Raw genomic sequence first — 72,089 nt, forward strand, 5'->3', positions numbered from 1 at the left:
CCATACTTCAGGCAAGGCACAGAAAATATCACACTTCAAATATATCATGACTGAAAGCTCCACTCAGCGTCATGGTACCACAGAGAGTCACGGTACCTGTTCAACCTGGGGGAATACTGAATAGCTCCAGATGTCTTGGCTCTTTCTCTGACACTGGCCTATTCTGGAGGAAGGGAGGCATGGAGCTGTGAGGAATTTAAGGAGACATTTTGCAGTCTTTCTCCAAGGCCTGCAGTAGAGAAAGCTAACTCTGACCTTGCACAGACCCACTTGTACTCATGCTGTAACTTCATACCTCAGAGGGATAGTAAAATGAGTTTGTCATAAGCAGAAGTTAGAGATTAACTCTGAGAATGACTCCATGTGCTGTGATGGATTCTCTACTTTGCACATGTCCCACAAAGGGCTTAAAACTCTTCCCATCTATTTTCTAACCCCCTGAAGAAGCTAAATGGATCCCCAGTAAGTCTTGATTATCTCACTCAAATATAATCAGTTTAATTTACAATTACTTACTGAACCTCTCTGATGTTTAGAGAATGGGGAGCAAAGAGATGAGGTTCAAGAGATGAAGAGATTACTCCCTACACTCAAACACCTCACAGCTATTAATATGCTTGAAAGGAAGTTGTCAGTCATGTATGTGTTTTGTGTGGATGTGATTTCTATGTGAGGATTTCTTATTTTGTCTCTACTCACTTGTCTTCTCCTGTTTACAAAGATGCCCTTTGTTTTCCATCTTTTATCTCCTTCCTTAACTTTTCTAGATTTTATTTCCATGTCATGATAAAATATTTATGGTCAGTGCATTTCAGTATTTAGTAGAGGACATCTTAATCCCATGTTCTCTTATTCCATTGGGTGACCATCATGTCTTTAAAGAAGCACTTATTTGTTGTTTATTTTGATGTGTGTATTTGTGTGATTGTAGTATGTGCATGAATATGAGGGTGCATGCTCCTTTGCACCAATGTACAGAGGCCAGAGGAGGACAACAGGCATCCTGCTCTGTCATTCTTCACCTTACTCCTCAGACTCAGCGTCTTTCACTGAACCCGGAACTATCTAGACCAACAGTTAACAGCCCCAGCCACCACCCTGGCTGTGCTCCCAACAGTGCTGGGGTTACAGGCAAGCCCAGGAACTCCACGAACTCCATACAATCGGAAGAGATAACAGAGTGGTTAGCTGGGAAGGAGTTGGGAGGCTCCTTATGAAATCTGAAATGTCACTGCTGACTTCCTTTTCCTTCCATGATTGTACTCATTTACTGTTAACACTCCTCTCAACATATTTCTTTCTTCTCAGCCCCAGTTTCTTCATACAATACTAAAAAATTATCTAATATAATTAGTTTTCATAAAATCGGAACCTGCTGGGAAAATGAGTGACTCATTTTTTTTCCTGAAAGACTTTAAAGTGTGTGTGTGTGTGTGTGTGTGTGTGTGTGTGTGTGTGTGTTGGAATGCAAAATATATGGATTTTTGAATTCTATAATTATTTTCATTTGTATCATGAAATCAAAAATTACTGTCCCTGATATGTGAACCCCCAAATATCCTTTGTTTTAAATTATTTTTCACAAAACCTTTTTAAACAATTCTGTACTGTGAAGAAGTCTGGATATTCTATGAAACCCATCCTCTCTGGGCCTTCTGTGTGACATGTATGGCTTTCTTCCCTCCTGATTTTCCCTCTTGAAACTTTCCCAGGCTGTGTTTCAGTTCTGCCAATCTTCAGTCTCAGCAGCCACTCTATCCTACACAATTGCAGCAACTGACCCATAACTTGCTTACAACATTCACTAGACAAACCACTCCTCATCTAATTATTTTCCAGAAGAAAATCATTGTTGGGTGTGGATGTGGGATTCCTCAGCTAATGCATGTCTGACATGGTCATTTACCTAAACAGATGGTTTTGCCACTGACAAGCATCTGTGTGAAATGCTTATGCTCTCATGGTGGTCTTGGGAAGAAGGCAAGAGGCATCTGTCAGTATACTCCAAGCAGTTCAGCTTTCTGATCAGACCAGCTGAATTCTTAGGTGAAAGATAAGAGAAAGCCATGCTTTGTGTAGGGCAGTCACTCATCAGCAAGAACGCAGATGTTTAACAAGGATCACTTAGCTGTGTCTGTCAGTCTGTCATTTAGTAAAGAAATAGAGGTGTGAAGTAGGGGGCAGATGAGGGAGGTGAAGCAAAGAGTCCTGCTAGATCCAAGTGCACAACTGTTAAGTGCACAAAAAAAGAGGCATCAGCCTGCCTTCCAAGTCATTACGCAATTCTGAAACTAAAGCTACAGCCCTGATCTTGGAAGATGCTTAGAGAAAAGGACCAAGTCAGGCTAGTTAATCACGACAGAAGAATGTAGTTTACACTTACATTTTCTTCTTTCATTTTTGAGATTATAATTATATCATTTCCCCTTTATCTTTCTTCCCTTCAAACACTCCCACATATTCCCTCCTTGTTCTTTTTCAAATTCATGGCCTCTTTTTTCCATTAACTGTTGTGACATGAATGTATGTATATGCTTATAATTACATATTCCTACATATAGCCTGCTCAGACTGTATAATGTTACTTGAATGTATGTTTTTATGGTTGACTTGTATTGGTTCACTAGTTGGTGTGCTTTTCCCTGGGGAAGACCATTTCTTCAGCTCCAGGAATCTTTCAATTACCTGTAGTTTTGTGTAGGGTCGAGGCCTCCTGTACTTCTTCCTGTCCACTTTGGCATGTCTATTGGTGTTGTTATTATTCAGCTCTTTCATTTTCATTATTATTTCATTTTCATTATATTCATTATTCATTTTCATTAGTCTATGGACATCAAGGGCATTTGGACTAGATGTGTGAATTTTTAAAAATGTGGATAATAAATTTCTGAACAAGGTATTTGTGCTTGATTTGGGGGAATAGTATCATGGATGCTATTTGGTGCTGGAAAAATTACTCATAGTCTATCTGATGTCTGATTTTTCTCATTGTAAAATGACGACAATGTTACACATGTTGAAGACTATGAGCTAGAAATTAGCCATGCAAACTGCATGACAGACACAGCCATCATCAGTTTTGTTAGTGTGTCCAGTTGGTGATTGAGATTGGCACTGATGGTCGTTTTGGGGGCTAGTGTAGAAGCACAGGGTTCTAAACAGACAAGTTGATAGAAATAATAGGGCTATCTAGAATCCCAAGATGTACTCAACCCAATGTGTTGGAGAAGCTTTGGGGTAAGAGGCTTCACTCTGGGGCACTGCAGCATCTCCTAAAGGATACTTATACTCAAGGAAATCAGTATGGTGGCTGCCTCTCAGTCCATTCTTCCAGAAGGCTACTTGGGGAGGAGAGATGCTATATGTACTTCTGTGTATGCACACACAAATACTTCATAATTTGATGTGTGTGCACACGAAAGGAAAGGGTTGATACTAGCTACATACCTGCCCATGGGAATTTGCCAATCTGCAGCAGAGCAATAGAACTATGTCGAGGCATATTGTCATATTCAAAACGGGGAGTTTAAAATCTGCTGTCAGTGTAGCCACGTGGTATATGTGCAAGGGGGTTGGAAATTCCTTGAAATCCATTGAAATTGAATGCAAAATTTTATGTAGGCCTGTTTCTGAGGCAAACTTCTGTTTTCAGAAATTTCCCATCACTGTGAAATTTAAAAGCTTTGCTTTATATTATAAAATCAAATAAGGTAATAAACACAACTGACAAGAATGACTTGTGGGTCCACTGTAAGGAGGATGTTGCCTTTAACTGGATCTATTTCTATGCACTCAACTTCTATCAGCAGCAGTCTGGCAGCAAACAAATTATAAGGTACCAGTCTGAAATACTCTGTACAGTTTCCACCTGGGTTTTAATTATTTTAGTTTTTTCTTTACTTCTTCGATTTCTAAGTTTTAAAAATTGAACTATGATCAATTTTCAGAAGAAACTGAGTCACTCAAGAGGAGAAAGAATTAAAAGAGAAGTGTATGGCTGAAAGTCCTCTGGAGAGATTTGTGGGAATTTATGAAAACTGTCACATTTGGCATAAAAATGATTTGAGAGCCAATGAGATAAAGACTGACTCATAGAAATTCCTACAAGGCAAATTGTGTGCCTGTTAAAGAAACACAAGAGGTAAGTCTTTTTTATGATTTTGAGGGGAATATGTCTTTCAAGTAGTTTGTCACCAGCTTGACATGGTGGTCTACACATGCCTGTTTTCCCAGCACTCTGGAGGTAGAAGAAGGAGGTTCAGCAGTTCAAGACTATTCTCAGACACACAGTAAGTATGAAGTCAGCCTACGCTACATGAGACCCTGTCTCAAAAGAAAAAGGATGTGGTGGGTAGCAAGATGGTTCAGCGGGTAAAGGCCCTTGGTGCTAACCCTGATGAACTGAATTTGATCCATCCATTCTACATGATGGAAGAAGAGAACCAACTCCTGAAAGTTGTCCTCTGACCTCCATACATGCACTGTTGCTACCACCTACCCCCACACGCTCACAAAATAAACAATTAATGTAACAAAACTAAAAAAAGAAATCAGTCAAGAAACATAGCAGTTACAGTAATTTTTTTTTTTTTTTTTTTTTTTTGGTTTTTCGAGACAGGGTTTCTCTGAGTAGCTTTGGTGCCTGTCTTGGATCTCGCTCTGTAGACCAGGCTGTCCTTGAACTCACAGAGATCCGCCTGCCTTTGCCTCCCGAGTGCTGGGATTAAAGGTGTGCGCCATCGCAGTTACAGTAATTTTTTTTTTTTTACTTATTTTAAATTTTATTTTACAATACAATTCAGTTCTACATATCAGCCACGGATTCCCTTGTTCTCCCCCCTCCCGCCCCCCTCACCTTCCCCCCCAGCCAGCCCCCCATTCCCATCTACTCCAGGGCAAAGCCTTCCCCGCAGACTGAGATCAACCCGGTAGACTCAGTCCAGGCAGGTCCAGTCCCCTCCTCCCAGGCCGAGCCAAGTGACCCTGCATAAGCCCCAGGTTTCAAACAGCCAACTCATGCAATGAGCACAGGACCCAGTCCCATTGCCTGGATGCCTCCCAAACAGATCAAGCCAATCAACTGTCTCACCCATTCAGAGGGCCTGATCCAGTTGGAGACCCCTCAGCCATTGGTTCATAGTTCATGTGTTTCCATTCATTTGGCTATTTGTCCCTGTGCTTTATCCAACCTTGGTTTCAACAATTATCGCTCATATAAACACTCCTCTTTCTCGCTAATTAGACTCCCGGAGCTCCACCCGGGGCCTAGCTGTGGATCTCGGCATCCAGATCCCTCAGTCATTGGATGGGGTTTCTAGCACAACAATTAGGGTGTTTGGCCATCCCATCACCAGAGTAGGTCAGTTCGGACTGTCTCTCAACCATTGCCAGCAGTCTGTTGTGGGGGTATCTTTGTGGATTTCTGTGGGCCTCTCTAGCACTTTGCTTCTTCCTATTCTCATGTGTTCTTCATTTACCATGGTCTCCTATTCCTTGTTCTCCCTTTCTGTTGTTGATCCAGCTGGGATCTCCCGCTCCCTCAAGCTCTCTTTCCCTCCACCCTTGCCCTTCATTATCCCCACTCATGTCCAGGCTGTTCATGTAGATCTCAGCCATTTCTCCGTCATTGGGCGATCCCCGTGTCTTTCTTGGGGTCCTGTTTTCCAGGTAGCCTCCCTGGTGATGTGAGTAGCAGTCCAGTCATCCTTGTTCCACATCTAGTATCCTCCTATGAGTGAGTACATACCATGTTTGTCTTTCTGAGTCTGGGTTACCTCACTCAGGATGATTTTTTCTAGATCCATCCATTTGCCTGCAAACCTCATGATGTCATTGTTTTTCTCTGCTGAGTAGTATTCCATTATGTATATGTACCACGTTTTATTTATCCATTCTTCAGTTGAAGGGCATCTAGGTTGTTTCTAGGTTTTGCCTATTACAAACAACGCTGATATGAACATAGCTGAGCAAGTGCTCTTGTGGCATGATTGGGCATTCCTTGGGTATATGCCCAAGAGTGGTATAGCTGGATCGTGGGGGAGATTGATTCCCAATTTTCTAAGAAAGTGCCATATTGATTTCCAAAGTGGTTGTACAAGCTTGCATTCCCACCAGCAGTGGAGGAGAGTTCCCCTAGCTCCACATCCTCTCCAGGGTTTCTCTGAGTAGTTTTGGTGCCTGTCTTGGATCTCGCTCTGTAGACCAAGCTGTCCTCAAACTCACAGAGATCCACCTGCTGGGATTAAAGGTGTGAGCCATCGCAGTTACAGTAATTTTTAAGAGACAGTAATAGAAAAAATTAGATTCAAGGTGCTTACAGACATTTTTCTTTCTTAGCTAAAAAGATAATTTTTACATACCTGTGAGGAAAATGCCAATTCATCTCTAGAGTTCAACAAGTTGCCATTTGGGTTCCTTGACAGTAGTTACTTCATCAGTGATGGAACAGAAAACTAATCTCAGTTGTCTTGTTGCACATGGACAAAGAAGAGACAACGAAACTTTAAACTGTGTCAATAGCAAAGGAATACAATGTAATTAACTTGATGATTGCTGTGAAAGATGCCATTACTGAATATCACTAAGCATGATGGCTGCACAATAACAATAAGACTCACAAATGGACTAGGGTGAGATAATCACTGGGAAGTTGTTCCTGCCTGGGCTTTGGGCCTACATTGACAGCTGTTCTCACCTTCCACAGTGAGTATTATATTTTGTTTTGATTTTATTTCAATGTAGCATTGTTTAATTTTAAGTCATTCTTATGTTGTTTGGCTGTGGTACCTTTTAGTGATTGTACTTATAGCTCTAATCAATTTGGCAAGTTGATCTAACCTTTCATTTCTGTCTGGAAGACATGTCCTCTGAAGACCGAGACCACAACTGGCATCACAAGACAAGAGTCATACGTGCGTAATGAGATTCAAAGGTAATGAGGTGTCATATTGTTTCATCAGCAACAAGAAACAACTTTTTTTTTGTAATTGGTACAATATAAGAGAAAAAAGCATCTTTCATAAATATATGACATTGTGTTTTTTAATGGATTGAAACTGCTGATTCAAAAGAATGTTTCAAAGTATTATTAAATCAAGGAAAGTAATATATTGTAGATTCTATGGAACAATGAAACATAAACAGTTAATGAATATTTTTAACATCAATGAAATCTACTTATTTTATTCTCTCATTTACATATACATTCATTCAATGACCTTTCAATAGGCTCATAGTATATATTCAGGATCTGTGTTCAGTATTGCAAAGAATTTAAAAACCAAACAAAGAAGATCTTTGAAAAAAAATCTAATAGTTTCCTCTGTCAAAGGAAAATAACACACAAAAATAACTTGTGTGATATGAAGGGAGAAGTAGGGAAAACAGGGAGGGAGCTCTAATTGGGGAAGAGCTAGGGAGGTAAATACAGAAGGAAGTAGGGAGAAGAGGGACAAATAACACCAAGGATGTCTGACTAAGCTTCAAGGGATCTTGTTTTATACATATGTATATCTTTCTGTGTGTATACATACATATATCTTGACATATCTTTTTATATACATATATGTAGACATATATATCTTGCTCTCTCTATATATACATACATACATATGTGTGTGTATGCGTGTGTGTGTGTGTGTGTGTGTGTGTGTGTGTGTGTGTGTATGTGTATGTGTCTATATATCTTAAATGAAGCTATGCTACTTGGGCTGACAATGCTTCCCACAAGAGTCACAGGCTGTCTAAAAAAAAACCTCAGTATAGGTGTGAGAAAGCTTCATTTAAGTTGTTGGTCAGAGTTGTCCAAGTGAATCCCCAAACAATAGAAGCCCCTGCTGTTACCCCTGGGTGCCTCTCAGAGGTTGAAGTTAAGATTCTCTTGCATGTTCTCACCTCTACAGAAGGAACTACAGGCAACCAATGACTGCTGAGGGAAGGAAAATTAACCTCACCTGGGGATCAGCCCCCTGACTGTTCAATACAATGTACTCACCCTGAAATCATATACACCCAAGCCATGCTAAAGGAAGTTAGCAGATTGTATTTATATATTTTTGCATATATTTTATATGTAACAGTAATAATCAATTGGAGGCCATTGATTTGAGAGGGAGTGTGGGATGTGAAAGGGGTGAAGGAAGGGGTCATGGGTGCGGTTGGAGGGAGGACAGGGAAATGATGTAATTATATGGTATTTTTTTTAGTAAAAAGGGACACATTTTGCTACATTCCACAATTTAAACCCTGCTTCTGAGCTGCTGATAAACTGGGTGTGTTAATGGTGCGGTGTTGCACATTGCTAAAGTCTGATCTACCTATGTCTCACAAGACACTTCAGCAACACTGCAGCAGATGACTGCTCTCTTCTCTTTTTCCTTTTCTTAAACCTAATAATACAGTGGCATTCATGGCAAGCTTCAATCTACAATATGGGTTCACTTTGTCCAAAACATTCCTAATTTGTTAAGAATGACTCCCTCTAACTTTTCAAAAACCAAAGTTAATAAACTTGAGTTTTGAGTTTCGACACTGTTAACTGTGTCCCTGGCTTTAAGGATTCCTTTCTGGCTACTTTCCCCATCGTACAACACCGGAAGACCGTCGGTTTGTCTGTCTTTTAACTTGTGTCAGGAGGGAGCATTAATCTAGTTCCTGCCACGCCAGTAAGGTGGAAAGTGGAATTCTGAGTAATCTTTTAAAATATGAAAATGATTTTCTTGGCATTGGAGGAGTGTTCAGCATGAGCCTACTTACTCTCTTAGGTACTTCCACTTTTTCTTTTTTTTAGGTCTTTTGATATCCCTTTAACACTGAGATATGTCTTTAAATTGGTTTCTTATAGACAGTACATTGGGTCTTGTTTCTTGTGCATTTTGACTACCTCTATCTGTAATGATGTAGTTATACTTACACCGTTAACATTTCACAGTTATTGACAGGATGGGATTAATATTAATAACATATTTGTTGCACCTTTCTGTTCATTACCCTGATCCTTTGTTCCTTTTCTTCACCTGCTAGTGTTTTTTCTGCCTTTTGTGATTTATTTTGAATACTTGTAATGTTTTTCTCCTTAGCATATTAATTTCACATTTTCTACTTCCTTTGTGGTTGTTCTAGAGTCTATACTACATATTTACAGTGAATCTAAGTCCATTTATGGGTACCCTTTAATATTTCTTTTTTTTTTTTTAATTAAAACTGCTCGGCCATTAACTCAGGTCTACCACTGACTAACTCTTACACTTAAATTAACCCATAATTCTTGTGTTTAGCCACATAACTTGGTACCTTTTCTCATTTCTGCCTTCACATCTTGCTTCCTCTGGCTGGAGACTCCTGACTCAGCCTTCCTGTTCCCAGAATTCTCCTGTCTACTTGTCCCGCCTATACTATACTTCCTGCCTGGCTACTGGCCAAACTGTTTTATTTATCAACTAAATCAGAGCAACACACATTTACAGCATACAGAATGGCATTACTATCATTTCTTATTTTCTTTCTATTTGAAAGGAAGGTTTTAACTTCAACATAGTAAAATTATATATAACAAAACACTTAGCAAGCAAGAATTACAGTTACAATATCTAGTCTATTTATATTTGGCAAAATTAAAGAAAATATCCTATATATCCTATATTTGTGAGTCTAAGGTTTCATATCTATCTTATCTCTTATCATAACCAAAGAAAATTGTAACTATGTAGTCTTCAACTACATATGTTTATGTAACTCATTTAGATTGTAATGGATAATTAAAAAATACAGATTAATAATTACTCTTCTGTGATAATCAAACTTATAGTCATGTTAGTTTAGTTTTCTAAGTATATATAGATATATTTCAGACAGATAGGTAATCTTCAAACACTTCAAAGACCTACAGAATATGACATTTAAAAGTTTTTAAAAAACTTAGATTTTCTGGACAGTAAGACATGTCTGCTCCTGACAGGACTGATTTATTTCAGAGAGGAGGATGAGCAGCAAAGACACTCTATATGGAGTTTAACTTCTTCTTGGCAAAAATAGCCATTTGTGCAAGAAACTATTCTTGCCTGGATTGCTTGACAAAATTTTGTATCAATTGGACATGCAGGACCCATAGGAAGGTGACCACTGAACTTTGCAAGGCAAAATGGTCCTTCAGGTTCCTGCTTTGCAGAAGAAACTGCCAGACATTCTACAGAACACAGAGAGAAGCAACTGAGAGACTCTAGGCCTGTAAGCTGAAGAATAGATGCCCCAACATTACAGAAGAACTTTGGGTGACTGTCCAGGCAGCCATCTGTCTCTGTCAATCTAGATTTTTAGAAATTGCTTACAATGCTCTTCCTGTTTACTTAGATGATATTATATAGTTCTGAGGTCTTTGATGTAGTTGAAGACCCTTTAATATTTCATGAATAGTGCATATAGCTTATGACACAACTGTACCCACATTTTTTTCTCTTATACCTTTAAATATTCTAGCCTGTTTTTATGTCCATGGTTTCTGAGGAGTAGGTTTCAATTATTTTAAGAGAAAATCTTTCATTTATTTTTGACAATATCACAATGCAAACAATGGATGTAGACCATATGCACCCCAAATTTCCACGTTTCTCTCCACTCAGGCACCCTCAACATGTGCATCTTTCCCCTTTCATGCCTCTTTGTACCTTTTCTTTAACACACTGAGTCCTGTTAGTGCTGCCTGTTGGAATGTTGACTAATCTTGTTGACTTGCTTTTGTGCAGGTGACCAGATGCAGATGTAACGTGAATCTTAATAGGTCTTAAAAACAAACCTTGGAGCCAGGTATTGGGGTGAATTCTGAGAACAAGTCACAGCTAACCTCACCTCAGTAACTTCTCAGCTAATCCTGTTTCCTCAAACTGGAAGCCTCTGAGTCCTCATCTGAATGGATCTCAGCTGAACTGCTGCTGAAAGCCTAAAAGCTTAAAAAAGCCTCTAATTCCTGGTCCTCATGCCTTATATACTTTTCTGCTTCCTGCCATCACTTCCTGGGATTAAAGGCATGTGTCTTTACCAAGCAAGACATGAGATCTCAAGTGCTGGGACTAAAGGTGTGTGCCATCATGCCTGGCTGTTTCCAGTGTGGCATGAATTCACAGAGATCAGGATGGATCTCTGCCTCCGGAATGCTAGGATTAAAGGTGTGTGCTACCACTGCCCAAACTCTATGTTTAATATAGTGGCTGTTCTGTTCTCTGACCACCAGAAAAGTTTATTGGGGTATACAATATATCAGCCATATTTACCCTTTTTTATTTAAAATAAAAAAGTTATAACTAATAAGAAAAAGTATATACAATAAGTATATACATATACAGTCAAGAATTACATCAATAATGTCTAGTCCATTAACATTTGACAGATTCAGGCAAAAAACTCTATTATATACATTAACAATGTCCAGTCCATTAACATTTGACAAATTCAGTCAAAAAATTTCATTACTTACCCTATTTAAAACAAGTAGATCCTTTTTAAAAGTAGATTTAATAATCTACCTTTTCATCTTATCATGCAGAGAACATGTGATTTCCAGATAGTAGCCTTGCTTACCACTCCTACCCATCCTCTTCCATTACATTTTGTCTACTCCATCTTCTACAGTGCTTTCTGAAACTTAGGGTTAAGATAGGAGCTAGATATAGATGTTCTATATAGGGCTGAGCACTCGTCGGTGGTTACTTATTCTCAGCATTAACTGCTGAGCACCTCAGAGAGAAGGTCCTCTGACCAAGATGAGGGCAGCACTAATGTATCTGTATAAATATAAGTATTTAGAAGGTTTGACAACATTCCCATTAAATAAAACAATAGTAGTCATTTTATCCTTGGGGCCTATGCCCTTCCTAGCCAGGGGCTTTTAACCAGGTTTACAGTATTGGGGGGGCATGAATTCTCTCCTGTGAGCTGGGCCTCAAATATAATCCAAAGGCAGCTGATTACCCCATAGCATTCATGCCACTATTCCAACAATGGCATACCTTGCCTTCCAGATCACTACTGTAGCATGCAGTGTTCACTGCTGGGTAATACTATTAATATTTTTCTCACCTCCAGTGGTCTGCACAGCACCTTGGAGCACTATGAGAGAAATAGACTGTTAGTTGATCTTTTTCTTCAGTGGTAGTTACCCATGTCTTCTATCTAGATTTTTAATGTATTTTTGTGTAGTTTTCACACAGTGTCCCTAGGTGTAAGGCGTTGCTTTGTTTAGTGTTCAGCATTTATCCTGTTTGGTGTTTTGTGAGCTTCCCAGACATGCTAAAGTAGACTGGAGACAAAGAACTACAGGCAACTAAAGAATGTTGAGAGTGAGGAAGTAGTCTTCTCCAGGGAAGAGCACACAATTGGTCATCCAATACCAAATGATCAACTCTGAAAATATACACAAGTAGCATGATATTAACTGATCAGGTTATATATATATATATATATATTTTTTTTTTCGAGACAGGGTTTCTCTGTGTAGCTTTGCGCCTTTCCTGGAACTCACTTGGTAGTCCAGGCTGGCCTCGAACTCACAGAGATCCGCCTGGCTCTGCCTCCCAAGTGCTGGGATTAAAGGCGTGCGCCACCACCGCCCGGCTAAGGTTATATTTTTGTATTTAGGAATATATATGTATATTTATATACATATAGATAACTAACAAAAATTAATGAAAAAGGAGGCTATTAATTTGAAAAAGATCATGGAGAGCTATATGGGTGGATTTGAAGGAAGTGAAGAGAAGGGGGAAAGAATAATGATGCAATTATAATATCAAAAATAAAAGAAATAATAAAAATAATTTTTTTAGTTTCCTGTGTGGGAAGCCAGCTTCCACTTTTACCCAGGGTACTCTTGAGGAGAGAGGGATGAGAAACTTGTAGATAGAAAGGTAGCAGAGATTGAGACAGACAGAAACACAGGATAGCTTTGGGAGGACCTGGATCAATATTCACTGGCCCTTCTGTCTCTTCAAAAGGACTTTTTATAACAATGTCAAGGAACAGGGCAAAAGACCTCCCACTTGCTAGATCAAAGCACACTGCACAGCCAAGTGTAGACCATTCCAAACAACTGGTAACCACGCACATGGTCAAGCCATCCCCTTATGCAGTCTTGCTGGGTAAAGCAAGCTCAGATCTCACTAGAAAACTCTGTGGGCCCCCCACATTCCTAATTCTAACATCCTTCCAAATTTGCATCTGACTTTGGTACTCCATCTCTTCAAACTGTCTTCTGCCTTTTAATATGTAGTCTTTCATTGAAAGTCAGTTCATGACTCTACCAGTCAGGGTTCTCCAGAGGAACAGAACTAACGTACGTGTGTGTGTGTGTGTGTGTGTGTGTGTGTGTGTGTGTGTGTGTGTGTGTGTATTACATAAAATTCATATGATGAATATATATGTATATATTCATTAAGTCAGCTTTAAAATAGAACAGTAGAATCACACCTGAAAAACTAAGGACTTGTTAGTCATGTGGTCCTTGAGGGTAATGCTTCAACAGTCAGAGTAGTCCCACAATAGCTTTCTCTCACATGGTGGGGCACTCAGTCTAAAAAAGGTGGCTGCCTCAGTAGTTCCAGTCTGGCACCAGAAGCCCAGAAGGTTCCTTGAAAGCTGCTGGTTCCTAGCCCAAGGCGATAGCCTGGAGACGTTGGTTCTGATGTCAGCGAGGGAATCAGCTGCAACAGCATTAGGCAAATCAACTTGGTGACAAGAGAGAAAGAAGGCCAAGCGGGCAAAAGATGAGATACTTCTTTTTAATACCTCTATTATCTGTGCTGTCCACAGTCAGGGAGCGTCTTTCCACATCAATCAAGGCAATCATGGAAGTCCTTCAAATGTGGCTTCCTACTGAGGTGATTCTAATTTGTGGCAAATTGACATTAAAAGCAACTATAGTAGGATGTTCTGGGTCAAAGAAGTTTCGATATCTGGGCCTTTATTAATGTTCAGTAAGAAGTGGTAAAACGGGCAATATTCTAGTCCTGTGAGTTGTTCAGACTTGTGTGAGTCTCGGTCCCTGGTCTGTGAATTTCAGCCATGTTTCTCAAGTCCTCTTCTACAAGATGAAGGACAGGATGGTCAATGGAATCTAGAGTTATGTGTTTCTCTTTCTCTATCTTAGCTAGGATTTGTTAAAACTCAGACTATCATCAGACAAAATGGTTTGTCTTAAGGATAAACCATACTAACCGTAAGAACAGAATGTTCTGCTGCATTTTAGAACAGTTACCTTCTATTCCCTGTGCCAAAGCAGGACACAATTGTTCTACGTGTTCGTTGTGAGAACACTGGATCTTGGAGTAATGGTCACAAAAGTACAGTGACTTCAAGTGTGTACCTTTCAGACTCATGCACACATGGGACTTTGCAAACTGTGAAGTGGTATATGGGTTTGCTGTCTTGGCCCTGATTCCCTTGGGGAAACCCATGCTAGGTTCTTACTAAGTGAGTGTGGGTTCTCTACATCCACTAGTGTGTGGATTCTCTGCATCTACTAGTAGTAGATCCGTTCCAGCATTCACTGATATGTCTCTTGTTTGATGTAGTGGTCTGCCCTAGGGTGTCACTTCTCAAATGCATGAAGAGTTTTCAGTTTTTTCAGCTTCTTACTTATTGCTGAGGTGAAGTGATGACGTCCAAGAACCTTATCTGTTGAATTGGAAAGTGGAATTCTCTAAAATTGCCCACTATTTATTAGCAATTAATGAGTTTTCTGTGACATGGGTAATTCTTTTTTTTTACCAAATGTTAACACTTTAGAGAATATGTCTAAAATTTCTGGCATGGTGGCATGGTGTGTTCCAGTAATGCCAACATTCTGGAATCTGAGGTGGAAATAGTGCAAGTCAGCTTGGATTAGAGAGAAATAGGAAGCATGAAGAAAAAGTCAAAAGATTTCTCATCTTTTGAAAAAAATTGTGGGAGTAACCACATGATGAGAACATAATTATCACTGTTAATGTAATTAATCCAAGTCATATTTTCTGAATGTCCAAATACACCCACTACTCTCTAGGTATTTTGACATGTATTATTATGTGTGAAATTCCTATAAGTACATATCATTTTAATAGATTTTCAAAAGTCACAAAATGATACACACCACGTTGTATTTTATTATGACATTTTCAGATACGTATCTCCATATAGTTTCCTTTAATTCAGCCCCCACCTACTACCATCTTTTGTCTCCTTCATTCTTTTAATTGTTAATATTTATCTGTTTATTGTGTGTGTAGGTGGGGTGTATGTACATACACACTCATTGTACAAGTACTCCATTGCATGTGTGGAGGTCAGAAGACAACTTGAAAGAGCCAGTTCCCTCTACTATGTGAATCCTTAGGAAGTAACTCAGGTCATCAGGCTTTGTGGCAAATACTTTTACCCACTGAGCCATCTTCCTGGCCCATCCACTGACCCCTTCTTGTTGGTCTCCTTTCCCCCCCAATAGTGTCTCCTTTTGCTTTCACATTACACATACCTGCTACCCTCTCTTTTACCCCCACCAATTTTTTTTTTATACAGAAAGCTATAGTTTGAGGGAAGTTAATTTTTTTTCATCAAGTTCATGTTGGTAGCAGGATGACTGAGTTTGATTTGAACTTGTTTCTTCTAACTTATGATATCCCAGGTGATAATCAAGCTATTCACATGAATATTGTTTTTCTTTATTTGTTAAAATAATTTTTACTTGTTTGACCTTTCAGAGGGAAATGAGATTTCATAAGAACCCAAAAAGACAGGGGTTGGGGTGGGGTTGTTAAAAAATGCTTATATAGATACATGATTATTAGAATGAAGAAGCTAAGTGGTAAGAGCTATTTCTCTAAAACTGTACATGCTATGGTATGGGAACCCCCACTATAGCTTGTTCCCCCCCCCTTTCTCACACACACACACACACACACACACACACACACACACACACACACACACCCCTAAATTTAAAATGATACCAAACACAAACATGATCTTAAATGTTTCCATTTGTTTGTTATCCCCATAATTTTATGAACTGCATCTGCTCCTTAAAGGTTTGAAAAACATTTTGTTTCATTAGGTCCTAGCACTTTTAATAAATTATGGAGTTTGGTTAAAAAAAACTGCTCATTGAGAGACAAGTAAAATTATTATTACTCTATCCTTACTGACCCCAACTGTTTGTTGAGATTAACCACGGAAGGATAAACTGTTGTTCTGTGTTTAATTGTTAATACTCTATCCTGTCAACATACTGTGGATTCTCAGAGTTTTGTGAGCTGTCATAGTCGACTCTGAGGAGGTTAAGAAGAATTCAGAAAAGCAAAGTGGTCCAGATGATGTGCTCTTCAGCTTTTTAAAATGATCCATCAGTTTTCATTTAAAATAAAGTAATAAAATATGTTAATTTATATAGGAACACTTTGCTGGTTAGATCTGATACTATGAAACACATACATAAATGTAGGTTGATGCTTTGACAACTAGATCTCACTTGGATTTGTTAAAAATACAAGTCATTTTGAAATTAATGGAGTATAAAATAAGAGCTTAAAATGCAACCACTTGAGATCTACAAAATGATAACAGTTAAAGAGATTGCTACTATTAGTTTTATTTTTGTGCTTAAAATATTGCTGCTCTAGAATTTTATAAGGGCTGAATTTCATTTTTTTTCCGAAGCAAAAGATTAAGGTAGAAATCATCATTCTGCTTTCAAAACACAACTTGTTGGCTTTTTCATGAGCTCTGAAAGACCTTGCTTGGGAAGTTTGCTTGAGCAACATTCTTTTGATACTGGGGTCATATGACCAAGAGTGAGAGACATCAAGTAGGGTTGCCTTCCTATTTCTAGGATTGTTTTTCTAGGTACTGAAAGAGAAACAAATACACCTTTGTAGCATTTTTGATTTTGTATTTGCTAATATATGGTCACCTTAAGTTTTTCTACTCTCATAACAATCTTGACTATTCAGGGGTTGTAGAAAGAATATGAGTTTTCATGTGAAACAAATCTGGATTTACACATCAACAAATCTGGATTTATACATCAATCTCATGTATCTGTTCTTTTTTAGTGTAAATGGTTGTGTGGTAACTATTTCATAAGAATGAGTTGGGGCTACGATGTGATGCCTTCACTGTCACCTACAGTGGGTTTTGATGCATAACGAATACTTAATAAATGTTTATTAGTTAAACAAATATGTGAGAAATTTGTATACAAATTAAGGAAAGTTATTTCAGTTTTAAAGTACCTGAAACATTAATTGCCAAAAATCACTGAGTAAGCAGCTTACTATTTCAGTCTAGAGTTTTTTTTTTTAAGATTTATTTATTCATTCATTCATTCATTCATTCATTTATTATGTATACAGCATTCTGTCTGCATGTACACCTACAGGCCAGAATAGGGCGCCAGATCTCATTACAGATGGTTATGAGCCACCATGTGGTTGCTGGGAATTGAACTCAGGACCTCTGAAGGAACACCCAGTACTCTTATCCACTAAGCCATCTCTCCAGCCCTTTGGTCTAGAGTTTAAGATGTTTTCTGGTTGTTGATTTAAAAGTTTTTAAAATTTTATTTAGTTTTATTTTTTATTATAGATGTTTTGCCTGCATGCATGTCTGTTCCTCACATGCATGGAATGCTCCTGAAGGCCAGAGGAGGACGTTAGATCTCCTAGAACTGGAGTTATAAACTGCCCCGTGGGTGCTGGGAACCAAACTGGAGTCCTCTTTAGGAGAAACTAATGCTCTTAACTGCTGAGTCATCGCCTCATGCAAGATGTTTTAAGAAAGAACTAGTCAGAAACTAGGAGAGGAAAAATGTACTCTCTGCAGCATCAAAGAGGGGAATAACAGGATACAAATGATATGAAGGGGAGATGTGAAGAACAGAAGAGATGGCTCTAGTTGGGAAGAGGAAGGGGGGATCAAGCAGGAGAGGGATAGAGGAGGGAAAAATAACACTAAAGATATTTGGGAAAAGCCATAAAATTTGTGTTGTTTCTCATGTATTCAAAGTTATATAAATACATACAAGCATTTGTAAATACGTACACACATACAATTTGAATGAAGTTAAAACAGTAGGCTCACAATGCTACCCTCTAAAGCATAGACTATCTAATAAAACAAACAAACAAACAAACAAAAACCAGTACCTGGTACAAGAAATTCCCAGTTGAGTTGTTGGTCTGGGTATACCAAGAGACTCCCAAAATAATGTAGGAGATTGCCATTCCCATTGCTTGCCTCCCAGAGATTGAAGTACCAGAGATTGAAGTATATCTCCATTAACTGAAGACACCACGTACTCAGGACACAGGACCTTGAGGATCAGACCTGGATCTGACCTGAAAGGCTTCTCCCTTTGGTTTAGCTTTCGTGGTACCAGAAATTACTATGAGAGCTTCCAAGGAAGGGAAACAATCGATAGTGCTACCCAACTATGAAGTCTGTGAACCACAATGATGACCAGCATAGTAAGATATCCTTAAAGGTGCAATAGTGGCATTCATGTATTGGTAGTAACCAATACTAGTGTAGTAGGACATAAGGCCTGCTAAACAGGTGGGACATCAGATCTAGTCCTGGAAACTGAATCAACTACCCCAGGCTAGTGAGGTCATGAATCTTAGAAGAGAACATACTTCGGTCACTTTACTAAACCAGCATAATTTCTAACAGCATTATAAATATGTATCCTTATACCCACAGACAAACATACTTCTTAACTCTCACCAAAGCAGCTTCTCTTTGCAGCAGAGGTCCTTACAGAAAGTCACAACTGGTTAAAATGCAGAGACTATTTGAAGGTTGCCCTTCCCCAACAGAAACATCTGTAATATAACTCCTGCACCTAGGGTTCTGAAAAAAATGGGGAAAGGGTGGGCAGAAAGATTGTAAGAGGCAGAGGTCCAGGAAAAGGGAAATCACATAGAGCTCCAAATCTAGCCAAAGAATTACAGTAAACTAAGGGATACTAAATAGTATTCCCTTGTCTATATGAACTACATTTTCAGTATCCATTCATCAGTTTTAGGACATTTAGGTTGGTTCCATTTCTTAGCTATTGTGAAGAAAATGGCAATGAACATGGTTGAGCAAATGTCTCTGGAGTAGAGTCCTTTAGGTGTGTGCCAAGGAATGGTATAGCTGGGTCATAAAGCCGACCTGTTTTTAGCTTTTTGAGAATACTCTTCACTGATTTCCATAGGGGTTGTACCAGTTTACAATCCTAACAATAATAAAAGAGGCTTTCCCTTCTCTCCAAATCCTCTCCAGCATTTGTTGTCAGTTGTTTTCTTGATCTTTGCCATTCTGACTCAATATTTTACAAAGAAAAGAGGTTTATCTAGATCACAATTCTAGAGGGCAAAAGTCCAAGCTCAGGTAGTCCTATGAGCTTGAGTTTCACCGCAGATGGTATATGTGTTAGGAGGACATGTTCAGATCACGGCAGGAAGATAGTGATTCACAGGCAAGTGTGTGCTTTTTCAGCAAGGCACTCTTGTGAGGACTAACCAAGACCCCAGGAGAACTACATTAATTGTTTATCAAGTTGGTGCCCAAAGTGACCTAGTTTTCTCCCACTGTGCTCCATACATGAAAGAAGGTTTCATCATCTTGCAACATTGAAGTACCTACCGGTGACCAAGTTTCCGGAATATGAATTGTTAGGTGTCATATCTTAACCTCATTATGGTTTTAGCTATCACAGATTAAAAATGTGGATTTAATTTTCAGGAGCAAAGCTCTGTGGTTCTGGAATTAATTACTTGAAATTTGAGGTATTCATAAGGAGTTTGGTATTAACAATGTGTTGACTACCAACTAAGGAAAATACATTTACTTTCCCCCTTGTTTCTTACTCATTTCTCAAACCAGTGAGAATGTTGAAGCTGTGTAGCATTCAAGAAAATGAATGGTGGTTCTTGGATCCCAATGGCAGGTTTATATATTTCTTAGGCTTACTTTAATTCTGCTTATGCCATTGTTTTTATTTAAACATGAGTACAGATATTGAATTAATTGTAATCTATTAACAGACAAAACTACTAACTAGTCAGTGTGCTTTGAACCTCTATACTGCAAGATGGTATGCTAGTTTTTTTTCTTGTGAACTTCAGAGACTGCCTTAATTTGGCATCTGTGCTGCATGAATCAGGATACATTTTTTAGTGATTAAAAAAAAAAGGAATCATAGAACTTTAAATCAGCAAGGGAGGTTAGACACTTTTTATTTCATGGCTCTCAATTTCAAAGTGGGCTTGAAGTTCTACATAGAATTCTGTTTATATGCGGACTTGTTTAGGTTCTCAGTATATTCACTAGCTTTCTGATGTGACTGACATAAATGGAGCATCTAAAGCTACATGTTACAGATGAGAAAGCTGCTGCCTTGGGAACCAAGGCCTTTCTCCAAACCCTACAGACCTGCAGGAGGAATGATGGATATTATTAGGACATTCATTTTGCTCTGACATCCATAAAGTCAAAACAGACACGAGAAGCTTCCTTTACTGCCCACATAATTTATTGGGCTCTGTTTGCTGTGTGGCTGAACTGGATAAGTTAGCTATTCTGGGAAAGTCTTAATTTCTCATATTAAAAATTCAAAAAAGGAACAAAAAGTTAGGCATCTTTGCCTTCATTGAAAAACATTAACAATTATTTATTGAAATGTCATTTATCAAATTAGGTGCCGAGAAAGAAGATATGCTTGCACTTTTTCATTACACTGATCCTGTGCTGTCATGCTTAGTGCAAACCCAAGAAGAATGAGGACATGTTCATTCTTTTTCTCTTTCATAAGTGGAGTGAATAGACATCTTGACAGAGCCCAGCTGCTACTTCCATGGACTTAATGAGTTTCTTAAGGCACCCCACTGTGCCTCAATATTAGAGAAGCATATGGCACAGTTAATGTTTAAGTGTGGATTTATTTGACTTTTTATCATGTATTTTCCACCTGTGATTTCACTTTCTTTAAGAAATCCTGTGTGTTTGTATACATATCTATGTGGCCATGTCTATAGGTGTAAGCACAACAATTGTGCTATTCTCATAGATATATCAACAAAATGCCTGTTTATTCTTAGTTGTCAATAACTTCTTGGAGAAGAAAAATGGAATAAACGTACATACATTCTAGCTTTAAAGCAATTTAAAGTATTTATGGCTTTTTTGAAAAGTAATAAGGATATAGAAAAAAAATCAAACAGAGCATAAAAAGGCCTAAAGGACAGCATCTGCTTGTCACCCTGGATATTATAAAATAGCAACATAAGAGCCTAGAAACCAAACATAAGCATTCTTATAGAGATATTGAGCCAATAAAAGATGTCATAAGAGTAATAAGGCAATCAGACGCAGAACAAACAAAAGCAAGACATAATAAAGAGATCGTTCTCATTCTCCCTCCGGTGATTATTTCCAGAATCACATTTGATAATGAGTCTCAGGCTATGTGTCTTCATGTGCATCTTCCCACCCTTTGTATATGACTAATTATAGTGAAGCCGCACACGAGAATGAAGCCGGTCCCTGGGGCCCCTGAAAGAGTCCCATGTTAGCTGCATTATGGCTCTGGGTTTTGATGTGCAGCTATTAGGTTCCAGGCTTTGACTTTGAAGACACTGATCAAAAACCACCACCTTCTAAACAGCACAATAACCCTGTCAGGCCTGACGATGCCTTGTTACAACCACCTGATGCTTACAAAGAAGTGAATTTCAAAACCAGGAGGCGCAAATGGCAAGGAGCCAAGAAGGGACTGATTTACCAAATTTCCTTGTTTAGGCTCCTTGTGGTGAATAGAAGCCATTTCTCTTCCTCACATGGCTTTTTAATTGGGGCACCTCTGCTATAGGCACCACAGACTGGCAGGGCAAAAGACAGAAGACAGAAAGCACTAATGCCGAACTTTCAAAGTCAGCATTATCATGTTTTATCACAAAAAAGGAGCAAAATGTTTTCTGGTTCCTATAGTACTTCCTCCTGAAGTATAAACAGGTATTTGGTTATAGCTGAGGGGTTGATTTACGTATCTTTGTGTTCAGTCAGTAGAATATATTGAGAATAAACACTAGCATCTATCTTGTTTTAAGGTAATCACTTTGGTTCTCAAAACCAGCAGATAGGAACTCCCTAGGAAAGCTTTTGACTGTTTCTCCAAGGCCAACTGGCAAAGCTTCACAACAGTGCCATTGAGAGAGAAAGATTGCCTTTGAAATCAGCTTGACAGGAATAAAAACGTATCTAATTTGGCTTCCCTTATTCTGCAGGCTAAAAGGAAAAGATGTTTCAAATTTCTAGTTGGGTAAGTACCAGAAAAAGTCTTGCTTTGACTTCTGACTTACTGCTGTTTATATGGTGGGTGTGGCGAAGAAAAACAAAAAGCAAACAGAGAATAGGAGAACTTTCCTGAAGTTTACTAGGAGAAGACATGGAAATTAAAGACTTCAAGACTTCTATGTTTAATTTAATTTGCAAAGGTTTTACATTCCTTTTGTTAAAAACAAAGGTTTATTTTATTTTTAAGTGTGTGTGTGTGTGTGTGTGTGTGTGTGTGTGTACATGTAAGTGTAAGTGAAGTTTCCCACAGAGACCAGAAAAGGGCATGGGATCCCTGCAGTTGGAATTACAGGCGTTTGTGACCTTCCTGATATAGATGATGGGCTCTTCTGAACTCTGGTGTTTTGCAAGAACAGTATGGGCTCTTAACCGTGGAGACATTTCTTCAATCCCATGTTTTGGTTTTTAAGTGGTACTGCTGTTAAGTGGGACTATTTGATTCTGATGAGTAAGCCAACAAGTGCCACTTCTGAGTCACTTAGTTACAGGCAAGACTACCCAACAGGCTGTTTTAACTTGCACTGCAGTGGGCACCAGGCTGAATTGTGGAGAGAAGTCTGAATTTAGTAAGGAGTCTGAGTACTATACTATCTTGAGGATTAATTCTCTCATAAAACACATTTTCTTTTTTGTAAAAGGATAATATAAGGGGCCTCAATAAGGAGCCTTGAGCATCGTGTATGCTACACCATAAACAGCTCTTAAAAATTAGCCATGGATCCCAGAGCAGTGCCATGCCCCACTGTTTCCAGATATTTGGAAGCTGAGATGAGAGGATAGCTTGAGCTCAAGAATTCAAGGCTTGTAGATTCTCCTCCAGGACCCATGACTGTACTTACCCTGGGTAGTTGGCTAGGTTTCCAGGAGGCATGATTACCTCTTGTTGATCAAGTCTTAATTCCAATTAGACTCCCAGGTCGACGCCAAGGTATTTATACTATTACTACAGCTTTAGGATTATTGTGCCATGCTGGTCATTGTTGTGGTGCTTGGGTGTACCAGCACTGGGTAGGACTATTGGTTGCTCACGACTTTTTATAAGCTTGTGTGGAGCCTTCTGGTACCAAACTACATTATAAACATTTGTCCTTATACCCACAGATAAGTATAGACCTCACTGCTCATCAAGGAAACTTCTCTTTGCAACAGATAGAGACCATCACAACTGATCAAAATGAGAATCATGAAGCCCAGTCACAAAGAATATATCTATAATACACAGTATCTACACCAAAGGCTTGGGGATTACTTCAGAAGAGGAGTAGAGAGATTTAAAAGGTGGAGGAACTGAGAGTTTGCTGTGTGATTCTGTCTCCTAGAGATGTCACAAGCTACAACCCATAAAATCTCACCAATATGACTGTCTGAACACGAGCTGCACAAGGATAACACCAATAGACATGTTCAAGTGGAGGGGCAAAAGCCCACAGGGCCTCAACCTTACACAAAGGTCACAGGCAACTAATGCATGTTGAGGTGGGGCAGAAATAGTACTGGATAACCAAATGATCATCCATGAAAACATACATACAAGTAGCATTATATAGGCTGATCTGGTTTTACTTAGAAAAAACAAATGTGTGTATACATATATATGTATAAATGCAACAACAGTTAATGAAAAAAAAAGGCCACAAATGTGAAAGAAAGCAAGGAGGTATGTGGGAGTGTTTGGAGGCAAGAGGGAGAGGAAAAATGATATAATTGTATTATAATCTCAAAAAAAATAAGAGAAATAATTAAAAAAGAAAGTGCCACACTTTTCACTATTCACTATATACACTATTCACACAATAGACTTAGATTTGTTGGAGTTAAAAAAAAAGGATTGTATTTAAACACATGTTTACAAGTAACTACAATGACATCTAATTCTTTTGATAGTTTGCAAGTCAATAGATTCTTTAGTAGAGGGTTGGTTAATTCATCAATTTTGTACCAGTCTGTAGTTTTCCTACAGAGCCATCAGGGTATGTCATAATGATTGGATATTTTGCTACAGTTTGCTTTAATTACCTTAGACACAGTCCACCAGAGATCTGGAAATAACTTTTTATGAGATAAAATTTTGTAGGATTATCTTCCTCTTAGAATTTCAGGTTTACTACTCTTAGCTCAGGAGAGTGAAACATCAGTTTCTTAGCAAGAATACACATACAGGGGTGGTGTTGGTGAGGAACTGAACCACATGTTAGAATTCGAATTCGTGGACACTTTAGGAAAGGAATTTTGTGACACAAACCAAAAGTTTTAAAAGTATTTGCAACCTTTATTTCAGTACTTATGCCTAGAAAGATTTATTCTAAAGGAATAATTTGATCTATAAATAATTTTTAAGGAGTACATATTCATCTCCCTTAAACCAGGGAGAAATGAAATAATATCAATATTGCGAGGTAGAATAATTAAATATGGTAAGATTAAACATGAAAAATCAGGTTGGCGTTTCTGTCATCCTGCACAATGTAGCCTCTGAATAATGACAATGTTCACTAACACCCCAGACAAACTCAGGAAAAGACAAGTGTATTCAAAATCTGCTTCTGGTCATCTGACAAGCGATGGTGTTGCCACATGTAGTCTGGCTTGGAAAGCCTTGGCCTAAATGGACCGTGTAAGATATTCTCTCAGGTATTCCAAACCAAAGGAATGAATTGTACATCTTAATGCACGTAAAACTAGGCCATGAAGAACTTTCCCACTCAAATGCCTAGTCCTCTTACAAAACCTTCCTTCAGTCTAGTACAGTTCATTTGTCCTTTATCAAGAGTTTATCTGAGAACACGGCATCCTCTCTTTTTCTTTCTTGTACTTCTGTCAATTGCAGTCTGTGCTAATTTTCTGTGGATTTCTGCTTTGTATATTCAATTCTATATCACAAGGAGAGTCTCTGTTAGGCTCATTTTTTCCCTCTTCAAGAGTATCTGTATTTTGCCCTAAAGTCTTCCCAAAGCATTATTTGGTAAAATGTATGGAAGTGTAACAATAGTCAAATAAAGAAAACAAAATGCTATTTGGAAATTTGAGTTGTAGACTATAGAAATAGAGCTATTTTAGAAGCACTAGAAGAATTAGCATGAAAACCTGAAGATTGAAATAGAAATTGAGATTCAGGATGTTTTGTCTTACTCTGACTCAGGTCTCAGAAGGAGAGAACCTGTGGAAGAAAAAAAAAAATACATTCTTGAGGCAATTCCCCTGTGAGAGCTGGGATAGTGCTAGTTGAAGTTCAGACAGCTGTAATGAGAAACATTATGAAAGGGATGCAGACAGGAAGTTATGGGACTCTTTATAGGTCAAGAACATTAATGAAAAATAACTACGGGCTAGACTAAAAAATGAAACGAACCACAGTTTTGGAAGCATCCTTGGAACTGACTTGTATTTACCTGTTAATGGGGAGAACAAAGCTGCATGGATACATGGTTGCACCCAAGACTTCCTGTTAGTGTCAGAGGGAGAGTAAAGCTGAATGGATACATGGCTACACCCAGCACTTCCTGTTAGCATCAGAGGCAGACCTGCCACCCCATCCCTCCAGGTCTGTGGTTGGCACTGCACAACAACAACAACAAAATATCAGTTGACTTCCAGGGCCCAGAGTAACAAGGGAATTAGAACTGCAATAAAGCCGATCTTTAAGAAAAAGAAGAGCAGGTGCTTTTGAGTTGGGGAAACATTATATTTATTAGTGGCCTTTTCTCGCTCCTGGTACAGCCCACTGGTTTTCACTCACCAGATGATTATTTAGAACACATTTGAAAATGAAATAGCTGTAATACACACTGTTTAATTAAAAATACCACCTTTTCACTTGATGAAAGTGATGCCCCTGTTAAACTGTAGCTGTTAACATGTTAGTGTGATTTACGAGAAAAGGGACAGTGTTCAATTGCTGCCTGATGGACCAAAAAGGGGAAAAAATTACATAATTTGAGGGAAAGAGGGAACATATAGTATAAGATGAGAAATGAGGAAAAGTGGGCGTCCTGGGTAAAGGGAAGGTAAGGGAAGGAGGAAAGAAAAAGATTTGGACTTTCCAGTATGTCTGAGTAATACATGGGAATCCTTGATCCAGCTTTGGGTTTGAAGTTGGGCTAATTTTGCTCACTTTGCCCTCATGATAGTCTGTGCTTTCTCCTCACAGCAGTAGCTTTTGACGAGCACAACTGATATATAATAAACTTGTGGTATTTAATGTATATATTAGATGACTTTAGACATATGTATGTATAAGTAAAAAACCATTACAACAATTAAAATGATACCACACTGATTATCTCCCTTTTTTCTTCTGATCTTTTGTCATCTCTTCTCTCCATTTTTCTGTGCTCTTGCTTATCCCAGGGAACACGTGCTGGTGAGTTTTGACATTGATTTCTTGAATTCTGAATAAATCAAACTGCGCCATGTAACATCCTTTTTGTCTTCTTTCTTTCCCACATAATAATTATTTTTTGGACCATTATGCCACAGAATACACTTTCAGATCCTTTTATCTGTGATGCTAGATATAAGTCAAAGTTAATGGTTTGCATACAAATGCCCAATTGTTCTGGCAAAGCCTGCTGGGAGAACAGTCCTTATCAACTGAGATATCCCAGCATGTTTGCCAAACTCTAGTTGTATCTTTATGTGTAGATGTTTGTCTGAACTGTTCCATTCTATTGTTTTTTTCCCCGCTTTACACCAGTATTACCATTTTGACTGCCTTGATTTTGAAATAATTCTTGGAACAAGGTAATGTTTTCCCTATAACTTTATTCTTTTCTAAAAATATTTTGGGCTCTAGTAAAGTTTTTCCTGTGCACTTTCATATGAATTTAAGAGATGACCTGACAGTTTCTGTGAAAAAAATCTGATGGAATTTTTTATCTTGAAGACTGAATAATTTATAGATTAATTTAGACGGACTTACTATCTTAACTATTTTCTTATTCATGAACACAGTTCTTTAGTTTATATTAGCAAAGCTGTGTTAGTTTCAATTTTTTATAAATTTCATTATAAATAGCTCAAATGTGATTTGAATGCTGCTATAAATAGGTTTATTTCCTCCATTAACTTAATGACCATTTGACTTTATTTCAATAAACAGAAATGCAATGATTTTGAATATTCATCTTATATTTAGCAAACTTTCAAAAGTCACTTCTTAGTTTTAGGAATTTTTTCAAAAAAGTTTTGCATATATATATTATATATATATATATATTTCACATCACCTAAAGATAGGGTGTATCTTATGACGTTCATCTGCTCTGAATAACTTCAGGGTGATTTTTCTTGCCTGATGATATTGGCCACTATTTCCAGTAGAATGGAGCCTAAGTGCTGAGAGTGGACTTCTGTTTTGTTCTGTTCCTGGTCTTAGGGAGAAGGATTTTATTCACTTCGAGTTAGCCTTGCTGTGCTCTGCAGGCCAAGAGTGTCTGTTGGCTGAGTTTAAAATCATAAATAGAAGCACATGTGTCTTCTATATCATGTGTGTTCATCTCTATCACTTCAGTTCTTCTTTCAAATTGCCCACATTTTACTCCAATACACTTACTTAAAAACTAGTTTTCTTTTCTTGAATGAAAACTACTATCACTTATTATAAGTGTAAGGTAGCATCAAGATATAATACAAAGAGAAAAATATTACTAAATTTTAGAGCTACTTTAAATGTGGAGGGTTTTTTGCAGGCACATTACGAAGCATACACAAGTGAGGAAAATACAAAGATGCTTTTGCCAATCTGAACATTTTTTTTTTATGTAACTGATTCTACAAATGAATAGGAAAGGGGACTTCATACTATTATTCACATTATTATGTCTCAAGTAGCATTAAAAACCCATCTTTCATATGTTGGTGATTAGTTCCACAGCTGAGAATCACTAGACCTTAGGCAGATTTGAAAACATTTGGTTATCACAAATGCCAGAGGGCTCAGGTAGTCCTTGGTATTGATTATAGGTCCCCATCCCCATGCCAGTTTAAGAGTCACTACAAACAAATCAGAATACTTGGGTTGGGGTAACTGTGTGTTTTTAGTCCCAAGGTCATTCCAGTGCTTAGGAAGGGTAGTATGTCTTTGTGAGAGGATGTCTGTATGGTAGGAGGTGATGGCGGTAGTGGGGAAGATTTGGAGTAGGCAGGTGGGAGGCATCCAGATTGTCTGACCTGGAATTATGAAATAATTAAAATGGAATGACTATTTGTCATTTTTAGGGCTAGAGTATGACGGCCTGTTAAAGCAGTTGGATGTTTTCGTGAGGACCTGTCAGAGTGCTGACTCTCCCTTTCATTTACTACACTCAGGAATTTTCTGCTTCAAATGCTCCTTTGGTTTAGAATCAATGTGATCTCCTCTTAACAATTAAACCCTATAAATGTATAGCTCAAGCATGCATTTTTCACAGCATAAAGATTGATCTTCATGGCCCTCCTCAGTATCTCACAAGAGAAATATGAAGTATTTTTTTGAGAGAGCTTTAACACAATTGCTACCCATAAGTAGTTCCAGAGAAGAGCTTCACAGTGACCTTGACAGATGTTTCAAGCATACTCCCTTGTACAGTCCGCATTTGCACATGTAAATAAATAGAAAGCACATGAAGCAGTTTGACTCGGAATCAACTCTCTTGTTTATACACTCTTCGTAAGCCGTCTCAGGAGCTATTTAAAATAACTTTCCAATGAGCAGCGGCCACAGTCTTCCAAGCTGTGTTGTGTCTTTTTGTCACATTGGTCTCTTGACTTCATCTAGAAATGGGAAAGGAGAGAAGTAAAAAACACAGATCTTCCAACTTAGTAGAAACACGGAGCTTGAGAAAGAACTTCAAATCTTGCTTAAATTAGGACAGTAAAGGGAAGATAGGGAGATTATTTTATAATCCATTCCTTGGGGGAACTGATGGGGTTAGACCATGGGTTGAGAGGTTTCTTTTTTCCATAATGGGTCTTTCAACCTCATCAGGACAGTTTCTAATCTTTCCCATAGGCCACCTCCCAGAAAGTCCCCACTCTCCGCCCCAGGCCCTCCCCTGGCCTTCTTCCTTGGCCAGCCAACAGGGTGGGCGGGGTGGCCTCTCCAGCCTGTCCCTCCTGGGCTCAGGAGACTGGCAGAGCTCGGGACAACTATCCCAGCGTCTGGACTCAGAGGCTCAGTGGCTGGCTGCGCGGTCAGGTTCTGGACGAGGCGGTTTCCTGCTCTGGGCCAGGAGAGTAAACTCGTCGGTGTGCAGAGCTGGACAGCAGGAACTAGGCGGGTTCGCAGCCACATTCCCTACCGGTAGCTCTGGACAGCGTCCTTGCGGGTCGCTACTCTTAGAGGCGCCTTCTCATAATGGAGCAGTTTCCTTTAGGCCGTAGGGACCGCAGCGGCGGCTGCCGACCCCACTTGGCTCCTGGGCTGCGGGCCGCTCCACCTGCATCGCCCACGCGCCCGGTGCCGTCGGGGATCCCGGTGTCCGCGGCTTTTCTGCGGCCGCCCGGCCTGTTCCTGCGATCGGCCGCCAGCGCGGGTCGCGGAGGATGCCCTCCCGGCCCGGGGCTGGATAGGGCGCTGGGGGCGGTGGGCTGCGGCTACCCGCGGACCCCGAAGTGCGCCCGCTGTCGCAATCACGGCGTGGTGTCTGCGCTCAAGGGCCACAAGCGCTTCTGCCGCTGGCGGGACTGCGCGTGTGCCAAGTGCACTTTGATCGCAGAGCGCCAGCGCGTCATGGCCGCGCAGGTGGCGCTGCGCAGGCAGCAGGCGCAGGAGGAGAGCGAGGCCCGTGGGCTGCACCGGCTCCTGTACTCGGGGCCGTCGGGGTCCGGGGCTCCGGCGTCGGGGGGCAGCGGCAGGAACGCGAATCCCCTGGCCGTACGCAGGCCTGAGGCCATGGCTGTGCTCGGAGCGGGTGCTTCAAGGCACCCCGGGAGCCAGGAGGTACCCGCTTTCGAGGTTTTCCAGCAAGATTATGCGGAGGCAAAGCAGGGTGAGTTCTGTTTGGTTTGCTTTTCGTGCGAGAAAATGACTGTTCTGGAAGGATGCTCTGAAATGAGCAGCAGCTCCCTAAAGGTGGGCAGAAAGTTGTTCGAAAGAAGCGATGAAGTTCAGGGATGTGAATCTGCAATGCAGATGGCTGGATGGAGGATAGGTACCAAGCTTTCACAAACAGAAGAGCTGTTTGGTTCCAGCTGATAGAGAAAGATAATGAAAAAATGAAACGTGGATGATCGCAGCCGCAGGCTCGCCCTGGGGATGGATTTGGGTGCAGTCTGCTTTGATTTTGTGTGGGCAGAACTTCAGCAGGTGCTGAGAGAGAACTTTAGCGAGTGTGCTTGCACTCTTTCCAGTTGTAAAAACCACCGTGAGGCTTCTTGTCTTGCACGGGAAACCCGTTGACTGTGGTTATTGTGATGTTCTTGGCTTTGGTGACAACATTTTGTCATCAGCTAGAACTTAAGAAACAAACTAAAATTACCCTGCTCCCCCCCACACCCCCCCCACCCCCGCCCCATCCCTTTTTAATTCTTTAAGCACAATTCCCAGAGGAGTGGAAAGCTTTAGGGACTGGATTTAGTTTATGTTGGAAATAAGTTTAAGCCGTCCAGAAAGCCAAACCATTGGCAAGAACGTCAGTTTACAGCTGGAGCGATCTCAACAGAGTGGTTGTAGCACTGCTGAGTAGTTTCTGACAGCAAAGTTATTATGGTCACTATCTCCTGTTTGGATCTGTACATAAAACGACCCGGAATTTACTTTTCCTGTAATCTTAATGTCATCGTGTTTCTATAAATTTCACAACCCTTCACAGGGCCGATAAGCAGGGAACATTTCCTTTTAATCATTTTGTTAAAGTCCCAAACAGGTTGTATCACACGAAGTTATGAGATAACCGGGCGGTAAGTTACTAATTAGAAACTCTCCTTGCAGATCTTAGCAAATCTGGGTGTAATTTCGAAAGAAGGTTTCTGAGTTGAAATTTTGCATTCATTTACGTCAGCTTTTGACACATGCTCTAGTTTATTTCAATAGGCCAATGGACGTTGAGTGTTTCTCATGGACGATCAAGAGAGACTGAAGAGAAACATTACCGAGCTCTTTCTGAAGAAAAGCAAGTGCTAGGGTTCCTTCAGCTAGGCTGGTAATGAGATTTGGCTGGTGGTATGGATTTATGTAAATTTTTGGTACTAAAGCGTCCATTTTACAGGCCTAATGATTTTATTACATTATTCTACCATGAATGACTCACCTATAAAATGCAAGTCTATATTCCATAGGCCTCTTCATTGACTTTCTAAATTGACTACCTCCTCTTACACAATATGCATGAATTACAGTAAGATACTGTATTTAACTTATTCATTCACAAAGCAAAGACCTACAGTGATTCAGAGGTGAATAGCATATCCCTATGTAAAAGAACTTTATGTTCAAAAGAAGGAAGGCTATCAGTGTCTAAAACTACAATAATGAATAAAACAAACAAACAAACAAACAAACAAACAAACAAAACTCCAGAAGTTGAGAGGACAGAGGTGAAGGGAATTATGCCAAGTATTTAAAAGAAACCTTATTTTCCAAATACTCACAGACAACCAGTATTTCTTGCCCCCCCCCCCCCACGTGCGCTTTGTGTTTGTTTTGAGACAGGGCTTCACATCATATCCCAAATGGCCTGGGACTAAGAAGTCTAGGCTGCTCTCGAGCTGCTGACCGTTTTCTTGCCTCTGCCTCCTTGAGCACTGGGATCTCAGGTGGCAGCCCTCATGAACAGCTTGCGGTCAGTATTTCTTTACATGAATTTGCCCCGGGAGTCCAACCTAAAAGTAATACATTATTTTTAGACAAAACAGCAGAGATGTAATTTTGATGCTTCATGTGTTTCAGGAGCTATACTCAATGAGTCACATTTATAAGCAAGTGGAACAAAAGAACAATTAGAATTTATTTCCGTGTGGCAAATGTCATTTGACAAGTATTTACATTATTTAAAGTTGAAACTATCAGTGTGCAATGTTACAACAGTCACGACTTTTCTTTCATTAAATATTTGGGGTTTTGACACTGAAAGTGCTGAATTGGACATGATTTACATTTTAAATAAACTATAGATGCCTATGGACAGTGTTTAGGACTGTTTCTTCAAGATGCAGGGAAACATCAAAGAATATTGAAGATTGCCATTTCTTTATTATGTTACCATTAAAAATGTTATAGAGACAGAAAGTTGGGGAGAAGTACTACTGAAAGTCTTGGATAGATTTACCTTTCCAGGGTTAAAGTGTGTGTAAATGACAAGAGGAGATGAAGCACAGATAGCAATATTTGGGGTGTGTGTGTGTGTGTATGTGTGTGTGTGTGTGTGTGTGTGTGTGTGTGTGTGTGTGTGTGTGTACATTGTTATTAGTGTCCTGGTATTAGCTTGCCAGTATAGAATTGAAATATTCTTGTTTTATTCTTATGCTCAATATGTTGAAATTGAAAAATCAGAGTTTTTAATAAAATGTTTTCTTTTTTTAGAAAATTGCTCTTAATATTCTAGTGGGGGTTGTAATGGGTAATAAAGGTCTAATATATTGTTTTTACAGGGTCCATGCAGATTGCATTCATGAAGTTTGTAATTTTCTATAAGGAGCAATTGGTTTTAAAAATCTTTTCTTAACAGTTGGTGTTGACTGAAAAAGAAAATGCATCTTTCACCAGAAGTTACAAAGAATGCTATGTTTTATTATTATTATTTCTCCCATAAAATGAAGTACCTAAGTCTCATGCGATTTGTGATTGATGCACCAAGAACATTATGGCTTTAGTTTGGAATGCTTTACATTCATGTCACCCTGAAGACACCTGGTCTTACCTGAAATGCCACCAGCAGCTTATTTCCCTACATTATTTAGGCTACTTAATTATAACTTGAATTGTGAGTGTTAAAATCATTTATTGACATTGAGCATTAGAACTTAAATAGAATACTCACATTTAAGCTAAGTTTTTTTTTCTTTCTAATGACTTCTTATCCATAGGTATCTGTTTAACTTAGTTCTTTTTGTATAGAGTCTTCATGAAAAAAAAAGAACATCACTTTGGCAAAAGCAAAGCTTGGGCATTTTAGAAAATCTCTGATTCCAAGATGGTGTCACATTGACACGTTTGGGTAACAACAAACTCTGCTCTTTTGATCCCTAAATGTTAAGGGATTTAGGTCCTTACTGTATAACCTTATATCGTGAAATGCATGTAATAACATTCTCTTCTGTTTGGGCACATGTTAGTTCTGAGCAATCTCTAAAATGTGACTTTCATGAAGATGTTTGTGGGCGGATCAAATTTGCTAATTATATATATATGTGTGTGTATATATAAATTATGAGTGAGTGAATTATTTCATCCATCATTGTCTTTGAGTGGGCACTACTATGTTGTGGCAAATTTTTCATATGGCTGATTATTTTCTGTTTTCTTTTCTACAGAACCCCAAGAGAATAACTGTGAGTCATGCCAGAGTAGACATGAAGAACTAGTCTCCAACACTCACCACCATTCTCTGGAATCATCTCCTAAGGGTAATGGTACCGTGGAGAAACGGGGCTTCATGTCGTCTATTTCAGAACACTCAGACAAACCCAACATAATCCTGTCTTCTTGCTCCACGGAGCAATCAGGAGGAGAAGACAGTCCCAGGTCCTTCTCTTCCTCTGACCTGGAATCAGGGAATGAAAGTGAGTGGGCCAGAGACTACATTGCCACCAGAGCCAGCCTTTCCACGGTGACCTCAAGACCACGAGACCCTATTGGAATTCTTACCAGGATTTTTCCAGGTTACAGGCGTAGCCGCCTAGAAGGCATTCTACAGTTCTGCAAGGGAGATGTTGTCCAAGCTATTGAACAGATCTTAAACGGGAAAGAACATAAGCCAGACTGCAGGGACCCAGCACACGCAGAGTTGGAAAATGCAGCCTTCCAGAGAGCTTCAGATTTTAGTCTTGCTGGCATTGGCTTTGGGACTTTAAGTAATAAATCAGTTCTCTCTCCTCTTGAAGCCACGTCTGCTGCTTATGGAGGAGATTCAAGTCTCTACAGTTTCAGTCCTAGACTAGCTTTCAGCCCACTGCGCCTGGCATATTCTTCTCCAGGAAGAGCGCTGTCTGGTTTTGTGTCGCCCTACCTAACGCCTGGACTGGTTCCAGCATTGCCTTTTCGGCCAGCTTTGGATTACTCTTTTCCAGGGATGATTAGGGAGCCGTCCCACCTTCCCAGCAAGCACTTAGTAACTGGTGGTAGACTTTATTTCAGGCCCAATCAGGAACATCTGTAACATATCAGCTCTAACATTCTGTGGTGTTTCTGGAACCATAACACGAGCGCGCGCACTCCCCCCATTAATGTTCTTCAATGAGTATATGAATGGCTTACCAGCCTTAAATACTGTTTTTTAAGCAATAGACTTTAGACTTGAAGACTTTTCTTTAGCATTTATTAAATCAAAGAAACGTTTGAACATTATATGTGCCTTGAATAAACCTATTTCAGGAAATAATTTTATTTTAAACCAATGAATTTTCTCCATAAATTATCATTTCTATTGTAAAGCCATACCTGTTTTTATTTTATTGTAGAGTTGGGTTTATAATTGTAAAAATTTGTAAAAATTAGAACATTTGTAGAAAATGAACCGAGGGGGGATTAAAAACCGAGTTTAATTCTATGTGTTTATTATTCTAAAACAACTCCCTCTCCCTCTCCATGTCTTCCTCCTCCTCCTCAACCCCACCACAGGTGATCAGAAGTCATTCCAAGTATTAGACTATTTTATTTGCAGATAAATGATCAGTAGTAAGTAAACCCAATAAATTTGAATATATTCTTTTTGGAATGTCTGGCTTTTCACTCTCTAGCTATTATTTGTAAAAAGGAAAACATTTTTAAACAATTCTCTTTAAAGACAACATTGTAAATACACAAAGTACTATTGGGTCATAAGAAATAAGACCCTGCCCTCTTCTGGCCACTATCACAAACTGCAACTCAGTTCTGAGGAAATTAGAAACATCTGGTTTTCTGTTATAGGCTAGCAAGTTTATGAAATAACTATTTTCGATCATGTTGCATTCAATTATCATGTTGTGAAATAGATTTCTATTGAAGATGATTTTAATTTTTGAGTAGCTTATGCTTATATCTGGGGAAAATAGTCCTTTTCATTTGTTTGAGATAATAAGGTTACCCATTCTCAAAGGTGAAAATAATTTTAAGAAAACTAAAATATCTGCTCAGACAAATATCTACTAATTTTGTATGAAGTATATTTAATGCATTATGGAGAGACAAAAATCTCCAAAGGGCAGTAACTTTTTTTTTTTTTAATTTAGAGGTGATGTGGCGTCTTTAGACATACATTTCGTTCTCCGCCTGCAGCATTTGAAAGCCATCCATCAAGCTGGTCATTTCAACACCTGTACAAAGTTTTCCTCATATGCCATTGTTTTTAAAAGGACAATGGCTGTATTGTTATTGTGAGGAATAGTGAAAATCCAGATGTGGTAGGAATTAGCGACATCTTAATCTGAGTAGCAAGAATCGCTAGAAATTTCTTTACTTATATTTATGTTTGTATGTTTTTTCTATGAAGCTAATACATTTTCACAGTGTATTTACCTACAAATATCATAATGCACTACTGGAGAGTATCTTGTGCTGATTTAGAATGCAAATTTGTTTAATGATTTGCATTAATTTTAATGATATAGGGTATGAGCAAAAGCCCTATAAAATTTAGGGGGATACAATGCTCATTTCTTTTGATACAAAACAAAGTCAAGAAATCTTTCAGACTCTGTAGGATGCTTGGCAACTAATTGCTATGCAGTCAAAACACTGAGACAAGAATGATTTTGGATATGGGTCTTTCAACCAAATAAGTCTACAAAGTGGCCTATTGACACACATTTTGAGCAGAGTTTCATGAGGTTCTGTGTCTCCTAAATATTATTATGATCAAGATTCTTGGTGGTCCTTGAGTTGTTTCTATTTGTATGAATCTATCTATTACATTCTCTTCTTAAGAGACACTGGATCCTATAGAGGGTGTCAAATGCAGTGTACGATGTTGTAAAGAGAGTTAGAGTAAGTGGCAGAGAGCTGGATTGAAAGAACAGTAATTCTAGCATTGCTGGATTCTCCATAAAGTTAATATGAACATACTAATTTAAGAATATAAATATTAAGTTAATTTCCATGATGCTTCATATAGTCTATACCCTTCATAAGACTCTTAGGACCTAAATAACTTGATAAAATATGTAATTCTTCCAATTCATAGCTAGACAGTGAGGAAACTAAAGCTCAGCTCTGGTACTCAGGAGCAAGGGCAGTAGTATGAGTCACTAGGAGGGTGTTTTTTTTTTTTTTTTTAACTTCAGAATGTAGGGTGTGAGGAAGGATTTAAGTCTGTTTTGTTCCTTCACAGCTTTGTGTGGTGTCTGAAACAATATGTGGCAAATAGTACTTTTTCATTTTCTTAATTAAATAAAAGTCTAAGATTAGGAGTTGAGTCGTATCATTTATTAAGCACGTGCTTTGTGTCATGCACTGAGCTAGGTGCAAGGGAGAGAGATGATTAAGAGACTAGAGACAGCCTCAAGTTTCTCATAGTCTTGTTTTCCCACATGTACCAACAACAATCAACCAATCAGCTAGGGCTGGCACCATATGGCCACGTTGGTATGTCAGTGAGTTCTTTAGAATTGTGACATTTATGCCTATACTTGAGGCCTTGGCACCTAACCCACTAGTCAGGAGTTAGGAAGATGATGGCTGAACACCGGAGGTCCAAACTGAACTGTCTCTACTCCATGCATTGTAGAAGACAGAGGCATTGACGGTTCTATGGAGAGAATTCAGGAGAACAAAAGGAGTGGCCTTTTCACAGTTAGTGATCACCTAATGTGGAATAAGGTTTCCACTGAGGTTACTGCATAGAAAACTCCAGAGGCCTGCTTGATGGGGTTTTTCATTACTGCCTCAGTATTGGGATGGAATCATTTACCAGCTATTCAGAAACATAGGAACGATTTGTTAAATAAATGAATGAACAAGTTCCAATTCTAAGACCACAATAATGAAAGTGTGCAGGTATTATTTATCAATAAAACACTGTTCATGACAAATATTTCTGTGTGAAAGCCTCCTAGCAGAATGTGCAAAAGGAGGAGGCGGAACACAGTGTGGTTAACAAAGGATCCAGTATGGAGTTAGTGTGAGGCACACATGTTCCAGAAAGAGGAGGACTCAGGACATGGGAGAGCACTGGAGACAAACATGGATGGATTGTTGATGAAGTATGTAGCCATATGTCTTCCTAGAAGGATTGCTTGCTGTACTGTTGAGATGGGTATTGGGATGGGCAAGTTACTTACGCTCTGAACATCTGTTTCTTCTCAGTAAAACAAGGATAATAATATCTAACTTGCAAGATTCATGGAGCTGAGAGGTAGCTTGAATAAACTGCAGAGTACAGTAATGCTTATATCCTGGTATTAAGTAAACAACTCTCACTGTTACTGCTTTGTATTAAGATATTATCTTTGCCCCCTGGTGGCAGTCGCTTAACACAGAGCACTGTAATTGCGCTTAATCCACTTAGTGGATATAGAACCGAAGAACGGTTATTACCGGTGAATATCCAGGCTTAATTCCAGGCTTCCTGTTTGGTTTTCATGCCACGGTGAGCCACACTTTCATAACATACAATTGTGTGTGTACTTAGGAATCTTTTAAGGGCTTGAAGGAAGTGACCAACACAACCACAGCTCTGTGTTCATACTACCTTTAATTGGTCAAGATTTGGTTAGGAAGACAGAGCCCTTGTAAGTATTTGCAGGAAATAAGGGAGTTATAGAACATTCTCCCAACACAAAGGAGAATCTTGGAAAGAAACGTCTTGTTGAGGGAGGCTGGAAAATCTGAGAATGACTAACTGATCTGGCTAAAGCACTGTGTGGATAGACGAGTGGGAACTTCCAGAAAAGTTTATGAAGTCTAGAATGTCTCACCGCGACAGGGCTTTCAATTAGGGGCGGTAGCAAGGACTGTGTGGAGCTAGAGAGTGAGCAGCTGTGAGCTCCCTGGGTCTCACATAGATGGAGGGTCAGTGAAGTCAGCAGAAGGAAGGCAACATGAAGTCAGGGAAAATGAGGGCAACCTAGAAACACATGTGGGTGCCCACACTTGATGACTCTTGTTTTGCCTATCCCTGACAAACCCCACCCATAAGTCTATAGAATGTTGGGTCAGCTTTCACTCTGAATGATATGGAAAAGGGAATTCTGGGAATGTAGATCATTATTTTAGGCAAACCGAACTTAGCACAGTCCAGTCTAGTATAGTCCTTGCCAATACATCTTTCATCACTCATATCTGCCATGTTTCCTTCCAAGTAATGGCTACAAATGAAACATCTTCCACCCAAAGCTGAGGTAACTACCCTCTTGATGATAAATCATCTTGTTGAAGGAAACTGGCAAATGTGAGAATCCTCTTCTCTCCTGGAGAGGATATTTTTATAGGATATTTAAGTGTGGATTTGGCTAGATGAAAGAGAAATTAGCACCTCATCCACCTTTGGGAGGTGCTAATTTCTCTTTCAGCTAGCCAAATCCACACTTAAATATCCTATAAAATTAACCCTGAGATAGAGTTAGCCAATATTATTTATTTTTTTCTTTGTTAGGGGAGGTATTATAGAAGAGGAAATTGCTTATAAGGATGATCCCTGATTACAATGGTTCTTATGCCATTCCAGCTTCAGGACAGAGCCAGCATAGTAGGCATCCAGTGGCAACTGTGGTGTTTTAATCTTTTCCCAGGCTAGTGATATGTTAATATCTTGAGATGCTGGGTGATGATGCTAGCTGTAGCTCCTAAGACTGCCTCAAATGCCTGATGCCAAACAACCATTATTTTACAATGCCCAGTTTTGCTAAACTATTAGGTTTAGTATTTTAGGTGTCAGATATATATTGGATTTATGATATTTTCAACATATAGTGGGTTTGTTGTGATATATTTTCACTGTAAGTTAAAGAACATCAGTACATACACACATGCATTGGCACACACACACAAACATACTACACGCAAACATACACACACACAGTTTCTTTGAAGTAAGAAAGTAATAAACACTACTGTCTGCTACAGATTGGACTGTAACTGCTCATGGGGTAATAGATTACACTTATAGCTTCTTTCATTTTTTTCTTTGTTTCCCTCTGGTATTTTAGTTAACAGTGGTTGCTTACTATAGCGAGTGACTCAAATCCTCATTTCTGAAGAGTCTGTATCATTAACAGTGCTACTTACATAAGCTTTTTGCAACTCTCCATGAACTTACATAACAAAATATTGGAAGAGTGAGCAGCTCTCTAGAGGAGCTTGTTTCTGTGGTTTCACTGTTTTTTTTTTTTTTTTTTGAAATGGCCTATGGTAGTCTACAGTTCCACAAATAAATATATTTTCTTATGGCACAATTCCTCTTTTAGGTAGTAAGACCTAAAACCAACAGAAGCCAAAAGTTGTAAAGAAAAGAAACAAAAATCATTAGGAGCAATTTGAAAAATATTCCCATGGTTCTTAGATTCTTGGATCTTGAGTTGAGGAAAAACATCTCTGTGTATTTACATGGATTTAGAACCTATCATACACACAGAAAGATATTATTCCAGCCCTAAAGATGCTCTCACCAGCTGGAACCATAATAGAGCTTTCCAAAGGCCATTTGACAATTTTACTAGACCAGCTGTTTCTTCATGAGGGGAACAGGATGGTTCAGTGCGTTCCATGGGCGTAAGCCCAATATTTGATATAATATGAGCTGCTTTGTCACATGAATGTTGTATATAATATTATGATGGTGTTTTTGTCAGGAATATCAAAGGAAGGAAATGTAAAAGGGCAAAACCATACTAGCAAGACTTTTTGTTGTTGTTGTTGTTTTTTTGTTTGTTTTTTGTTTTTTTTCCCCCCAGTAAGAACAAAGAGCTGTTTCCTCAATAATGAAAATGGTCCAATGCAATCAACCTGCCACCAGGTGGCTGGCTGGTTTCCTTGGGAAATGATGCCATGTCTGGAGTTTTGTGTTGATGTCTTCTCTTAGCCAGATTGGCTTTGGTGAATGGAAGTTTATGTTGCTTATAGAACATAAGCTCTATCTCTGCTTCCATGAACTTTCTTTTCTTGACCCAAATAATAGGTTATGTTGTACATGGTTATTAAAATGGTGCTTTTCAGAGGCTGATCTTTGCTGAAGCTTTATGTGGGACAGCACACACACACACACACACACACACACACACACACACACACACACACATATTTGTACTCATTTGAAGAAGTCTTTCCGCATATCTTTTCCCCCTAGATCTATTCACATTTTTGTCCAAGGTCCTTATTAGCCAGCCAAGCTGTTGTCCATTGCTCATGACTCATGCCAGATATATGTCACTATCAATCTCTCCTTCAGTATCACCACTGGAGAGATGAATCTTACCACAACGCTTCAAGGCCATTCCCATAGCGCAGCTGAAAGTGCAGCTGAAAGCTTCAGACTGCTGCCATCTTTGAACAAAGGTCAAGTAGTCATTCCTTATTCTGCTGCCACTGACAATCCCACACATAAGAGAGGAAACAATGGGTAGGAGTAAGAACCAGGGTATTTTGATTAAGTTTTTATGCAACTTACAGACAATGCAAAGAGTTAAGATGATAATATGAGGATGAACGTCAGAGAGAGAGAGAGAGAGAGAGAGAGAGAGAGAGAGAGAGAGAGAGAGAGAGAGATATGAATAACAGCTATTATATAGGAAGCTGACCAAAGAAATAGAAAGGAATTCAGCATAGTATATTTCTAAGCCCTGTTCCCCCTCAACCAGGGAGAGATCTTATTCAGTGGAGAGTACAAAATCAATGTCAATTCTGTATCTAAAAGCAATTATACAGTCCAGGAATAATAGGTATCATGCCACTAAGTTTGTTAATTTAATTGCTCACATTAAGAAAATGCTATTTTTAGGTGTAAGAATGTTTGATAAATTTTAACGATAATTTACAATAAACCTTTTATAGATTCACAGATTAAAACTGCAGATAAGCTCAGCTATAAGGGACAGAAGTTTAATTTCATTTTTATTAGATTACAAAATTTATAATTGTCAAATAGTTACCATGTATTTTGTCCTGTTTTTAAAGAGGAGACATTGAAGCACAGAAGGAGGAAAGAACCTCCAGCATATCTGGGAACTGAGCTTGAAACCTGGGCTGTGACTTTTTCAAGTGTATGCTCCTGTACACTCTGGATCTGCCTCACCTTAGGGAAGAATATCAGGACAGAGATCTCAAGTTTGAATGTCTATCATGGCTTCAGCCATGACATCTGTGTTCTTGGTAGTAAGAAAGAAGATAGGACAAGTGGAAAGCTGTGGTGCTAATCATGTACAGGTAAAGGCTTAACATATCTCCAAGGGAGAAATAGCTCTTAGGTAGCATGTGCTCATCTCCATGGTTCAAATTATTGAATCATCATGGATTTTAAATTGCCAAACTTATGCCACTAAATGGATTTGGACAGAAGGTACACTGTATGCTCTCTTGACAAGCAAGGGCTGTCACTAATATTTGGTAGATGGTATCAATATCAGGGAAAGCAAACTATTCCAAAAATACCCTGCAGAAATTTGTTCATGTTTCAGTGGCCAAGGTACTGTCACATGACTTAGTATAACTGTAGGACAGATATATGCTTTAATTGAATGCATATACACCTTAGGCAATATTGCCAAGAAATGACTGTTGATTAGATAAGCCATTGCTTCTACTATAAATGAAAACTCCATCATTTGATACAACAAATATCTTACTTGATTCTACTTCTAAATAGAAATGATAATGCAAGAAAGAAGATGAGAATTGTTATTTGCTATTTCAACTGAAATGTGTACGAGAGTACTAGCCAGTGTAGTGAAGTATAAATAGGAGAAAGACAGTAATACTTGCTGTAAAAGGTAAAACATGTTAAGTTTTGCATGTGTTAAGGTTTAAAAAATTGAAAAAAGTGCAAGTATTATAATTAATGAGGAGAAATTTAAAACGTTGGTTAAAAATCACACACACACACACACACACACAGTAGACTTCCTTTGTGTGAAAAATAGATAATTTAAAAGACATAATAAATGGAAGATCACATTCTATTCATAGATACTGTAAGATGCTTAGGGTAAGTTGATTTTTTGCTTTGCCATCCTTACCCCACCTTCCATCATCTGTACTCTCACAAGCTTAGCTCCAGATGCTTGGGCCTGTGAACCATCATTTTTCATGATGCACCCTTACTGGGTAAGTTGCTCCTTTCCTTTTGACAACCCTCCTTTCCCACAGTCCTCACTCACAGTCATCTCCACACCCACAGGCCTAGCTTCATACCACAGCCCAAGAACCAGGTTTGTTTGGTTAGTTGCTTCTTCCATTTCCCATCCTTCACCCAACCTGTTGCCACCCCAGGCCATGTTGATGCCTGTAGGCTATGCTGCTATCAAGGGCCATGTTGATGTGTATGCCCTGTACTGTCACCTGAGTCCATGGTGATGTCTGGGTCTGTGCTGCCACAAAGGGCCATGGTCTGTGGTCCCACTGTAGCTGGGGTCTGTGTTGATATCCATGGCCCATGTTACTACTGAAGGCTATGCAAATGTCCATAGTTGATCTTGCCTCCTGAAGTCATGTTGATGTTCATGGGCTGAGCTGCTACCAGAGACCATGCTGAGGTCCACTGCACATGCTGCTACTGGAGACCATATGGATATCAATGGTCCATGCTGTCACTAGAAATCGTGTGTAAGACCATGATCTATGGTCCCATTAATTGTAAAAGACAAGGAAGCTACTTTTGCCAAGGTATTGATGACTGCAGACTCACAGTTGAGAAAGAGGGACATAGAGGGCTTCTGTGACAACCCCTATCCCTCTATATACACCTAATATAACAGCCTAGACAGAAAGCCATTGAAGAAAATTTGTGATAAAGATGCTGAAGTGTAGCTCTCCACATTGATAAGTTCTGGTAGGGATGCAGGTGGGGAAGGACTCAGTTTTCTTTAAAGGACTAGCCACTGGGAGTTTGACTGTGCTCCACTGAGTATATGCACAACACAAATTGGACTTGTTTTCCTCCTCCTCCTCCTCCTCCTCCTCCTCCTCCTCCTCCTCCTCCTCCTCCTTCTCCCTCTCCTTCTCCTCCTCCTCCTTCTTATTTTGCTCTTCCTCTTCCTCTTCTCCTTCTCCTCCTTCTTTTTCTTCTTCCCTTCCTCCTCCTCTTTTTTATTGGGGGGGTGTCATAATGGTGGGAGGAGCAGACCTGAGAGGACTGGGAAATGAGTGTGCTCAGTATTCATGATGTGTTTCCCAAATAATCAATAAAAACATTATTTAAAAAAAACAGTAGACTAGCATCATTGAAGTAAAACCTTTTGGGAAGTGTTTCCTTAGAGTCTGCATACAGAAGCTATGTTCCAGAGGTGGCCAACATTGTACCTTGCTCTGGCAGTTGAACTTGGTAGTGTAAGAGTCACCCAGGCAATACTGGATTTGAAGGCATGAAGAGGTCATGAAAATCAGCTGGAGGCTTGCCACTGTGAGAGGCCAGGATAGGCCATGGATAAGGGAAAGCCTCAGTAGCAACTGCAGCCCCAGAATTGAAGGGGTCATGGTGAGAAGTTGAAACCTGGTACCATGAAGAGAGCAGAGGAGAGACTATTGGTGAAAGTGCAGGTGAGTCGCAGCATTTTAGAGATGCTAGGACTGTGGGATGACCACCTAGAATAACAACGGGGGTGCAGTGGAGCCATCTGGAGCCTAGAAGACAGCCTTGTGTGCTGTAGATGGTGAGCCAGAGAGGTTACCCAAGCCTAGTGACCTCGGACAAACCAAGAAGATAGTGAGTGGATCCCAGAGATTGGACATTGAGTTATTTACACATTTGGAATTTGGTTTTGCTTTGATTTTATTGTGACTGTGCCCTGGTTCTTCCTTTTTGAAGTAAGAAAGTATTTAATCTATTTTTTATTTTATAGGAGCCCACAGTTGAGAAAATTTAAACTTTAAAAGAGATTTTTGAAATTTTACAAAGATGTTGGATTTTTAAAGAGACTGAATATTTGAAAGAGATGGGATTTTTAAGTGTATGAAGTTTTAAACTGTAGGACTTAAAATTTAGAATGTTTACATTGCAATGTTGATATTCCTATATAATCTTGGGGATGAACAAGATAGTAAAGATTATGGCTTAACAGTGGGAAAAAACCCATTTTCTGTTGTCTACAAGAAACTCATCTTAGCTTTACAGACAGGGACCAAATTACAGTGAAAGGATAGAAAAAGTATTCCAAGTTGGATCAAGAGACAAGCTGACATTGCCAACCTAATATCTGACAAAACAGACATCAAACTAAAACTAATCAGAAGAGACAAAGAAGGACATTTCATTCTAACCAATGGATCAATTAATCAAGAAAATATTATAGTACTAGACAATATTAACTCTGGCCCACTCCATCTCATAAAAAGCATAATAATAGAAGCAAGACACAGTTTATCACAAAATGAATAATAGTAGCTTATATATCACTCTACACTCCATAATAGATAGATTATTTGAACATAAACAGATAAACTTTAAAAATCAAAGGACACATTACATCAAATGAACATAGCAGAATATTCCATGCAAGCACCAAAGAATATACATTCTATACAGCAGCACATATAAGCCTTTCTAAAAAAGGCCACATGATAGGACATAAAACAAATCTTAGCAAATGCAGAGAAACTGAGATAATTCCACATAGCCTGTCCAACCATTATGAAATAAAACTTAAAACAACAGCAAATAAAACTTTTGTAAGTGTATGTACTCACAAAGAATAAAGAACTCTCTACAGAATGATGACTGAGTTGAAGAAGTAATCAATATATTCTTGAAACTAAATAAAAATGAAAATATAGTGCTACAAAGCCTCTAGGACACATTAAATGCAGTCCTAACAGGGGAGTTTATAGTCCTAAGTGCCTACACTAAAAATCAGAAAGAACACAAACAACTTAATGATGCAACTCAAAAATTTGCCAAAACAAGAAACTGAATTCAAACCCAGTAGACAGCAAGAAATAATAAAAGTAAAAGCATAAATTACTGAAATAGAAACACATAAAACAACACAAAGAAGAAATAAATCCAAGAGATGATTTTTTTGAAAAGATAAACAAGATGGAAAGATCCTTGGCCCAACTAATTGTGATGGCACAAATGAATAGAATAAGACATGAAAAGGGAAAAATTCCAATGGACAGCAAAGAAATTATGAATATTGTATCTATGGTGGTTTGAATGAGACTAGATCTTAGAGGTTCATATGTCTGAATACTTGGTTGCCAGTTGATGGAATTGTTTGGGAGGGATTAGGAGGTGTGGCCCTGTTGGACAAGGTCTGTCACTGGAGGTGAGCTTTGAAGTTTCAAAAGACTCATGCCATTCCCAATGTGCTCTATGCTTTCTTTTGTTGATTGAGATGTAAGCTTTCAGTCATGGCTTCAACCTCCTACTACCTGCTACCTCCATTCTGTCATTATGGACTCTAAACCTCTGGAATTGTAACCCAAATAAACTCTTCCTTCTGCAAGTTGCCTTGGTCATGGTGTTTTGTCAAAACAATAGAAAAATAACAAACATAATAAGGGAATATTTAAAAAAAAACCCTCTCTTACATTATGTTGGAAAATCTAAAAAAAAAAGAGTGAATTTCTTGATTCATCCAAACTACTAACGTTAAGGTGAGAGAGAGAGAGAGAGAGAGAGAGAGAGAGAGAGAGAGAGAGAGAGAGAGGGAGATGACTTGATGTCTTAAACAGATCCATGGAGACTGAAGTAGTAATAAAAAGCCTTCCAACTATAAAAAGCCCAGGCCCAAATGGATTTGGGCCATTCTATTAGACTTTCATAGAACAACAACAACAACAACCACTTCTTAAATTACTTTAAAAAATAGAAAGAGCACTCCCAAACTGTTTCTAGGAAGCCACTATCACTCTAACAACCAAACCACGTAAGTATGCAACGAAAGCAAAACTATCCTCTCTGCCCTTTTCTCCCTTTACCCAATCCCACACTTACCTTGAATTGTACCTTTCTGTCTAGTCTTAGTTTTGGTTGTGTTGGTGATGGGAAGAAAGAAACAGAAGCAGCAGAGACACAAGAGCAGTAATGTTGACTGGCAGTGGAGCCTAAAGAGGAGATGGAGTTCGAAAGGGTGGATACAGTAGTGGGGAAACTGAAAGACCTTGGGGGTCTTGGTACCAGCAGACGCAAAGCCTCCTGTCAGACCCGTCAGATGGCCTTGACAAGTGACGAGGTGGAGTCCCAGGAAGACACTCAGGGTAACAGCACTGGAGAGGTGGTAGCGAGAGTGGTGGCAACAGCTGTAATATTACAACAGTGACAGAAACAGCGGCAAGTGGCCCTAAAGGACAGAGGAATCTGAAAGTCCTGGGCTTGGAAGTTGTAACACAAATGCTGGCCATTGCCGAGGGCTAAAGAATCGTTACAGCTAGGCCTACAAAAGAATTTTAACATGTGTAGAACTAATAAGCACCCTAATTCCCTTGTAAGGAAAGGTTCTAAATACCATGGCTTCATTGAAGCTGTAACACTAAAGAGTACCCCTACCGGTCTAGCAGTTCCATTTCAGCTACTCACTGCTGGCCAACACTGAAGGATACACTGTACAACAAAAACCAGACTGAGAAGAGTTCCTCCCTACCATTATTTCTACACAAGAAGACTGGTAACAGGCTGGCAATGTAGTATAGTGAAGAAGTGACATTGTTACTTCTAAGTAGTAGGAAGAAGGGGTTTGGGAATGTAATACAACACATAAAAATAATTTCAATTTGAAAATTATTAAGTCTATTTTTTGAGATTATAGTTACATCATTTCCACCTTGTAGTAGAATATTATTTTAAGGGGTGTTACTTTTGTTTATATTGCATTTGTTTAACTCTGTGAAGCTGTGTTACTGTGCCTGTGTAAAATACCTGATAGTCTAATAAAGAACTGGCCAATAGCAAGGCAGGAGAAAGGATAGCTGGCAAGAAGAGAGAATATATAGAGGGAGAAATCTTGGAGGAAGAGATCTAGCAGCCAGAGAAGGAAGAGGACTCCAGGGGCCAGTCACGAAGCTACACAGCAAGCCATGGAGTAAGAAACAAAGAAAGGTATTAAGGAATAGAAAAGAAAAATCCCAGAGGCAAAAGGTAGACGGGATAATTTAAGTTAAGAAAAGCTGGCAAGAAACTAAGCCAAGCTAAGGCCAGGCATTTATAAGTAAGAATAACTCTCCATGTGTGATTTATTTGGGAGCTGGGTGGTGGACCCCTTAAAAGAGTAAAAACTCCTAATAAGACCCCTTCCCTTTGCTCCCTCCAAGCCCTCCTTGCTCTTGCAAATTCATGTTCTTTTATTTCATTGTTTCGTGTGTGTGTGTGTGTGTGTGTGTGTGTGTGTGTGTGTGCACTCTTAAATATATAAACACAACCTACCCAGTCTATATAATGTTATTTGTATGCATGTATGTTTTCAGAGCTCATCATTTAGTATCATTTATAACCAATTGGTGTACTCTTCCCTGGGGAATACCATTTCTTCCACTTTTAGCATTCATTAGTTACCTGTAACTTTTTGTAAGGTTATAACCTTATGTTTTTTTCCCCTCCACTTTAACATGTCTATAGGTTTTGTCCTTGTTCATCTCATATTTAGGAAGCCATGCTGGTGAGGCTTTATGGGTGTAGCTTTTGGCATTCAGAATCTTAAATTCCAGATTTTAACTTTTTCAAAGCAATGGAAGGGAAACATTTCCTTCTTTTCTTCCTTTCTTCCTTCTTTCCATTCATCTTTTCTTTCTTTCATACCAAAGCACCTCTCCGTTAATCATTCCTAGAGAATACATTCAGTAACTTTGATAGATCTCATTTACTGTAATGAAATACCTGACATAATTCATTTATTTTACCGGGGTTTATTTTGGCTTATGGTTTAAGGGATTGCAGTCTGAGATCAGCAGGCCCCTTGCTTTGGTCCTCTAACTGGGAGGGGACTTGGCAATAGTGGAGAACATGTGACCAGCAAACTGATCACTTCATGAAAGAGGTCAAGATCCCTTTCACTGTCCTCTTCTAAAAGACACCTCTGTTGACTCAGGGGCCTCTAATTAGGCTCAACACCGGAAAGACTCCATTTCTTCTCTGTATGTAGTAGCACATTGGCAACCAAACCTTTAAAGTATGACACTTTTGGGGACAGGCCATGTCCAACCTACAGCAGTAGTAGATGACATAGATTTCAATTTGGAAGATTAAGATTTTTTCAGTGGCATGTCTGGATTAAGAAAATTATCCAACACTTCTTTCAGTCCTACTATTTCTTGAATGATTACTCTTAACAAGCAAGAAATATTTTCTTCAGTTTCTTTCCTGAAGCCAAATGAGCCTCTAGTGTTCAATGCATGCTAAAGATGATCTAAAAAGCAATAGCAAAACCTTATTTTATGTTTACTTAAATATACGTATTACTCTCTCTCTCTCTCATACGTATATATGTACGTATTTATAATGTAAATAAAGCTTTGACACTTGAGGTGATAATGATTTCCCCCCCATAGCTATAAACCATCTAACAAAACTTCTAATGCTGGGCATGGGAAGCCTCCCTTGAAATTGTTGGTCAGAGTTATACAAGAAACTTTCAAAGCAACACAGGCTATTGCCATTGCCCTTGGTTACCTCCCAGAACTTGAAAGTATGTCCCTATTGCTTAGGACACCACACTGTTTGGTCATAGAACTTGGAAGAATCAAGCTGGAATTGATCCAGAAAGCTTTTCTCTGAGGATTAGCTGCACTTGGCATCTGAAAGTGCTTTGTGAGCTGCTAAGGCAGAAAATCAGAAGTCCTACTGTAGAGACCAATGACCAGTGTGGTATGATAACCCCAGGATGCAGCAGAAGAACTGCTATCTGGGGGGTGGTGGTGTAATCAACGGCTATCTAATTGAACTTAAGAAATATTTTATTGGAGGAAATTCATGCCAGTACTGCAAACCTAGCCAGATACCTGTGGTGAGGTCATGAACCCTAGAGGAGATATCTACCATTATATCCACAGATAAATATAGCTTCCATCCCTCATCAAAGAGTCTCCTTTTTACAGTAGACAGAGACCATCATAGAAATCTGCAACTGGTCAAAATGCAGAGAACAACTGACTGTGGGTTACCCATTCCCAGTTGATACATTTACCACACAACGGCTACACCTAAGGCTCAGGTAACATCATGGAAGAGGAGGCAGAAAGATTTTTAAGAACCAGAGGATCAAGATGTCTACTGTGAGACAGTGTTTTCTATATATGACAGGGAGTTGCATGTTAATACATTAGATCTAAATAATATACTCACCTAAACAAGACCTGCACAATAACAACATCCATTAACACTCCAATGTGGGTGGGGGAATCTTACAAGTTTCAAGTCCTAGATAAATGCCTACAGGCAATTGATGGCTGCTGTAAGAGGGTGAATCAGTCTTCTCTAGGGATGATCCCCCCTGATAAGTTATCCAATCCTAAGTCATCATCCTTAAATATATCTACATATGAACAGTGCTAAATGGACTCAGCAGGTTGTATTTACACATACATATGTGCATGAATGTGTATACATACATATGAGAGAGCGAATGAGTGAGAGATAGAGAAATGATAATGAAGAAGAGATCATAAAATTGAGGAGTAGGAGGACACAGTAATAGTTGAAGGGAGAGAATGTGTAGTTGAAATTATGTAAATATGGTACTTGCATATGAAATCCTCCAAAAATGTTAAAAAGCAGTGGTTAAAAGAAAAAAAAATATTATCAAGAATTCTGAGACTAAGCAGCCCGTTGGTGTTCTTACATAAATGTTAGATGATTATTTTTTAATTCAATTATCAACATGCATAGGACAATATTCTGAGTTACACAGAGATGCAGAAATGGTCGTGGAAGACACAAGCAGGTGCTAGGAAGTTAACATTCAGTAGAGGCTTCTGCTGCCAGGCACAGGAGTTGAGTGCACAGTCAGGTGGTGAGATGCTGTCCTTCAAGTCTTATGTCTTAAAAATTGGAGGTTAATAATCACTCAGTTTGCCAGTTAGAAATTTGTTAACAAATTAGATGTTCTTTTGTTCCAAATGGGGATTTATTCCTTAGATTACCACAACATCTGTGATTGTCTCTGTAGTGTTAACCGTGCCACTCAATCCAAGGAAAGAACCAACTCTTATGGGCAGGCTTATGGAAACTTCCAGATATTTTTCTGTTATCTTTTTATTTTCTTTTGTCTGTTATTTTTCTGTTAGGAAAGGTATCTCTATTTCTTGGGCTTTTGTTTCTTTTCAAGTTTTGTGAGTTTCTTAATTGTAAAATACATAGGATGACAGAAATCTGAAATAAAATCGAGGTCTAGACATCACCTCTAGATATTTCTGCGTTCGGTCTGATCTTTGGAGACGTAGCTGAATGTTTAATGTCCGTCTCTTTACTTGACAATAATGATGATGATGATGGCATTGAGCTTAGTGACTGTTGGGTTGAAGGGGAACTAGGTTAAGTAATAAAAAATATCAAACATACCTCAGTAATTTCAATGAAGAACAACCCTCAGGCTCTGTAAATAAAATTTATGTATTTTTTGTTTAGATGATACAACTATTTTGTTCTGGTCCTACAGCACAGTTATAAATTGAAGTAGCCACAGGCCTCAGTCAGCATCAGGCCAGCCGTTTCTTCCACAGGGGTTTCCTTTTACTGGCTGGACTACGCTGTTTCCATCTTGCTCAGAAAGAGCCAAATCTAGGGAGTGATTTTTTTAAATTTCCACTTGAGGGCGCTGTCGACTTCTGTGGGAACCGTGATCCCATCCCATAAATACCCAACTTTATAAGGAACCCTTAGAACTGTGGTTAAACTTGTGCCAATATCCAGTTTATTCTGGGGATGTGTTAGCTTCTCTTGTCATATGGTGCTCCAGCAGATGCCACCCTGACCAGCACCGACAAGTACATATTGGAGATTTCATTAATCCTTTTTAATAACTTAAGGAAAATATTTATTCCACTTTTATTTTTTATAATTAAATTTATTTGAAGATAAGTGGCTAACACAGTATTTGAAATGAATTTGACTGAGTAGCTCAGATGGAATTCTTTCTTGCCCTTTCTGTGAATAATTAGACAACATTTCCTAATAGTCTTTTGCCCACAAGCATTGTGTAAAATCATCAGTTAATTGGTTACATCCATTTTGGCCTGTTAGGCAGTCATGTTGGGATAGTGTAGACATCTACCTAGGAAGAAGTTGGTTTTGCACAATTTCACTAACATTCCTCATTTCTGTCCAGGTGTGGTGTCTAACAACTGTAATCCTAGCACTTGAGAGGCTGAGGCAGAAGGATTTCTTAAAGTTTGAGGCTAGCTTGGGCTACAAATTGAGTTCCCAGCAAGCCTGGCCTATACACTGAGACCTTGTCTCAAACACCAAAACAAAACAAAAACAGTAAACAAAAAATCCTAATTCCTTCATAAATGTTGACATGAATATGAATGTAACTACGTACTTTCCCTTTTACACTGTGGTTGAGGGATGGAAGGACACACTTCAGAAATAAAGTAGGCAGAGTGCTGAGCATCTGAAGCAGAAAATAGTAGGTGTTTTCCTCAATTGTGACAGAAAATATCTTCCTTCAACTTATCCTTCTTTTACTGTACTTAGCTACACAAGTTGAAAATGTTAGTGGCAGATTTCATTTCTAATAGCTATAAAGTACAGTTTATTTATTTTTATTTAAAAAGTTATATATTTTTACCATGCTTTCCCCTCCCTCAACTCTCCTCTTCTTCTCTACCCACTTCTTCCTCTCCTCTATTTCTCTTTGTCCAAATAGAAAACAAACTAAAGCCAAAAATAAAAATAAACAAAAAAACACGATATTCTCTACAATAAGACAGACAAAGAAAACCATTGAGTTGTCTATGTGCTTTAAATGCTGAAGAGTTAACCTCCTAGATTAGTGTGTGAGTATACAGAGAAAACATCAAAACTTTAATAAAGGCATTTCAGTTTTGTAATGACATGCACAATAGGAAAGCGTTATAGTATTTAATATTTCAAATAAATATTTAAGATTTTTAAACCTCTTTTCTAGGTGTCTAAAAGCTTTATAATAAGTATTTCCTCTCACAGAATTCTTAGGCACATAAAACAATTTCCTTATTCAGTTTTAAATTTTTCTCCCCCTTCTCTGTAAAAATAAATGAACATTTTTTGGTTCACTGTATTTATTTTTAATAATATTTTTACTAATCCTTTGAAAATTTCATACAATGTATTTTTTATTTTTTCTTTCATTTTTTAAAATTACAATATAATTACATTTCTTCCCTCCCTTTTTTCCCTCCAAATCCTTCAATATACTCCTCTTTGCTCTCTTTCATATTCATGACCTCTCTTTTCAATGTTTATTACATGCATATATGTATATGCATGGATATGTATATACAGGAAAACTCATTCTCCCTCTCACAGCAGCTATCGAATCCGTATAGCTCAGCAGCTAGTGGTGGGAGTTCTGTGATTTTGTCTGGCTTGAGCTTGCACAGGTGTTGTGCATGCTGTTACAACAGCTTTGAGTTCATATGTGGAACTACTCTGCTGTGTCTGGAGAACAATCTTTCCTTTAAGTTATTCAGTATCTGTGTATACATGCATACATTCCTAAATATAACTGCTCAGTCTGTGTAGTCTTACTAATTTGTATGCTTTCAGTCTGACTATTTGGTTGGATAACCAATAGTAGCTACTGACTTATACAATGTATTTTGATTGTATTCACCTCTGTCCTCTAACTCTTCCCAGATCTCTCTCCACCCTTACCTCTCTACCCATTGAACCTCCAGTCACTCTCTCCTCCTCCTCCTTCTTCCTCCTCTGCCTCTTCCAACTCTTTCTTTTCTCCCTTCCTTCCTCTCCTCCTCTTCCAATTCCTCCTCCTTCCTCTTCCTTCTCCTCTTCTTCCTCCTCTCTTCCAACTCTTTCTCTTCTTCCTTCTCCTCCTCTTCCAACTCCTCCTCCTTCCTTTTCCTTCTCCTCCTCCTTCTTTCCTCCTCCTCCTCCTCCTCCTCCTCCTCCTCCTCCTCCTCCTCCTCCTCCTTCCCTATTGATTTCAATTTGTGTTGCTCACCTACCCTTGGGCCTGCCTCGGAGTGTGGTCTACCTACCAGGGGTCACATCGCTAAGGAAAACAATCTCCCTCTCTCAGCAGCTATCAAATCCCAGTGGTTCCTAAGCTAATGGTAGGATTTCTCATCCACCCCAATTTTATCTGGCTTTATCTTACACAGCTGTTGTGCATGCTCTCACAATAGCTGTGAGTTCACATGAACAACTACCTTGCTGTGACGAGAGAACACAATTTCCTTGAAGTTATCAATCACCTTTGGCTCTTCCAATCTTTCTGCCCCATCTGCCATGAAGACAGGACAGAAACCAAATGACCATCTCATTAGATATAGGAAAAGGCCTTTGACAAAATTCAACACCCTTTCATGATAAAGGTCCTGGGAAAATCTAGGGATAAGGGGATACCCTTCAGGATAAGGCAATATGTGTACGCCCACAGATGTCATGTTAAAGTGAGAAAAACTGAAAGCATTTCCACTAAAATCGGGAACAAGGCAAAGATTTCCACTCTCATCACTACTGTTCAATATGGTGCTTGAAGTCTTAGGTAGAGTAATTAGACAAGTGAAATAGACAAACGGGATACAAATAGTAAAGGAAGAAGTCAAAGTATCCTTATTTGCAGATGATATGACTCTACATAAAAGACCCTAAAGACTCCACCAGAAACATTTTACAACTGATAAATACATTCAGTAAAGTACATAGATGCAATATTTGTTTCACTTTTTTTTTTTTTTTTTGGTTTTTCGAGACAGGGTTTCTCTGTGTAGCTTTGCACCTTTCCTGGGACTCACTTGGTAGCCCAGGCTGGCCTCGAACTCACAGAGATCCGCCTGGCTCTGCCTCCCGAGTGCTGGGATTAAAGGCGTGTGCCACCACCGCCCGGCATTTGTTTCACTTTTATAAGCAAATGAACAGCTTAAGGAAGAATGAGTAATTAAACTAGTTGTAACAAGTGTATGATATAAAATTTATAATCAGGTCCAGATCAATCTAACTCTGACACTTGTTTACATTTTTGTGCCATCTTCCTTTATGGTTATAAATGCATACATGTGTGTACATATGAATATATCTGCATGTATGATATATAGGTGTAAATTTACAACTTATTAAACAATTCCATGTAAGAGATAAGTAAAGACTTTATTTGGAAAACACCGGTGTTTCTGTGTATCTATATCACAGATACTATTTATTACATATATCTATATGGATTGTAAGTATTATATGTACTATATATGTGAAAAAATACTTGCCCACTATACTGCAAATTGTGTTTAGATTATATTTTCTAATAGGTACAAATTAAATATCCTGGTGAAGAAAACACAGATAAAACTGCCTGCCTGCAGAGGAAACTCTGTTTTCTTGCCATATAATGCAATGAATGTGTGAGATCAGAGCCAGCACACCTGACTGCTCTCCTGCACTAGCAAGCTGTAAGACGGTACCGAGGCACTGCTAGAAACAAAACAGGTTTTTGTTGTTATCAAGGAATTGCTTTAGCTACAAAGAACCGCAGCTCTGTAAGCAGGTGGGGCTTTGTCCTCTCGGTTCTTGTAAAAATGAGCAAGGTAAAGACTACAGTATTGTTTTTACTTTAGAGCATCAATTTCCTGAGCAAGCTAAGCCACCAATTTGCATAAATTACTATTTCCCAACGTAAGTAACAGCAAAGGGATGATCTGCATTCTTATTCCATCTCTATGTGAATGTAGATATCCCCCCAAATAATTCAGTTGGTGAATTATTCTCTGCCCTTTTCAGTTGTATCTGAATTGGATATGTTCTGACTTTTTGTTGTTGTTGAAATTTTCAATCTTAGTGATTGTATTATCAGACCGGTAACTAAGAAGAACGCTGACATCACTTTCTATTCAGTTCGTACAAGTAAGAACTTCCTTATTGTGATCATTAGGAAACATTTTCTAATTGTTTGAAGTGTCTAGGACCTTGCCCAGAACAGGAGTAAATCATATTTATTCCATTTTTGAAGAAGGACTTTAGGGAGAATAACAGAAGGTATTCTGATGGAATGATATATGCAGGCAGCCCAGAGGAGTCAACCTGGTACATCTCACAAACACTGTATGCACAGTGGTCTGTAACACGTAATGCAATTAATATTATCTAGACATTCTGAGGATGGAAAATGGCTCTGGATGGCCATGTTTACGAAGTTCACTAAAAAAAATGGTTTCAGCAAGTCTGAGTCAATTTAAGGAGCCTCTCTCATACTTGATCAGCTGTTCAGAGGCAGTTCCTTACTAGGAGGCTGTCTTGGGCTTAGCAGCCTCATCCATCCTTGAGTACTGCTTTGGCTTTGATCCACTCCCTCTGGAGTGGAAGGGGGTTTTCTTCCTTGGAGCTTTTATACAGTCAATGTAGGCACGGCCAGCCTAGACAGGTACCTCTGTGGAATAGAAGGAACACTGAAGGGTTGTGCATATACCCTTATATTTTGTTTTTAATTAAAAACACATTATTCCTAATTAGCATTAATGATGTATATAATTGTATCCTCTTTTTATAAGTTCAGGTATTCATAAAATGCGTATCTGTGAAACTGAATGTATTAAGACAGTTTTCTTCATTTATGCTAAAAAAATTATCTAATGGCCTACTTTATCCAATGAGGCCTCATTCATTCCTGAAGTTTCCACCAACTGCCAAGAACACCATCAGCTAGGTATGTAGCTTGAAGCATGAGTTTCAGGTGCATTCATGATTTGAACCATAATATAGGCCAAAGATGATGAGCAAAAGTAAATCACATAAAACCAGAATCAGAGTAAATTTTTTCTTTAAAGTCTAGCATGTTATTGAGCTGAGAGCCAAAATCAAATTCACCAACCTGTGTACGTGTCCACATAAATATTCCAGAAAAATGGCTCTGTCCATACTTATTATGAAGGGACACATTTAAGATCCTAGATAGTGAAATAAAATTTGATTCAGGCACATCCAAGTGAACATTTTGAGAATGTATCAATGGAAGTGTTAATGTTAGATAACAATATGTTATAAATTTTAACACTAAGCTCTAACAATCCAAGAGAAAGGATTGCCCGAGGCTTGCTACTGTCACAGCCTCAAGTTCTAGTTGAACAAGCTTTCATTTGACCTTTCAGGGGCATTGGTGATAAAATTACTTTGAGAAATGTCAGAAGTGGATAAAACATTTTCATACACTTTACACATGACAGACAAACTGGAGGGTTGATGTAAAAGCTTAAAACTATACCGATTCACAGCAGAATTCTAACAGACTTTCAAAGAAGATCTAGAGCCAATCATTCTCAAAATATTAAAAAAATTAGAAACAGAAGGAGCACATTCTAATTCTGTCTATAAAGCCAATATCACTCTATATTGAAGCCAGGTAAAGGCACAACAAAAATAACACTACAGGATGGTATCCCTGATGAACATAGCCTGAAAAATGCCATTAGATACTTCCAAAGGCATACACTTACAGACATACATAAAAAAGATTATACACCTTGACCAAGCTGGATTTATTTCTGAAATGCAAGGATGGCTTGAGATACACAATTTAATAAACATAGTAAACCACATAAAGGGACTGAAAGACAAAAACACAATATCATCTCAATAGACACAGAAAGAACCTTTGATCAAATCCAACATATGGTGATATTTTATTTGTATTAAAATGTTATTTGTATGTTAATAAATAAAGTTGCCCAGGGGTCAGAGCTATTAGCAAGCCATAGGAAAGCAGGGCAGTGGTGGCGTACACTTGTAATCCCAGCACTTGGTAGGCAGAGCTGGGTAAGTCTCTGTGTGTTCAGGGATACAGCCATTATTGGACACACATGCCTTTAATCTCAATACCAAGCAAGGAAAACCTGGAGGCCTATACAGACAGGCCGTGACGAGGCGGTCATGTGGTTGGGTTTACAACCAATGAGAAGGCAGAACAGGAACACTATATAAAGACATTAACACAGGGGTAGTGAGTTCGGAGAGGTAGGACCACTACAGGAGGAAGGGTAAGGTTTTAGCTCTTAGCTCTGACCTCTTGGCTTTCTTCTTTGCATTGGTTCTGTGTTTCTTATTTAATAAGAAGGTTGGTTACATCTACACCAACATGTCTTATCAAAAAAGTTCTAGAGATTTAGAATAAAAGAAAAAAATACCTTAATATAATAAAAAGCTATATAAGAGAAACCTACAGCCAAAATCATCCTAAAAGGAGAAAACCTTGAAGCAATCCCAATGAAGTCAGGAATGAGACAGAGATGTGCATTATACCCACTCTTTTCCAATGCTTTGGAGCAACAAGAGACAGAAGGAAATTAAAGAGATATAAATAGGGAAAGAGGACATCAAAGTATCCCTATTTGCAGATGACATGATGCTGTACATTAAAGATCCCTGGAATTCTGCTAGAAAACTTCTAGAAATGAGAAATCCAGCAATGTGAAAGGATATAGAATCAACTTGCACAAATCTATACTTTTCCTATACATCAACAAAAAAACAAACAGAGAAAGAGATTGATCACACTCTCTTTCACAATAGCCTCAAAGAAAATAAAATATTTTGGAGTAAACCTAACAAAGTAGATACGGCGGTTTGAAAGAAAATGGCTCCCAAAGGGAATGGCACTATTAGGAGGTGTGGCTTTGTTGGAGGACATGTGTCATTGTGGGGGTGGGCTTTGGAGTCTCTTTTCTCAAGCTTTGCTCAGTGTGACAGTCTGTTGATTTTCTGTTGCCTCTGAGTCAAGATGTAGGACTTTCAGCTCCAGCACCACATCTGCCTGCATGCTGCCATGCTTCCTGATAATGGATTGAACCTCTGAAACTGTAAGTGAGCCACCCCAATTGAACGTTTTTATTTATGAGTTACCATGGTCATGGTGTCTCTTCACACCAATAAAAAACTCTAACTAAGAAAGAAGTTGGTACCAGGAGAGGGGTATTTCTGTGATAGGCCTGACCATGCTTTTGTTTGGGAGTAATACAGACTTTAGTACTTTGGGTGAGGAAAGCAGTGGAATGCTTTAAGCATTGCTTAGTGGGGCATGGAGTAGGAACATGGAAGAAAATGGTGCTGATAATGATTTGAAATGTCAGGACCTGGCTCAACAGATTTCAGAGAAGAACTTCAGTATGTTGCCTAGAAATCACTTGTGTGATATTTTGGTGAAGAAAGTGGCTGCCTTTTGCTCTTGTCCAAAGAGTTTGCCTGAGGCTAAAGGGAGGTGTTCTGAATTAATTCCATTGGCAGAAGAAATCTCGAAACAGCCTAGTACAGACTATGTCATGTGGATATTAGTGGTAACTCCAATGAAGATTTATAATGAGGAGGAGCAAGCTGAGAGGGTAAATTACAAAATGTGAATTTTGAGGAGAAAAAGAGCACCAGGAAGTAGAGTGGAGCTAAATCCTGTGTTCAAGGAGATAAACAGATTGAGGCATGGAATATAGGGAGTGATGACCTCAGGACAAGATCCAACATAGCTAAGTTTCATACTTGTGAAAAGGAACTAAAGAAATGCTGAGAGTCAGTTGTGCTCATGCATGCCTTTAATCCTAGCACTGGGAAGGCAAAGTTTGGCAGATCTCTGAGTTTGAGGTCAGTCTGGTCTAAAGAACAAGTTCAAGGACAGCCAAGCTTAGGCAATGAAGGAAAACAGAAAACTGGTAAAGATGTTATTCAGTTGGAACTTCCAGCTTACCCCTACATGAATCCTGAAGCCCCATTCCCCGCCCTCTCCAAACCCCACCCACTCAGAGTCTCTGAACAAAGGGAACCAAAAGCTTAGTTCCGCATTCTTGGCGTCTATGGCAGCTTTCTCCCCTGAAGTTGCCAGCTGCCTAAGTCCTGGCCTAAAGCATTCAGCTTTTGACCATACTTGAGCACAAACCCAGCTTGTGGCAGATAGGTCATTACCCCTCATCTACAACCTACATAATCTCCCTGCTTTAGTTTGGGCATGTGGCTTCTCCAGCCTAGATCGCTGGGACTGAAGAACCCATCTAAGAGCTGCTTTGTTCAAATAAACCTGTTCTACTTTTTCAGTTCAGCTTGATCTGGCTTACTATGTCAGTGGAGAAATCTATTATCAGGGGACAGAAAACCTATTAGATGTAATTAAACAAGAGGGCCATATTCTAGCCCCAGTAAGCAGCAGAACTTGGCAGCTTTGGCCATGTGGTTCTGGCTTTAGAGTTAAGGACAGAAGAAATGTGGATATGGAATTTACCTTTGCATCTAAAGAAAGCCACTGAGGCCAGACATGTGTCAGGGGTGTCCTTGAATGGAGGCCTAGTAGAGAGGTCATTGTGTGAAGCTGTGAAGTTGAAGCCTGGATTGCTTTGGAGACCCCAAGAAGTTAGAGATGCCAGAGCCACAGAATACCTGCCAAGAAGAGCTGCTAACAGGCAGTGGAGCCAGCCCAAGAGAAAGAAGCATGTTGGAGTCAACAAATCTGAACAGAATTAGAGATTTGAAGATCATTTTGACATCAGACATGGAGATGCAGAGTTTGGAGTTTGCCCAGCTGGTTTTCAGTCTTGTTGTGGTCCAGTATTTCCTTACTATGCTCCATTCCCTGTGTTTTGGAATGGTATATCCTGTGACATTATATGTTGGAAGTATATGACCTGATTTTTTATTTTGATTTTTACAGGTAATTACGGTTAAGAGATTGTCATGCATCTCAGAAGAGACTTTGGACTTTGAAATAAGTTTGAGATTGTTATAGATTATGGGGACTTTTGAAGTTGGAATGAATGCATTTTTTTTTTTTTTTTGTATTCTGATATGGCTCTAAGCCTTTGGGGGACAATCTGTGGAATGCAGTGGTTTGAAAGAAAATGGCCCCCAAAGGAAGTGGGAATATTAAGAGGCGTGGCTTTGTTGAGGTCTCTTCTCAAGCTTCATTCAGTGTGATAGTCAGTTGATTTCCTGTTGCCTCTGAGTCAAGATGTAGTACTGTCAGCGCCAGCACCACATCTGCCTGCACACTGTCATGCTTCCCATCCTGATGATAATTGACTGAACTTACATAACTGTAAGTAAGTCACTCTAATTAAATATTTTTATTTATAAGAGTTGTTATGGTCATAGTGTCTCTTCATAGCAATAAAAAACACTAAGACAAGGAGTTAAGGACTTCTACAATGAAAACTTTAAAACCCTGAAGAAATACATAAAGACAATAGACATGCTTATAGATTGGGAAAATCAGTTAAAAAGTGGGTTGGGGACTTTAACAGAGAATTCCCCAAACCAGAAAAAATGAAAAAAAAAAGGTTAATAAATATATAAAAAATACTTATTGTTCTCAGCAATTAGGGAACTACTGTGAAAATGACCATTTTACAAAATACTATATATAAATTTGATACAATCTCAGTCAAATCCTTATCATATTCTTTACAGAAATACATAAAACTATGCTAAAATTTACGAAGAACCAAAAAATAAAAAAAGACCCCAGACAGCCAAAATGAATCTCTAACATAAAGAACAATGCTGGCAGGATTACAATCCAGATCTTAAGGTATATTACCGAGTCATAGTAATTTAAACAATATGGTACAGGAATAAACACAGACATGTAGTCTAATGGAACAAAGTTGAAGACTCAAACACGAGTACATGCAACTTTAACCATTTAATATTTGGCAAAGAGCCAAACAATCTGGAAAAAAAGAAAGATTTTCAATAAATGGTGCCGGGCAAACTAGATGTCCACATGTAGAAGAATAAACTTAGACATATATTGACTCATATCTATCGCTGTGCACAAAAACTGACTCCAAATGGCTCTAAGACTAAACCTGAAACCTGAAACAAGAAACTACTAGAATAAAACATAGGCAGTATCCTACATGATATAGATATATGAAAGGATGCTCTGAATAAGACTCCATTTACTCAAAAATTAATACCAACAATTGACAGATGGCATAATAAAAGGTTCTGTACAGAAAAGAATCAATCAACAAAATGAAGAGGAAGCCTACAGAATAAGAGAGAATCTTTGTCAGCCAGCTATATATCTGACAGTGTTGCAGAATGTTTAACTATACAAAGATGTATTATATTTGCTTAACTACACAAAGATGTGTTGCATTTGTTTAACTATATAAAGATGTGTTTCATTTATATAACTATGCAAAGATGTGTTGTATTTGTTTAACTATGTAAAGATGTGTTGCATTTGTTTAACTATGTGAAGATATGTTGCCGTTTTACCTTGCCTGTCTAAGGCACCTGAATGGTTTAATAAAAAGCTGAATGGTCAACAGTGAGGGAGGAACTTCCAGGCAGGGAGAGTAAGTAGGAAGAGGAATTTAGGCTTGAGGAAGAGAGAAAGGAGATAACAGGGAGACACTGGGGGCCAGACAGACAGACATGGAGGTAGCAGGAACTTAAAAAAAAAAAAAAACAAACAAAAAAAACCCTACCAAGAATCAACGTACCAAATGACCCATTCAAAAGATAGGCCAGATACATGAACAGAGAGTTCTGAAAAAAGAAGAGAAAAGAAAAATCATAGCTAAAAAGTAGCTAAAAAATATTTATTGTCCTTAGCCATTAGAGACATACAAATCAAAACAGCTTTGAGATTTGGTTTTACCTGAGTCTGAAAAGCAACAATTAAAAATACAAAAACAAAAAACCAACTACAAATGCTGGAGGGTGTGTGAGGAAAAAGAATCCTGCATTCACTGTTGGTATGTGTATTAGTCAGGGTTTTCTAGAATCATAGAACTTATGGAACGAATTTCTCTCTCTCTCTCTCTCTCTTTCTCTCTCTCTCTCTCTCTCTCTCTCTCTCTCTCTCTCTCTCTCACACACACACACACACACACACACACACACACACACACACACACACAAAGAGAATTTATTGGAGTGATGTATAGGCTGCAGCAATGGCTAGCTGTGAAAGGAAAGTTCAAGAATCCAGTAGCTGCTCAGTCCCAAGGGACTGGGTGTCTCAGCTGGTCTTCTGCATATGCTGGAATCCTGAAGAAGTAGGTTCCAATGCCGTGAAGGAATGAATGTGCTGGCAAGGTGAGGGCAAGCAGGCAAAGAAGAGGGAAACCTAACTTCTTCCACCGTGTTTATATAGGCTTCCAGAAGAATGTGGTGGTCCTGATTGTAGTGGGTAGCCATTCCAGCTTTGATCTGAAAGTTCCAACCCCCATTAAGACTTCGACAGCTGTCACGCCTACAAGGCAGGGCCAAGGGAGGCGCCTGGAGACCTGAGATCTGGATCGGCCAACGCTCTCTCTGTTCCGGGACCCTGGACACCTGGTGGAGGTGGGCCAAGCAGAGCTCCAGAGAACACCGCTGGACTGTGATACACCTTCCCCAGACCCCGCGACCTACCTATCCCTTAATTTGTAAGTTATGCCATTAAATAAATCTCCTTTTAACTACGTGGAGTGGCCTTAATAATTTCACCAATATCTGACGCTCACGTGGGACAAATTCCAAAGGCCTGGATGGCTCCCGCCCTCAGCCTCCTCCCCGGCTAGTGGGGTACCTAAACCTGCCTGCAAAATTCCATATAACCAGGGAACGCCTACACGGTTCCATTCCCGAAAAAGGGAACAGCTAGTCCGGTCTCAGTTCCCTAGCTTATACCCACTACACCTGATTGATAGTGTCTTCTTGCCTCAAAATTTGGATTAAAAGCATGTGTCATTCCACCTCAATATCCTGATCTAAAGCCTATGTCTTCCAGTCTCAAGATTTGGATCAAAGGCATGTTGTCTTCTTGCCTCAAGATCTGGATCACAGGTTTGCCCTTTATTTCTGGATTGAAGTTCATTCCAGATATAGTCAAGTAGACAACCAAGAATAGCCATCACAGTAGGATTGCAAATTGGTACAGCCATTCTGGAAATCAGTGTTAAAGAATTCTGAAAATGCTATAAATAAGCTATTTTATAACTCAGCTATACCACTCTTTGGCATATGTCCCAATGACTCAACATCCTGCTCCATAGTTACTTGCTCATTGATATTCATTGCTACTCTATTCATAATAGCTAAGAAATGGAAAGAACCTAATATCCTACAGCTGACAAATAGATAATGAAAATGTGGTATGTATACCCTATGGCATACTATTCAGCTATAAAGAAAAAGTAATCATGAACTTTGAATGTAGAAGGAACAAGAAGATATTACATTGAGTGAGGTAACCCATACCCAGAAAGACAAATGTTTCATCCTCTTTCTCTCATCAGAGGCTCCCAATTCTAAATCATCAGATGTGAATACATACCCTTGAGTGACTATAGAAACTAGGAAATTAAAAAGGGACCATTGCTGAGATTGGGGAGTGGGAGAGCAATAGAGAAGGGAACAGAAGGATACAAGTGATCTGATCAGTGAAATTGGGTAAAAGGGGAATACTCTAATTAGGGAGGGGGATAGAGATAAATATATAAGGAGAGAAGATAGTAAAGTAACAGTAAGGATGTCAGAGAAAGTCATAACTATCTCTCTTATAAAGCTAACATGTATGTGTATAAATATACATATGCTGTGGGATGTTCTGTATGGCAAATGTGTTGCTCTGATTGGTTGGTAAATAAAACACTGATTGGCCAGTAGTCAGGCAGGAGGAAGTGTAGGCGGGACAAGGAGGAGAATAAAGCTGAGAAGTGGAAGGCTGAGTCAGAGAGACACTGCCAGCCACCACAATGACAAACAGCATGTGAAGATGCTGGTAAGCCACGAGCCATGTGGCAAGGTATAGATTTATAGAAATGGATTAATTTAAGCTATAAGAACAGTTAGCAAGAAGCCTGCCACGGCCATACAGTTTGTAAGCAATATAAGTCTCTGTGTTTACTTGATTGAATCTGAGTGGCTGTGGGACTGGCGGGTGAGAGAGATTTGTCCTGACTATGGGCCAGGCAGGAAAACACTAGCTACATACATAAACAATTTAAAGAAAATTTTCTTGTCTGAATGACAATGCTCCCTCCAAGAGACAAAGACCATCTAAGAAAAACCCCAATACCAGGCATGAGAAGCCCTCTTTTGATTAGTTGGTCAGGATTGCTCAAGAGACTCCCCCAAATTATAGACTATTGATATTGCCCTTCATTTATCTCCAGAGATGGAAGTAAGTCCCTGCTGTTGAAGATACTATGTGGTACAGACTCAGGACCCAGAGGCCCCTGAGCTGGAAGTGACCAGAATGCTTCCTCCCTGAGAACTAGCTTTCATGGTACCAGAAGGCATCATGCTAGATTCCAAATGAGAGAAGCAAACAACAGACCTAGCCAACCATTATGCCTATGAACCACAACAATGACCATCATGGCACAATAACCCTCAGGGTGAATGTGGTGGTTTGAATGAGAAAGAACCCCAAGGGCTCATATCTTTGGAATGTTTGGTTCCAAGTTAGTGAAGCAGTTGAAGAAGGAATAGAAAGGCCTTTTGGGAGTAGGTATGGCCTTGTTGGAGGATGTGTTTCTCTGCTGGTGAGCTTTGAGGTTTCAAAGGCCCATGCCATACCCAGAGTCTTTGTCTCTGCCTGCTGCCTGAGATCAGGATGTAAAGCTATAAAATACTGCCGCAGTGCCATGCCTGTTTGCTTCATACCATGATGATCATGGACTAATCCTCTAAAACTTAAATGCTTTAAGAATTGGTTTGGTGATAGTGTGTGGTTATATTTTATTTGTGCTTTAATAAATAAAGTTTGCTTGGAGATCAGAGGAAATAGCAAGCCATTTTAAGTAAACAAAGAAGTCAGGCAGTGGTAGCACATGGCGTTAATCCTATCACTTAGCAGGCAGGATCTCTGTGAGTTCAAAGCCACACTAGGGAAAAGAGTCAAGTGTGGTAACATATGCCTTTAATACCAGCACCAACCATAGAGTTTTGGAGGCCTGTACAGACAGGAAATGACAGAGCTGTCCAGGAAAAGGAAGTGATGTAGCTAGACAAAGAGCAAATCAGATGGCAGAACAGCAAGGCATATAAGCCCGGGTAGATAGGAAGTCATTCTCTTTGGAAGCTGCCGAGTTGGTGAGGTGAGGTTAGCTCATGGTTTGTCTGATTCCTCTGATCTTTCTCTAAGGCTTTCACCCCTATACTTGGCTCTGTTTTTTTATTTACTAAGACCATTTAGAAATTCGTCTACAATAGTGTCTCTTCATAGCAATAAAACAGTAACTAAGACAGAAGTTGGTAACAGAGACTGGGGATTGCCACAACAGGTAGGACCATGTTATTGTTTGGAGGATTAGGGAAAACTTGGGGATTTTTGACTAGAAAAGTAGTTGAACACTTTAAGTGAGGCTTTAATGGGTCATCCTAGTAGGAGCATGGAAGACGGTAGTGCTGAGAAACATATGAGCAATGGTGGCCCAGCTCAGGAGGTTTCACAGAGGAATAATATTGGAGAATATTCTTGTGATATTATGGAAAAAAATGTGGCTGCTTTTTAACCTTGTCCTAAAAATCTTCCCGAAGCTAAATTGAAGAGTTTTGGATTAATGCTATTGGCAGAAGAGATTTCAAGAGACATGGTTACATGGTTGGTAATGTCACTCTTCTGCATATTTCAATGTAAAGGAGCAAGTGTGGCAAAGAAATACAAAATGTACAGTTTGAGTAGAAAGGAGCATCAGAAATGTAATGTGGGAGACAAGTCTTGTGCTTTAAGAGGTTTGAAGTTTAAAGAAAGGCCTGATTCAAAATGGAATAAAGGGCATGGTGCCCTCAGGGCAAGATGACATTCAGCTAAACTTTCAACTAAAAAAAAAGTGTTGTTTTGGTCATGATATCTCTTCACAGCAATAAAACAACAACTACAGCAGTGCAGAAATGGCAAACACATCTTTGAAGTAACCAAGAGCTTAAGACCCAATCAACAAGAGGAAAACCATTCCTGGTACTGGAAACCTAGCCAAATACCCAGGGATAGTGAAGTCATGAATCTTGGCTAAGAACCTATGACCATCACTTACTAAGTCAGCATAATCCCTAGCCACATTATAAATACTTGTTCCTATACCCACAGATAAATGTAGTTCTCACCTTTCATCGGGGAAACTATTCTTTGTGACAGAGACTACTATGGAAAAAGCACAACTAATCAATATGAAAAATTGTGGATCCCAGTCCTGGAAGATACACCTATAAAACTACTCCTGCACCTATGGCTCAGGGATCATTGCAGGGGAGGGATTGTAAGATCCAGAGAATCAGGGAGTTTGGTGTGAGATGTTTACTAGTAATATGAGAAACCACACTCACAAGGTCTCACCACATGACCACCTAAACATGAACTGAACAAGGACGATAGCAATAGACATATCAAAGTGAATACTGGAAAGCCCAGGATACTGCAACCCCACATAAAGAACTATAGGCAACTAAGAAATTCCAAAAGCAGGAGAAACAGTCAAACCTGGGAAACAGCAAACCAACCGGTTATCCAATACCAATTGGTCAACCCTGTACACATACATACAGGTAACATACAGACCGAGCAGGTTGTATTTAGGAATATATATGTATAGACATACTTATATGTATGTAACAAGAATTAAGAAAAAGAAAGGCTCTGAATTTGGAAGAGAAAAAGGAGGGGTATGGAGGCAGGAAAGGCAAGGGGGAAATGATGTAATTATATGATAATATCAAAAGTAAAAATATCTAAATAGCAATACCACATACTTATTTGAAAAATTTGCCCATTTCCTCTATAAAAAATAGCACTAATTAAGATTAAACTTCTTATCTTAGGCTTCCCACCTCAAAAGATATAGATGATAGAATTAATGGCTGCTATTCCTTTTCAGCAGAGACATTACTTTCCAAATTCTAGAGTCTCAAAAAGAAATTATGATTCTATATTCTCATAAAGTTGTGTTGTTTATGAAGGTCACAAGCAAAGAGCTAAGGAAAAAGTAAAGATACGACAATGTAATGTAAAGACTTCTTGAAATATATCACCAATGAATTGACTTTGAAGATACATTGAGACTTTTTTTTGTTTTAAACTATTTAATAGTATTAAAAGGTATACAGGGTTAGGAAGATGGTCAATTATGGTGATATATTGTATACCATAATAAACTTGCATGAGGATCAGAGGACAGAGCCAGCCACTAGATTAGATATACAGCCCAGAGCCCAGGCAATGGTGGTACACACACTTAATCCTATCACTTGGGAGGCAGAGATCTGTCTGGATCTCTGTGAGTTCAAGGTCACACTGGAAACAGAGCCAGACAGTAGTGGCACACACCTTTAATCCTAGTACTGGGAAGCACACATGCCTTTAGTTCCAAGAAGTGATATTTGGGCAGAGAAAGGTATGTAAGGCATGAGGAAACAGGAACTCACACTCTTGAGGCTGAGAATTTTGTAGAGGTAAGAATGTGGCTGGCTTGTTCTGTTTCTCTGATCTTTCAGTTTTCACCCCAGTATCTGGCTCTGGGTTTTCTATTAATAAGGCTGTTTAGCAATTTGTGTTACAGTCAGTGTATAAAGTATTTGCTACATGAGTATGACAACCCAAATTTATATCCCTGGCACTCATGTTAACAGCTGGGTATCGGTATTGGTAACTCAAGTATAGTAGGGTGAATACAGGAATATCCTTGAAATTCAACTGGCTAGTCAGTTAAACCAAACTGGCAAGCTCTAGTTTCAGTGAAGATGTCTCATGTCAAGATAAAAATGTTCCTTTTAGATAGGAGCACGCAGTATTTTCTCAGCACTTTGACTAATTATGTGTCTTTGCACTGACTGCTGCCCATTTTAATAGGAAGCTAGACCAAAGTTTAGAGAACCCAGATCTGTGGATATAAACATAGATATTTAGAGTCAATTTGACAACATGACAATTTAGGAAAATAATCATAGCAGGTTCTACCCTGGGGCCAATGACCTCTCCAACCATGGTATTGATCAGGGTTACAGTACCAGATATGAAACTCCCTCCTGTGGAGCAAGAAACATACCCAGTAAGAGTACTTAGTTATCCTGTAGCAGTCATGACACTATTCCACTAGGGGGCGCATCTTGTCTGGCAAGTTTATATTATGACATGTAGGATCCAGTGCTGGTGAGATCACTGGTATTTTTTTTCTCTCCAAGCAGCCTATCTAACAACTTCTAGAATTTCTCCCTCCACATACCAAGGCTCAGGAAATGTTATGGAAGACGAGATATAAAGAATGTAAAGGCTGGAAGATGAGGATAAAAAGTGAAATTTTGTGTTCTTTGCAGAATCTGGCTATCCCGTACATGAACTCACAGCATCTGTGTTGCCTGCACAAGACCTTCACAAAATCAAGTCAGCTAAAATTCTTGTAGAAGGGTTTTGTTCAGGTTCCATGCCTGACTGAGGAGCTGTACTGTCAGCTGCTAGCTGCTAGGGGAGGAAGACAAATTCTTTTTTGAGTGTATTCCCTCTAGTGGGTTTCCTGTGTTGCAGTGGATGGCACCACACTCATGTACATATGGGAGGCAGTAACCTGACTTAGTGAGTTATGAAAAAAAAAAAAGACATGAAATAAAGAAGGGACATGTTGAAGGTGTGTCTCAAAGGATTTAGAAGAGGGAAATGAGGATGGGTATAATCATATTTTATTGCATAATTGTCTGAAATTCTTAACAATAAAAAAATCTTAAAATATAGAGAGTGATTGAAGTACATGTCCCATTGTTGACTTCTGATCCCTATAGGTGCACACATGAGCACACACCCCACTACACATACATTTATATAGCATACAGCACACACACGGGCACACATACAGAAGATATAAAATAAAATAGTCTTACTTCCCTCTCATAGTCCATTTTAGCATCTCTCATGTGCTCAGACTGTTTAAGTAAACATAAAAAATAGGTATTTATTTTATCCTAACTCCTAAGCTATTCAAAAATGTAGCACCTATCTTTTTTCAATTTACAATGTGTATTGGGGACTTTCTACATCAGGTTCAAACATTGCATTCCAGTACATGGATGTAACTGTTAAATTTAAAACTCACTGAAGGTCATTTTTGGTTACAAATTTTATGCTGTTACAAAAAATACTATAAAAGATAATTTTGAATAGTCACTATGTTTCTTTGCTGTAAATTTATCTGTAGAATAAATTCAATGTAACTGTAGCTAGATAATTTACAATTTCAAAGGCTAATTCCACCTTGTTGGGATTTTAATAGATTCAGTAGTTTGGGTTTTATGGATAAAGTCATCATGCTACTGTAGTTCTACTCTGAATTTCTGTTTTGATAAAATTAAACTTCTCTTCAGATACTTAGGAATCATTGTATTTTCTTATTTTTTTTCCCCTGTGACATCTGTTCACACATTGTGCTTAGTATTTCTACTGGGTTTTGATTTTTCTTACTGAGCTGTTTTTCTTAAAAACTGTCTTAGGAACTTTTTATTTGGGAGATTAGCATTTCATTTCTGGAACACAAATTCATCATCTGTCTTTTAATTTTACTTATGATGTTTTTGTTCCATGCAAGTTTTGCTTTTAATTATAGTTCATATTTCTCTGTGTGATTATGTACAACGCATGCATGTGTGTGTGTGTGTGTGTGTGTGTGTGTGTGTGTGTGTGTGTGTGTGTGTGTTGTGTGTTTGTTGTGTGGAGGCCCAAGGTCAATATGCTGAGTTTCCTCAATCACTCTTCACCACTGTTTTTTGAAACAAGTTTTCTGAATTTGAAGCACATCCATTTTTGTAGGCTGACTGCCTGAAGTGCCTTGGAATCTTCTGTCTCTATTGTAGCTTCCCAAGGCTAGGGTTAGAGGCATGCTCCACCATGTCTGCTTTCTTACCTGGATTCTGGGGAACTAGACTCAGGTCCTAGTACTTCTGTGTCTGGAGCCCGACTCTGGCTTTTTATGTGGGTTTTGGGAATTGAACTCAGTTCCTTATATAGTAAGCACTTTACTGAGCTATCCTGCCAGCCACAATTATAATTTTCTTTTGTAACTTATCACCTTTTAGTATGTTAGAAAGGGTTTGCCTACTTTAGTATAGTGGGAAAAATATATCAAAAGTTATCCAAATAGTTTGCTATATTTGTATATGTTTAGTATAATCATTAATAAATGTAAATTAATAAAAAATTATCAGTATACAATTAAGGAAATGGATTTGTAGCTGAATTTTTCTCCGGTCCTGCCCAGCCCCATGGATGCCGCAGCTGCTTATAAAATAACTACTCAGAGGCTTATATTAATTAAAACTGCTTGGCTATTAGCTCAGGCCTACCACTGAGGATTCATTCTAAATAATAAACATTATATATTTATGCCTTTGCCTCAGGATTTTCTTGAGAGTTTTTAAATCTCATGTGAAAAGTATCTTTTTATTTTCTTCTAGTGATTTTTCTATTTTTCTCATTTTTTTCAGAGACTAATACTCTGTTAGTTCCACCTTTAAATATTCATTGTGTAGTATTTTTCACTTCTACGGTACAATGTCTTAAAACTAATATGTTTTCAGTTTTCTTTCTGTCTCCTGAGTTATTTTGTGCCTTAAAAATGTTGTCATATCACAAGATGTGTTGGTGTCAATGACTTTATATGTGCATTAGGGTTTAGAATTGTATATATTGAGAAGTATAGAGGCTGTCCCTTGACTTTTGATTTTTTGGGACTGAATCATTGCCATCTCATTTGAGTCACAGGATTGTATTATACAATCTCTATCTTTCTGGCATTTATTTAGGTATGTCATTTATTTTCTAACTTTTTGAGCTATATTTATTAACTCCGGTTGTATCTCCAGTAAAGGCTTATATTTTATAGTTCAATATGAAATTGATTTTTTTAACTCATTAGATGAGTTAAAATTTTATGTACACTAAAGCCAAAGCCAAATTGAGCCCCATTCTTATGATTTAACAATAAATTCTTAAAAGAAAATAGCCAGTGTCTGGTTTTGAGGTAAGCTAGTGTGTTATTGACCTCTGTAGCTGTGGATAAAAATATAATGAATTATGAACTGATTTTAAGCCATTCTACCTGGAATAAACGGGCATTATTTTCACTCATGTTTTATTGTCATAAATTAATAACATGTGACTTGAAAGCAGGAGGAAGAAAGAATATAGTCTTACCTTTGATCTGGAAGCATGAGGTGAAGTTATTTGAAACTTTGATTTATGATATTCAAACTCACCACCTACGTGATTAAAATTTCTTGATTTTCAGATAAGATTATACTTCAGAATTAAGGTTCAAATCCTTTTTGACATTTCATTCAGATAAATTATTTGGATTATATTTATGCAACTCTAGATAAATGAATTTTGGGTAGTGTGCTGCTTATTTTTTTGTCACCTTGATGCAAGGTTGGGTC

At 38.8% G+C, this 72,089-nt stretch overlaps 1 protein-coding gene across 1 annotated transcript; it reads left to right on the forward strand.

The window, feature by feature from the left end:
• The first annotated feature begins 29,431 nt into the window (after positions 1-29,431).
• Dmrta1 (DMRT like family A1) lies at positions 29,432-35,210 on the forward strand. The gene is made up of 2 exons (XM_059254523.1): positions 29,432-30,326; positions 33,808-35,210. The coding sequence occupies exons 1-2, from the start codon at positions 29,693-29,695 to the stop codon at positions 34,650-34,652; spliced, it is 1,479 nt and encodes a 492-aa protein (XP_059110506.1). The 5' UTR covers positions 29,432-29,692; the 3' UTR covers positions 34,653-35,210.
• The last annotated feature ends 36,879 nt before the right edge of the window (positions 35,211-72,089 follow it).

The sequence above is a fragment of the Peromyscus eremicus genome, chromosome 2, assembly GCF_949786415.1.
Source record: "Peromyscus eremicus chromosome 2, PerEre_H2_v1, whole genome shotgun sequence".
Taxonomy (NCBI): Eukaryota; Metazoa; Chordata; class Mammalia; order Rodentia; family Cricetidae; genus Peromyscus; species Peromyscus eremicus.

Bases quoted from the DNA above. Each gene is read 5' to 3' on its own strand.
- Dmrta1 (XM_059254523.1), top strand. From the start codon at position 29,693: ATGGAGCAGTTTCCTTTAGGCCGTAGGGACCGCAGCGGCGGCTGCCGA. The intron at 30,327-33,807 runs GTGAGTTCTGTT...TCTTTTCTACAG, and splicing joins TTATGCGGAGGCAAAGCAGG to AACCCCAAGAGAATAACTGT.